Raw genomic sequence first — 69827 nt, forward strand, 5'->3', positions numbered from 1 at the left:
ACAGTGACTTTGTGCCTGTGAGGTCGCACTGTGCAGGTCCCAATGGGGTCCTCTGTACTCTGAGGACAGGGCCGGCCCAGAACATTTTGGTACCTGAGGCGGGGAGCTCAAATGACGCCCCCTGCCCCCTCGCTTGGGCCAAAACTTTGAAAGGTCTCAATTCTCTGGGTCCTATTGGCATCCTCCCACAGCCGGGCACCTGAGGCGACCACCTTAATTCACCTCCTGGTAAGGCCGGCTCTGCCTGAGGATTAACACAGCCTCATCTGCGGATGGCACAGGCCAGTTTGGGAAATGCTGCCCTGACAGTGTCTCAAGTTGGACCCCTTTCAGTCAACCTACCCCCAAAGCAACATTCAAGCTCTCTGGCTTATCCTTGAGGTTCTCAGTGGTCTGGGCCCAGCATGTCTACAAGGACTGAACTCCGGGGGTACAGAGCCAACTCACACGCTCCTCAGCCTCAATGGAACTTTCTACCTGAGCGTAAAGCTCCTTCATGCAGCAGATAGACCCTTCCTGGGGGCCAGCCCCAGCCTGTGCAGCAAACCCCATGAGAACTAAGGGCCACCTCCACCCGACCCAGCCTTCTGCTCTGAGCGTCAGGTGCCCTTCTTCATCCAGCCTTCTGTGGCATGAGCACTGGGCTGCATGGACGTTGGAGCCCCAGACCCTGTCCAAACAAGCCCTCCACGCACCGTTGTGCCAAAGAGCTCTGTGCACGCTGGGAAGCTCCTCTCTTCTCTCACCGGGTGTTGGGTTCCTGTCTGGCTACAACCGCAGACCATGCTGCACCCCACAAGCAGCCGGCAGCAGGTTCCCAGCTAGTGCGCAGAACAGGGGCAGCGCGCAGAGCTCTGGGCATTCTCCTCACCTCTCCCACCCCGGCCTAGGAGCTGGGCCTGCCTCCGGCCGCTTCTGGGGCGCAGAGCCGTCTGTGGTGCCAGGAGAGGCAGGGATCTGGCTTAGCCCCTCCACGGGTCACCTGCCCCCCTGCAGCAAGGAGCCCCAGTGCCCGACATCCACCGCCCAGTGCTGGGTCCCGGCCCGTGGATTGAAACCCCCCGGGCTAGATGTTAGTCACACACTGAGCACCCGCCTGCAAGGCCCTCGGCTGCTGCCGTGGCGACGGTGGCTAAGAGCAGGAACAGGCGAGAGCAGATTCCCGGACAGGGGGGATTCTCGGCACTCTCCTCCCCGTCCCGACCTGCCCCTTTCTCAGCTCTCCGGGCGGGGAACAGCCGGCCCTACAGGGAACCCTTCCTGAGTCCCGGCTCTGTGCTCCCCTCGCGATTGCTTAGGGCAGGCGCTGCTAACGAGGCCACTTCTGGGCTCCCCGGCCCTGCACTCACCCAGCTCCTGCGCAGCAGAGACAGGCTGAGCCCGGCGGCGGGGGGAGGGGTGTCTGGAGAGGCTCTGTGCTGTGCCAGAGAAGCGCTGGGCAGGAGGTTTATAGCCATGGCTGGGGAATCCCAGCAGGGTTTGTGGCACAGCTCAGCGGAGAGACAAACAGCCCCTGCTTTCCCCTGCTGGGGCGTACAGGGCCCCTACGGGCTGGGGTCCGTCAGGGACAAGCAGCGACAATGGGACAAGCTCCTCCAAAGCTACTGACAGCGAGACAGGATTTCCAAGGGGTCTTTACTGGGGGATTCATTCCAGCGTCCCTACAGCAGAGGGGTCCTGGCCCCTGGCTCTGGGGGCGTCCGCCATGCCTTATACACAGCTTCGACTGGGGACAGAGGCTTGGATTCCTCTTCCCTTCTGATGGCTTCTCTCCCTCCATTTTCGGAGGCCCGGGTAAGGTTCTGCCCTCAGAGGCATGGAGAAATCCCCTAGATAGTCAGCAAGAGCTGCACACCAGGACTCATGGGGGAACAGTTGTGGGACCCCAGTGCAGGCCCCCAAATCTGTAACGTCTGTGTAAATACAGTGACGTGGTAAGGAGGAGGGCCCCAGCGAACACGATGTACCAGCTCCGCCCCCCCCCCGAATGTCTCTGGATAGGCCTGCTGTGGGATCTGCCCAGGCGCTGTTCCAAAGCAGGCGACCCATGGGTGTGACAGGCAGCAGGTGCACTGGGAAGATGGTCGTCTCTCAGCGGCACCCAAGGTACCACCTGGGAGGTCAGATCTCGGGCCAAGGAGGGCCACCCACACATCCTCAGTCCCTTCTGCCCCCAGCTCTGTGTGAATGTGCCCTGCAGTGTGTCCCCTGCCTGTCCACTCGCGGCTCCGCAGGGCTCATCGCTCCGGTTTCCATAGCAACCTCCCTCAGGACCGCTCACAGAGCAGGCTGCAGGCTGCAGTGTGTTCCTGGGAACAGCCGCCCAGGTGGGAGGTGAGCCAGAGAAAAAGTTTCCACTGCCCATTAAATCCACAAGGGAAAAATCGGTCCCAAGAGAAATCCTCCAGGTGGAAGTAGCACCTGATCTAAGGCTGCTAAATCCTCCCCAAAGTGCCAGGGGGTCTTTGACAGCCCGAGAGGTCCAGCCCCTTGGATTTAGCCCCAACCACCCTCGGACAGCCCACCTGGTGGGCAGGCTGGGTCACCCCAGGGAGAGCGGACGTGAAGACGTTGTTATGAGTGAATCTGGTGCAACGACACAGAATCACTCGCTGTGAACTATTTAGGAAGGACGGAGTGGGCAGCTGGGCAGGGGCAGCCCCTCTACACGAACAATCCCATCACCTGCTGTAGTGTGATTGACCCTGCAGAAGGCCTGGCCCAAGCACACAAGCGCACAGGAACAGCCACCCCGCCCGAAGCCCTCTTAGCCCGACATCAGTACGGCCACTCGCACTTTGCACCAATACAACTGGAAGAGTGTAAAGTGGCATCCTACATGGCACCATTGCAGCCCCAAACTCTACTGGGCACCCGTGACCCCAAAAAACACAGGCCAGGAGCTGGTGGAGATTGTTAGTACCGACGGCGAACACACGAATGTAAGAATGAGGCCTAAGCCGTGCAGAGCTGAGTGGAAACGTGTCATACGGTGACCATGTGACCAGGGCCAGACTCATCAGAGGCAGGCCCAATATTTGGTTGGTGGTAGGCCCTTCAGGCTACGTACATCTCATACAAAAATGCAAAATTATATCTCACAGAGCTCTCTTTTAAGAGATACGTTGCTGTGATCAGCTGTCCCCCAAAGCAACATCCTGGCACCCCACAATCTCCTCTCTCAGGAAATTGCAGCAGATCTTGTGCAAAATGGTATCACGTGCCGTCTTAGTGGAAACATCATGGTCCTCATTGCAGGAGGAGTAACGGTAGTCCGAATTAGGGGGTTTAGTTCGAACTACCTAGCCCGTACTGCGTGTAACAGCAGGCAGGGAGTCCGAACTACCGGGCATTTAAAAATGGTGGCGCCCTGGAACATGGAAATAAAGCCCAGGATATTTTAATCCTGGGTTTCATTTGCAAGTTCGAATGCCTACATTAGCCACCCTCGTTTGAACTAGGGCGGCTAGTGTAGACATACCCTAACTGTGAGCAATACCCAGTGATGTGGTGAGGAAGAACGGCCTCCCACAAGCCCAGAGAGGGAGGGAACACCACAAATCCATTACAAGGAATCCTAAAAGGGGGGCTGGTGTTGCTGAACATTCCCTCTCCAGGCTGTTACAGCTCTGCACAGGTAGTTGTCACAGCAAGAGAACCGCCAAATTACCACAGCATCGGTGAAGGCGAGAAGACACTTGGCCAGGTTGATTGTCAACGAAGCCCCGTCGTAGTGCCCCTGGTCCATGTGTACAGTTACACTAGCGTCCGCACACCCATGACAATGGACTAAGCTCAGTCACTTACTGGACTTCCCACTCCCCCTGGTCCGGCCACGGACACCCCTCCACGACTCCATTTTACAGCAATGCAAATGATGTGTAAGCAGGGTCGAAGAACTGCTTGCAATGCTGCCAGCTGAAAGGAGAGGAGCCCTGAGTGTGGGCACGCTCATTCAAAGTGTTTAGCCCTGCAAGAGAATTAACTGTAGAGATGTAAATACAGCTCATGCCGGGATGGGAAGGAATCCGGGGTGCGGTTCTGTAAATCCAATTCAGCCAGGCCTGATGGAGGATCAGTTGTTGGAATGGAATGGGATTTATTGTAGCTAATTTGGCTGTTGTGGGGTCACAAACCATGCTACCCCTGAATGTAGGAACTTAAAATATGACACCAGTGCTTGCAGGAGAGACACCACCATTGTACAGGGTCTCAGGTGAACAAGCCCCCCCCCCCCAGATTGGAGTGAGATGAGTTGGGGGGAAGGGGTTTGAAGCAGCCAGCTTCTTGCCTGCCAGGTGTGAGCTGTAAGACTGGTTCAACCTGTCTCCTTCCCCCCTTGTTCTAAGGACAGACCTAAAAGCAGACTCCATAAGGAGTCTCTTTGTTATTCCAGTGGAAGATGGAAGCTTTTGGTCAGCCTAGGGAGTGGCTAAGAGTTGAAATCGCTAAGGCCACATCTGCACTGCAGGCTTTTTGTGCAAGAACAGCCATTCTTGTGCAAAAACTTGCGGAGCATCTACACTGCGCACATGTTCTTACGCAAGTACATTTGCAGTAAGGCATTGGAACAGAGAACTTCTTGTGCAAGAGTTATTCCTCTCCCCACGAGGAAAACGCCCTCTTGCACAAGAGCTCTTGTGGAAGAAAGCAATGTGGACAGGCAACCGGGGTTTCTTGTGCAAGAAACCCCTATGGCTAAAATGGCCATCAGAGCATTCTCACACAAGAGAGTGTCCACACTGCCATGGATGCTCTTACACAAAAGTACATCTCTTGTGCAAAAGCACATAGCAGTGTGGATGTGCTCTTGCACAAGACCTGTTGCACAAGAACTCTTGCGCAAAACAGTTCTTGCACAAGAAGCCTGCAGTGTCGACGTAACCCCAGAGTCGAAATCACTAAGGCTGCATCTTGACTGGCTAGTTTTTCTGCAAAAGCGGCTGCGTTTTCAGAAAAACTTGCCAGCTGTCTACACTGGCCGGTTGGTTTTGTGCAAAAGCACTGGCTTTCTACTGTCTGAAATCAGTGCTTCTTGCTCAAATGCGTTGACGTTCCCATTCTGGCAAATTCCCTTTTCTGGAAATGTTTTTGCACAAGAGGGCCAGTGTAGACGCTAAAAACTGTTTTGCAGAAAAAAGCCCAGATGGTGAAAATGGCGATCGGGGCTTTTTTGCGCAAAACCGCACCTAGGTTGGCATGGACGCTTTTGCGCAAAAAGGGTATGTCTACGCTATCAGCCTAGTTCGAACTAGGGTGGTTAATGTAGGCATCCGAAGTTGCAAATGAAGCCCGGGATTTAAATATCCCGGGCTTCATTTGCATCTTGCCGGGTGCCGCCATTTTTAAATGCCCGTTAGTGCAGACTCCGTGCCGCACGGCTACACGTGGCACTGAGTAGGTAGTTTGGATTAGGCTCTGTATTCCGAACTACCGTTACTCCTCGTGGAACGAGGTGTACCGGTAGTTCGGAATAGAGAGCCTAATCCAAACTACCTACTCTGTGCCACGTGTAGCCGCGGGCATGGAATCCGCACTAACGGGCATTTAAAAATGGCGGCACCCGGCAAGATGCAAATGAAGCCCGGGATATTTAAATCCCGGACTTCATTTGCAATTTCGAATGCCTACATTTGCAGCTCTATTTCGAAATAGGCTAAGTTATTTCCAAAGGCCGTTATTTTGAAAAAACTATCCTAGCGTCTACACAGCCATGCCATTATTTTGAAATTAAATCGAAATAGTGGAGTGCTTATTCTGAAATTGGTAAACCTCAATCCATGAGGAATAATGTCAATTTTGTAATTCCTATTTTGAAATAAGTGCTGTGTAGATGCTTATTCGAAATACGGGGCCTCCAGCCTTCCCAGATTGCCCTGGTGGCCTTTCCAGCCTCAGCCAAGAACACTCCTCTCCCTCCCCACCTCCCAGGAGCCCTTAAAAGGGTTGACCACAGTGCCTGTGCCAGCTCCAAGCCTGCCAGCCCAGAGCCGCAGTCACTGCCCCTGACCCAGTGGCCCCAGAACGTGAGCCAGCAAGCCACGGGCAGCCAGCCCTCCACTGCTCCCCAGGAGCAGTCTGCCAGCTCCCAGGAGCCTGCCAGGGGCTGGAGAGGGTGGGCACCTTCCTGGTCCAGGGTGGAGAACATGGACCTATTCAGGTTTGGGGAGGATGCCTCCAACGTCCATGATCTCCACACTAGACGGAGGAGCGTGGCCGTCTATGGCAGGATAGCTGGCAGCCTGGCCACCAAAGGCCACATGCGAACCCAGGAGCATTTTTGCATCAAAATCAAGTTGGTCCAGTGAGACCCCCGACCCTGAGCCCTGAGCTTCCCCTCCCCCTTCTACTCCTTGCTTCCCTTTTCCAGCTCCCTCCTCCCAGGTTTCCCCCTCCCTCTCCCACTCTCTCTTCTCCCCTCTCTCACCTCCTTTCTCCAGTCTCACCAGAGTTTCATTCCCTCCCGTCCCAGTTTAGTTAAATAAAGAGAGTTTGTGTTCATAATAATACGTGTATTTTATTTGACGTCAGGAAGCGGGGTTGGGGGGGTAAGTGGAAGGAGGGAGAAATGAGGCTTGACAAGCTCCCAATGGGGCAGACCAGAGAGGCTCTTAGTGCTCCTCAGGGTGGAAGTTCTCCCGCAGGGCCTCCTGGATACTGACAGCCCCCTGATGGACCTCCCGGACGGCAGCCTGCAGAAAGTGCAGCCAGGCTCACAGCAACGCATCCAAGAGAAGCACCAGAGTGCCCAGGGGCAGCTCTGGCTCCATGTTGCAGAGTGCTGTGGTGTCCCGAGTGAGGGCAACCAGAGCACGCCGAGACAAAATGTTTTGCTGTCCCTCATCAAGGTAGGCAAGCAAACAGGGAAAGCTGAGAACCGGCTGTCCGGGCTGGTCCCTTAAAGCGCAGGCCTCAGAGAGCCTCAGGAAGCAGCCATACAAAGTAACTGCTGACCTGATGCCCTGCCGGACGAGGCTCTGGCCGCCTTAAATGCGATTCAGCGTCCACTCAGTGTGGATGCGCTATTTAGAAATTAGCAAAACGCTATTTTGAAATGCATTTCGTGTGTAGACGCATTTTTTTTAAATAAGCTATTTTGAAATAACTCTATAGCGTAGACATACCCTAAGGTGCTACCGGACCACTGTTGGGTTTTTTTTACATTTTTTTTTTTTAGTTACAGACTGACATGGCTACCCCTCTGCGACAGTTTTGCAACGTGAGCCTTATTCTAGCCAGATTCAGTGAGCAGGGCCTGCTTCTTGCTCGTGATTTAATTTTGCTTTATAGCAGCAAGATTTGGCAACAAATTTAGTTCAGGCTTCACACCTCCACTAGGTTTCTGAAACAAGGGCCTATGTTTCAGCCCGGCTTCCAACTAGAGCTCTAAGCATTGACAGTTCATCCGACCCCACAAAGAACTAATATCATCCCTGGTTTTCTTACTAATCAACTGTGATTTTGAAATGTCCTCAAGTGCACAGAGCAGCCAATTCCTCTGTCACTCAGCACAGAGCGTGAACGTTCTCCTCTCCCTTTGGGAAGGCCCTTAATTGCCGTTTGCTCCTAAAGCTGGATAAAAACACAGAAGTGCAGCAATGGACAGAGGGAAATTGGCTTGAGGGTCTCCGGTCTCCAGCCTGTTTTCATTCACATTCTGCCTCTGCCCCAGGGGCTGAGCAAGCCCCAGTGGGACTGCACAGAGCTCTGTGATAAAAGGGGCACAGGCCTGGCTGGTTGGGACGCTGCTGTAGATGCTGGGCGGAGAGAGGTGGGGACGTGGCTGCCTGAGGGGGGTTCCAGGGAAGACTCGTCCCTCTCAGCACTCACAGGTACCAGCTCTGGCTGAGGGCTCCCCTGCTCAACAAGTGGAAGGCGGGCAGGTAGGACAGGGAGACAGTCTGGGGCCTTTCTGCTCTGCGGAGCTTTAAACCTCCCAGTGCCCTTGTTACAGGAAATGAGTTTGCTCAGGTATCATGAGCCAAAATGTGACTCCTGGGTGTGCCCCCGCTGCCCAGACCAGCTAACGGCCTCCCGCCACGAGGCGGCTGCATTTCTGTGGCCGAGTGGGTATTTCCTGAGGAAAGCTGTAAGTAGATGCACAATACGATGGCAACCTTTGAGGCCCTGGCCACATAAATCTCCCCTTGGAGTAAGAGCTGAAAAAAGACCTCAGGAGCCGTCTGTGTGCGGATGGACAGACACTGTCACCACCCCAGTTTGAATGTCAGGGCTCTGGCTGGTTTCTGAGGCTAAGTCTAGGGGGTAGGCTTCTTTCCGAAGAAGCTTTTCCAGAAGAGAGCATCCACACTGCCAAAGCTCATCGAAAAAGCCATCGGCAGGTGAAACTGGATTTATTTGACACGTCCCATGTTCCACAAATCATGCTGTTGCCTGGAATTAATTATATTCCTAGACTCTTTTAACTAATTCCATACCAAATTCTACACTGTTTCCTCACCTTGTCCAAACTTTTCTTTCAAACTTTCTGTTTATTTTAATAGTTTGCATTTGACAGAGAACTGTCCCATGATTTCTCTTTTTTGCTTCTGCTGCTCCCTGACAGCATAGTCTCATTCCAAATGAGATGTGCGGTTAATCAGCCAATTCGTATCGCTGGTGCTCATTTCTCAAAGGTTCTACTGTAGAAGCTGCTGAACATGCTTCTTGACAGTTAATGGATGGAAAGTATTTCTTCAGTGCCTCATGCTATTTCTTTCTGAATGCAGAACAATGCTGTTTCTTGAACACATATTTTTTATGGAATATTAACACGTTTCCTTTCTCCCACTAGGAATTGGCCAAGCACTTTTCTTGGATTTCTTTTGTTCTTATTATACATAATCTCCTTTTGATAATTCTTGGCCCTGCCAAGCATGAATTTCCCCCTGATTTATTTAATATCTCGTTTCAATTGTCATAATTTTCAGTTTCTATTGCTTGCTGTCTGGTTTCCCTTTTTCCCATTTGTTAAATATTTTATCCCCTACTATCTGCTGCTTTCCTTTCACCACTAAACTCTGGTTTTCTCCAAAATTGTCTGTTTCCTCACATTTGGAATCTTGGATTTGTAACAATCCAATACGATTTTCTTCAGTAACTCTTAATTTGTATTCACATTTCTCTATATAATTTTTCCTCCCAGTCGTGTTTGATGATAATTTGTGTCAGATTTTTGGAATTAGCTGTTGGAAGGGCTAAGTGTTTATAGGGTAGCAGGTTTAAAACTAATAAAAGAAAGTTCTTCTTCACACAGCGTGTAGTCAACCTGTGGAACTCCTTGCCAGAGGAGGCTGTGAAGGCTAGGACTATAATAGAGTTTAAAGAGAAGCTAGATAATTTCATGGAGGTTAGGTCCGTAAAAGGCTATTAGCCAGGGGATAAAATGGTGTCCTTGACCTCTGTTTGTCAGAGGCTGGAGAGGGATGGCAGGAGACAAATCGCTTGCTCATTGTCTTCGGTCCACCCTCTCTGGGGCACCTGGTGCTGGCCACTGTCGGTAGACAGGATACTGGGCTAGATGGACCTTTGGTCTGACCCAGTACGGCCGTTCTTATGTTCTTATGTTCTTATGTTCTAGATAGGATTGCTTAGGAACTCTTCTCTCTTTGTCCATCTGAATGGTCTCAGTTCCATTCTTTCTTTTCCTCTCGTCTATCTCCTGCCCCCTTCTTTGTCTCTTCTCGAAACTAAACAGTCCCTGTCTCTCCATTCTGCCTGCATATGGCAACCTCTCCCCTTATAGCTTGTCATGGAAACTCCTTTTTTATCTGTATCATTTACAGAGACGGGGTGAGGAAACCAGAGCAGGTTCTTGTTGACCCCTTCCTTAGGCATCTCAAGATTGGTTTTGTTTTGCCTCCTGCTGCCAATGAATTGTTACCATTGGTGCCCGGGTCTTTTCCTTGATGTTTCTTCTAGCTGGGATGTTTTTCCCAGCACCTGTCTTGGCAAAGCTGTTCAGTTTTTCCATTCCCCAATTTTGAGTCTCCAGGGCTGTGTCTACACTGGGCCACTTATTCTGGAAAATCAGCCGCTTTTCCAGAATAAGCTGCGAGCTGTCTACACTGGCCCTTGAATTTCCGGAAAAGCAACGACGCTCTACTGTACAAAATCAGCCGCTATTCCGGAAAAACTATGCTACTCCCGCTCGGGCATAAGTCCTTATTCCGGAACACTGTTCCGGAAAAGGGCCAGTGTAGACAGCCCAGTAGTCTTTTCCGCAAAAAAGCCCCGATCGCGAAAATGACGCTCAGGGCTTTTTTCCGGAAAAGCGCGTCTACATTGGCCATGGACGCTTTTCCGGAAAAAGGGCTTTTCCGGAAAAGCAGCCTGCCAATGTAGACGCTCCTTTTCCGGAAATACTTATAACAAAAACTATTCCGTTTTAAGCAGTTCCGGAAATTCATGCCAGTGTAGAGACAGCCCAGGGGAATGGGGAACTCCTCACGATGTGTAGGAATTGTCATTGGGAGGGTCTGGCTTTTTATCATACATTTCTCTGAATAATGAAAAGGTCCATGTGTGAGTGATAGCCAATCTCCTTCAGCCATGAGACCAGCCTCCTTTGGCGCATGTCGTGCCTCATAGTTACATTGTCTCTCCACTCAGGTGTCCGCACCGGGACCATCGTCCTAGACCCTCGGCACACACAGGAAGTCAGTGGAATGTACAGTGCCTGCAGAAGACCCTGTTCTGCCTCAAAGTTTCACTCCTTCCCCCCAACCGTATGCCAGAGTCCAATGCAACCGACTTCACCAACCCCTCCATCTTCATCCTGCAGGGCATCCCTGGCCTGGAAGCAGCCCATGTCTGGATCTCCATCCCCTTCTGTGCCATGTACATCATCGCCATCTTAGGGAACTTCACCATCCTGATCATTGTGAAGAAGGAACCGAGCCTCTATGGGCCCATGTACTATTTCCTCTGCATGCTGGCCATCAATGATCTGATCCTGTCTACATGTATCCTGCCCAAAATGCTGGCGATCTTCTGGCTCAATTCCAGGGAGATCAGTTTCAGTGCCTGCCTCACCCAGCTGTACATCATTCATGGCTTCTCAGTGATGGAGTCGGGACTCTTTGTGGCCATGGCGCTGGATCGCTACGTGGCCATCTGCCATCCCCTGAGACATTCCACCATCCTGACAAACTCTGTGGTAGCCAAGATCAGCCTGGCCGTGGTGCTACGTGGCGGCGTACTTGTATTGCCCTACCCTTTCCTGGTGAAGCGATGGCTGTACTGCAGAACCAACATCGTCCCCCAACCGTACTGCACGCACATTGGTGTGGTGAACCTGGCCTGCGGTGACATCCGCATCAGTAGTTACTATGGCCTCTTTGTGCAGTTCTGTGTGATGGGGCTGGATGTAGTTTTCATTGCTCTGACCTACACCCAGATCCTCAGGGCCATCTTCAGACTCCCCACAAAGGACGCCCGGCTCAAGACTTTTGAAACTTGTGTCTCCCACCTCTGCGCCATCTTAATCATTTACATCCCAGGCCTCTTCTTCTCCCTCACACAGAGGTTTGCCCAGAATGTGCCCCTGCCTTTCCACGTCCTCATTGCTAATCTGTCCCTCTTGATGCCCCCCATGCTAAACCCCATCATCTATGGGGTGAAGACCAAAGAGATCCGGGGCAGGCTGCTCCGTCTCTTCTCTCAGAAAGGGACCTAACGTTTTTTTCTCTTGCTCTGGCTCTGGCATGCTGCTCTGTGGCGAGCTGTCTGGTGAGATGGTGCTGGGACCTCTTCCCCGAATCGCTGACTGGGCAAGCGACAACAGCCATTGGTCCATGTACATCTCATTAGCTCGTTTGATTGCTAGCTTTGTAGTTGTCAGTGACTGGACCCCTGAGGCATGGCACCCTGCCCCATCTATTGCCCCAAAGCCCTGCCCTCTTCCCACCTCTTTCTCCTAAACTTACTCTCCTGCCTAGCCTATTCCCCCAAGTAGCTGCCCCCTTCTCCAACTCTTCCCCAAGTCCTGTCCTCTTTGCTGTCTCTTGCCAAAAAGTCCAGCCCTGTGCTCACTCCTCTCCTCCACAGCCCCAGGTCAATCCTTGGATCATTACCCCCCTCCTCATGCCCCGCTGGGCTCCCTCTGCTCCAGGGCTGGGACAGGAGCTGCTGCAGCCTGACAAGGAGCCTGCCGTGAAGGCCGTGAGGACAAGCCAGGCAGGAATGGAAGGGGAAGCCAGGAAGCCATATAGAAGCAGCTGAGGGCTGGGAACAGGGTTGTGAGGCAGGTGGGGGAAGCTGTGCTCATATAGCCTGTGGGCCCCACAGCTCAGCTACAAAGTCCTGAAAAAAGAGAGCTTTATGTGGCTCATTTCTGTAGCTTTCCATCCCCTTTGGTTCCCCTGGCTGGAGGCTGGAAGCAGGCTGGGTCCCTGCACTGTGAATTGGGTGGGAGGCCTTTGCCCTGTGCCGGGCTGCAGGGGCAGGAGCCAGCTTTGAAGCTAGAGGGACATTGCCTGAGAGCAGCAGAAGGACAAGCCCTGCATTACTGGGGAAGGCGGGCTGCTGAGCAGAGACCGGGGTGGCTACCAGGGAGGGAGATAAATGGCCCCTCTTCCATTAGCCGGCTACGCACACACGCGTCCGGCACCTTCTCTGGAACTCTTGGGCACCCAGGAGCCGAGTCCAACACAGACTCAACATGATGACTGGGCACCTAGGAGCTCTTGGCCAGGCTGCTCAGTGGTGTTATCCCTTCTGTTGCTGTTGTAACCCTGGGGGCTGTAGGTGATGATCAGGGGTAATGACCGTCACTCTCAGTCCATGGGGGACAGGCCAATCCTTGCCTATCGACAGCCCCCCAGTCTGAAGCAAGTCATTTCCAGAGCCCACACACCATGCCTTTGATACACTCACCTACCCCTGCAACAAACCCCATTGTTCACACATCTCTACAAGCGACACCATCGCAGGATGTAAACATGCAAGCCACCACATCAGGGCTCATACACCTGCACAATGTGATCTATGCCATGGATATTGGCCAAACTGGACAGTCTCTGCAACAAAGGAAAAATGGACACAAATCAGACATCAGGAATGGTAACACAGAGAAACCTGTAGGGGAACATTTTATCCTGCCTGGACAATCGTTAATAGACTTTAAAGTCACCATTTTTCTGCAAAGGGAATTTTATCACCCAGTTATAAAGAGAGACTGATGAGCTAAAATTTATTTCCAAGTTTGACACTACCAGCTTGGGCTTGAATAAAGATATTAATTGGTTAATGCACTTCAAAGGCAATTTCCCCTGTCTTTGATATTCACATTTACACACCAAGAGCTATGAATGAGTGTTATCCAGCCTGACTCAATTAGTGTCATTAACACTTATCCTACAATTTACAGGTAACTGCTTTTGTATATATACTGTACATATACGCCGGGTTCTGTCATTTACACTCTAACTCAACTGAGGAGTTTTAACCATGAAAACTCATGATATATTTGTTGTCTGTGAGTCACTCCAAGGGTAGCACTGGATAGCTTGTTGTTCCACCAGGAAATAGTTCTAGCTCCAGGCTACGGCCAGCTTACATCACTTTTGCACAAGAGATGTACTTTTGTGTAAGAGCATCCAGAGCAGTGTGGACACTCTCTTGTGCGAGAATGCTCTGATGGCCATTTTAGCCATAGGGGTTTCTTGCACAAGAAACCCCGGTTGCCTGTCCACATTGCTTTCTTCCACAAGTGCTCTTGCGCAAGAGGGCGTTTTCCTCGTGGGGAGAGGAATAACTCTTGCACAAGAAGCTCTCTGTTCCGATGCCTTACTGCAAATGTACTTGCGTAAGAACATGTGCGCAGTGTAGATGCTCCGCAAGTTTTTGCACAAGAATGGCTGTTCTTGCACAAAAAGCCTGCAGTGCAGATGTAGCCTTAGCGATTTCAACTCTTAGCCACTCCCTAGGCTGACCAAAAGCTTTCATCTTCCACTGGAATAACAAAGAGACTCCTTATGGAGTCTGCTTTTAGGTCTGTCCTTAGAACAAGGGGGAAAGGAGACAGGTTGAACCAGTCTTACAGCTCACACCTGGCAGGCAAGAAGCTGGCTGCTTCAAGTCCCTTCCCCCCAACTCATCTCACTCTAATCTGGGGGGGGGGCTTGTTCACCTGAGACCCTGTACAATGGTGGTGCCTCTCCTGCAAGCACTGGTGTCATGTTTTAAGTTCCTACATTCAGGGGTAGCATGGTTTGTGACCCCACAACAGCCAAATTAGCTACAATAAATCCCATTCCATTCCAACAACTGATCCTCCATCAGGCCTGGCTGAATTGGATTTACAGAACCGCACCCCGGATTCCTTCCCATCCCGGCATGAGCTGTATTTACATCTCTACAGTTAATTCTCTTGCAGGGCTAAACACTTTGAATGAGCGTGCCCACACTCAGGGCTGCTCTCCTTTCAGCTGGCAGCATTGCAAGCAGTTCTTCGACCCTGCTTACACATCATTTGCATTGCTGTAAAATGGAGTCGTGGAGGGGTGTCCGTGGCCGGACCAGGGGGAGTGGGAAGTCCAGTAAGTGACTGAGCTTAGTCCATTGTCATGGGTGTGCGGACGCTAGTGTAACTGTACACATGGACCAGGGGCACTACGACGGGGCTTCGTTGACAATCAACCTGGCCAAGTGTCTTCTCGCCTTCACCGATGCTGTGGTAATTTGGTGGTTCTCTTGCTGTGACAACTACCTGTGCAGAGCTGTAACAGCCTGGAGAGGGAATGTTCAGCAACACCAGCCCCCCTTTTAGGATTCCTTGTAATGGATTTGTGGTGTTCCCTCTCTCTCTGGGCTTGTGGGAGGCCGTTCTGCCTCACCACATCACTGGGTATTGCTCACAGTTAGGGTATGTCTACACTAGCCGCCCTAGTTCGAACGAGGGTGGCTAATGTAGGCATTCGAACTTGCAAATGAAACCCAGGATTAAAATATCCTGGGCTTTATTTCCATGTTCCAGGGCGCCACCATTTTTAAATGCCCGGTAGTTCGGACTCCCTGCCTGCTGTTACACGCGGTACGGGCTAGGTAGTTTGAACTAAACCCCCTAATTCGGACTACCATTACTCCTCCTGCAATGAGGACCATGATGTTTCCACTAAGACGGCACGTGATACCATTTTGCACAAGATCTGCTGCAATTTCCTGAGGGAGGGGATTGTGGGGTGCCAGGATGTTGCTTTGGGGGACAGCTGATCACAGCAACGTATCTCTTAAAAGAGAGCTCTGTGAGATATAATTTTGCATTTTTGTAGGAGATGTACGTAGCCTGAAGGGCCTACCACCAACCAAATATTGGGCCTGCCTCTGATGAGTCTGGCCCTGCTCACATGGTCACCGTATGACACGTTTCCACTCGGCTCTGCATGGCTTAGGCCTCATTCTTAATTTGTGTGATCGCCATCGGTACTAACAATCTCCACCAGCTCCTGGCCTGTGTTTTTTGGGGTCACGGGTGCCCGGTAGAGTTTGGGGCTGCAATGGATGCTACGTTACACTCTTTCAGTCGTATTGGTGCAAAGTGCGAGTGGCCGTACTGATGTCGGGCTAAGAGGGCTTCGGGCGGGGTGGCTGTTCCTGTGCGCTTGTGTGCTTGGGCCAGGCCTTCTGCAGGGTCACTCACACTACAGCAGGTGATGGGATTGTTCATGTAGAGGGGCTGCCCCTGCCCAGCTGCCCACTCCGTCCTTCCTAAATAGATCACAGCGAGTGATTCTGTGTCGTTGCACCAGATTCACTCATAACAACGACTTCACGTCCGTTCCCCCTGGGGTGACCCAGCCTGCCCACCAGGTGGGCTGTCCGAGGGTTGGTGGGGCTAAATCCAAGGGGCTGGACCTCTCGGGCTGTCAAAGACCCCCTGGCACTTCGGGGAGGATTTAGGAGCCTTAGATCAGGAGCTACTTCCACCTGGAGGATTTCTCTTGGGACCGATTTTTCCCTTGTGGATTTAATGGGCAGTGGAAACTTTTTCTCTGGCTCACCCCCCACCTGGGCGGCTGTTCCCAGGAACACACTGCAGCCTGCAGCCTGCTCTGTGAGCGGTCCTGAGGGAGGTTGCTATGGAAACCGGAGCGATGAGCCCTGCGGAGCAGCGAGTGGACAGGCAGGGGACACACTGCAGGGCACATTCACACAGAGCTGGGGGCAGAAGGGACTGAGGATGTGTGGGCGGCCCTCCTTGGCCCGAGATCTGACCTCCCAGGTGGTACCTTGGGTGCCACTGAGAGACGACCATCTTCCCAGTGCACCTGCTGCCTGTCACACCCATGGGTCGCCTGCTTTGGAACAGCGCCTGGGCAGATCCCACAGCAGGCCTATCCAGAGACATTCGGGGGGGGGGGCGGAGCTGGTACATCGTGTTCGCTGGGGCCCTCCTCCTTACCACGTCACTGTATTTACACAGACGTTACAGATTTGGGGGCCTGCACTGGGGTCCCACAACTGTTCCCCCCATGAGTCCTGGTGTGCAGCTCTTGCTGACTATCTAGGGGATTTCTCCATGCCTCTGAGGGCAGAACCTTACCCGGACCTCTGAAAAAGGAGGGAGAGAAGCCATCAGAGGGAAGAGGAATCCAAGCCTCTGTCCCCAGTCGAAGCTGTGCGTAAGGCAGGGCGGACGCCCCCAGAGCCAGGGGCCAGGACCCCTCTGCTGTAGGGACGCTGGAATGAATCCCCCAGTAAAGACCCCTTGGAAATCCTGTCTCGTTGTCAGTAGCTTTGGAGGAGCTTGTCCCATTGTCGCTGCTTGTCCCTGACGGACCCCAGCCCGTAGGGGCCCTGTACGCCCCAGCAGGGGAAAGCAGGGGCTGTTTGTCTCTCCGCTGAGCTGTGCCACAAACCCTGCTGGGATTCCCCAGCCATGGCTATAAACCTCCTGCCCAGCGCTTCTCCAGCACAGCACAGAGCCTCTCCAGATCGCCGCCCCCTCCCCCGCCGCCGGGCTCAGCCTGTCTCTGCTGCGCAGGAGCTGGGTGAGTGCAGGGCCGGGGAGCCCAGAAGTGGCCTCGTTAGCAGCGCCTGCCCTAAGCAATCGCAAGGGGAGCACAGAGCCGGGACTCAGGAAGGGTTCCCTGCAGGGCCGGCTGTTCCCCGCCCGGAGAGCTGAGAAAGGGGCAGGTCGGGACGGGGAGGAGAGTGCTGAGAATCCCCCCTGTCCGGGAATCTGCTCTCGCCTGTTCCTGCCCTTAGCCACTGTCGCCACAGCAGCAGCCGAGGGCCTTGCAGGCGGGTGCTCAGTGTGTGACTAACATCTAGCCCGGGGGGTTTCAATCCCCAGGCCGGGACCCAGCACTGGGCGGTGGATGTCGGGCACTGGGGCTCCTTGCTGCAGGGGGGCAGGTGACCCGTGGAGGGGCTAAGCCAGATCCCTGCCTCTCCTGGCACCACAGACGGCTCTGCGCCCCAGAAGCAGCCGGAGGCAGGCCCAGCTCCTAGGCCAGGGTGGGAGAGGTGAGGAGAATGCCCAGAGCTCTGCGCACTGCCCCTGTTCTGCGCACTAGCTGGGAACCTGCTGCCGGCTGCTTGTGGGGTGCAGCATGGTCTGCGGTTGTAGCCAGACAGGAACCCCCCCATAACATCCATCTTTGCTTGCCTGGAGCATGCAGGGCACACAGAGCAGTAAAAGCCTTGAACAGGAGGTTCCGGATATGGCAGGCTGCTGTGACCGTGAATGGCTGTAAACAGAGATTCGCCAATTACTAACCAAAAGGCTGCCAAGAAGTGCCCTTTACTAAAAAACCCATATTAATACGAACACCCAGCCGTCTGCGGGGGGAGGAATCTCTCGCCCAGGAAAAAAATTTCTAATACTCGCAATTTAGTTATTTCTCTTGCAAGTGTAAATTAAGTTAAAACTTGCTTGTAAAAACTGGCGCCACAAAACGAACCAACACAATTTGGCATCTTAAATAAGAAAGAGAATACGGGCCCCCAGGGGTATAAATTGGGTCCAGCAGCACATTTACTCTAAGTGTCAATCTACCGTCTATCTGCTGCTCGGGTTAGGTGTTTAAACTCCCGAGGTTCTACGGGGACACCCACCTCGTATTCGTCTTTCCTAAAAATTAAGGAACCGGCCCTGGCTTAACTCGCTGGAGTTGAGAGGCACAGAAGGGGGTAAAAATTGTACCGGAATGTGGGCCTTTGTCTTAAGAGTACACATAGACTTAAAGCTCTTTAAAAATTAAGCTGTCACTTGGTACCATTATTTCTATTTTCTATCTTTATTTTCTTTGTAATCATTTTTAAAATCTGTATTTGCTAGTACTTAAAAAAAAAGCAATAGCCATTGTAACCATATGCTTTTATAAGTGTTTTTAATAAATCTGTAACTGTTTAAGTTTTAACCTGACTCCTTCAGTTGCTGTAACAAAACCAAGCGCAAATTAAAAAAAATTCAGCCTGTCATAAAAAACAGGTATAAAAGAGCTTGGGCGTTTGGATCGTGTCACTCCCAGGTGACAGATCCATTGGGGCATCTCTCAGTCTTCCCTAAACTGCCCGCTGCAAAAAAATCCTGTATCCTAGCAGCTAGCAGGTGTAATAAGCTCTTTCCTATAAACTCGGGGCATCTACCAGCCTGTTGGCTGCCCTCCGCAACAAAACCCCGGTCCTAGTGGTAAAAACACAAAGGTTAAACCTTTTCTCAGTAACACACACACACACACACACAGCCCTAACCGTCGGCTGACAGCGGTGCCAGGAGAGGCAGGGAGCTGCCTTAGCCCCCCCACTGCACCGCTGACCAGAAGCCACTTGAGGTCAGCCCCTCCAGCCCCAGCCCTGCCCCCAAAGCTGGAGCCCCCTCCTACACCTCAAAACTCTCATCTTCAGCCCCACCTGGGCAAATGATGTTGGGCCGTGGCATCAACAATTTTCTTCAGCTGGGACATAAGAAAACAAGAGAGACAATCCCTGCTCGAGAGAGTCAAGGGGAGGTGATGGGAGACCTTTCGATTGGCCCAACACCCGGCGAGAGAAGAGAGGAGCTTCCCAGCGTGCACAGAGCTCTTTGGCACAACGGTGCGTGGAGGGCTTGTTTGGACAGGGTCTGGGGGCTCCAGCGTCCATGCAGCCCAGTGCTCATGCCACAGAAGACTGGATGAAGAAGGGCACCTGACGCTCAGAGCAGAAGGTGGGTTGGGGTGGAGGTTTGCTGCACAGGCTGGGGCTGGCCCCCGGGAAGGGTCTATCTGCTGCATGAAGGAGCTTTATGCTCAGGTAGAAAGTTCCATTGAGGCTGAGGAGCGTGTGAGTTGGCTCTGTACCCCCGGAGTTCAGTCCTTGTAGACATGCTGGGCCCAGACCACTGAGAACCTCAAGGATAAGCCAGAGAGCTTGAATGTTGCTTTGGGGGTAGGTTGACTGAAAGGGGCCCAACGTGAGACACTGTCAGGGCAGCATTTCCCAAACTGGCCTGTGCCATCCGCAGATGAGGCTGTGTTAATCCTCAGGCAGAGCCGGCCTTAGCATGAGGCGAATTGAGGCGGCGCCCCCAGGTGCCCGGCTGTGGGAGGATGCCACTAGGACCCAGAGAATTGAGACCTTTCAAAGTTTTGGCCCAAGCGAGGGGGCAGGGGGTGTCTTTTGAGCTCCCTGCCTCAGGTACCAAAATGTTCTGGGCTGGCCCTGTCCTCAGAGTACAGAGGACCCCATTGGGACCTGCACAGTGCGACCTCACAGGCACAAAGTCACTGTGTGAGGAAGAGTCCATCTTGCTCTTCCCAGTGCTGTCTGACATCCAGGGGCACACAGCGAGAAGTCCCGTGGAGCCTTATGGACAGAATTATTGGAGCATGAGCTTCCCTGGGCAAAGACCCACTTTATCTGACATGCATCTTTATAGTAAAGAATACAACTGTCAGACACATAGATTAACATAATTTTGGAGGGAAAGTCACATGGTTTCTGCAAAGGGAAATCCTGCCTTACTAATGTGAAGAAGTGGGCTGTGCCCAGGATATCTCATGATCCCATCTACATGTTTTGTTAGTCTTTAAAGTTCTCCCAAACCATTTGTTGTTTTTTAAGTTAACCCTGTACAGACAAACTCGGCTGAGAGGGTCAACAAACATGTGGACAAGGGGGATCCAGTAGCTATAGTGTACTTAGATTTCCAGGAAGCCTTTGACAAGGTCCCTCACGAAAGTCTCTTAAGTAAACTAAATAATTAGGGGTTTGGAACAGGTCTCGTATGAAGAGAGGCTAAAGCGACTGGGACTTTTCAGTTTAGAAAAGAGGAGACTAAGGGGGGATATGATAGAGATCTATCAAATCATGACAGGTGTGGAGACAGTGAATAAGGAGAAGTTATTTACTTATTCCACAAATGTAAGAACTAGGGGTCACTAAATGAAATTAATAGACAGCAGGTTTTAAACAAACAAAAAGAAGTTTTTCTTCACTCAGTGCACAGTCAACCTGTGGAACTCCTTGCCAGAGGATGTGGAGAAGGCTAGGAATTTAAGAGGGTTCAAAAAAGAGCTAGATAGATTCATGGAGGTTGGGTCCATCAATGTCTATTAGCCAGGCTGGGTAGGAATGGTGTCCCTGACTTCTGTTTGTCTGGAGCTGGGTGACAAGAGAGGGAGCATGTGAGGATTCCCTGTTGTGTGCCCTCCCTCTGGGGCACCTGGCATTGGCCACTGTGGGCAGATGGAGCTTTGGTCTGGCCCGGTCTGGCCGCTCTTATGTTCCTATGTGTGTGTGGTCACGACAGAATCCACGGACCGTTCAGTCTCTCCTCACTGGCCTGAATTCCATCATCCACACGGAGAGACCTTGAAAATGTGGAATTTGTTTCCTTGACCCGGCTCAGGATTGTGATTCGGTGTCCCTGTGACATTTGGGGTTTATTGGATGAATTACGGCTGAGAAAATCCCACCTCCTCCTTTTCCCATAAGATCACAGAACCATAGAACACGAGAACGGGAATGGCCCTTGGGAGGTCATCGAGTCCAGTCCCCTGCCCTCACAGCAGGACCAGGCAGAGTCTAGAAGATGGTTAATGATTGTTGAATGGTTAATTACAGGGGCAGGAAGCAGCCGTGATATTGAATTGAACACACCCATCCGGGCTCACCATGGCAGTACCCAATGGGACCAAGGCCCACCCCACCACCTTCATTCTCCTTGGCATCCCGGGGCTGGAGGCGGCCCACGTCTGGATCTCCATCCCCTTCTGCTTTGTCTACGTGCTGTCTGTCGTAGGGAACAGCCTCCTCCTGGCTGTAATCAAATCGGAGCCGAGCCTCCATGAGCCCATGTACCTTTTCCTTGCCATGCTGGCCGTCACCGACCTGATCATCTCAACCACCACCGTGCCCCAGACCCTGTGCGTTTTCTGGTTCAGGGACTGGGCCATTCACATCAATGCATGCCTGGCCCAGGTGTACCTCCTTCACACCCTGTCAATCATGGAGTCCGGGTTCATGCTGGCCATGGCCTTCGATCGCTACGTCGCCATCTGTAACCCGCTGCGACACTCGGCCATCCTGACCCATCGGGTCATAGCCACCCTAGGGCTGGGGGTTGTGCTGAGGGCGGCCGTGTCGGTGGGCCCACACCCATTCCTGCTGCGCCAGCTCCCCTACTGCCGAACCAACGTCATTCCTCACACCTATTGTGAGTTCATGGCGCTGGTGAACCTGGCCTGCACAGACATGAGCGCCATGAGTACCTACAGCCTGGTTGGGGCATTTCTCACCGCAGGGGTGGACTTGACCCTCATTGTCCTGTCCTACATCCTGATCTTGCGGGCCGTCTTCAAGCTCCCTTCCAAGGAGGCCCGTCTCACGTCCCTGGGCACCTGCAGCTCCCACATCGGTGCCATCCTCGGGTTTTATATGCCAGGCTTATTCTCCATTCTCACCCATCGGTTTGGCCACAGCATGGCTCCTCACGTCCACATTATTGTAGCCAACATCTATATGCTGGTTCCCCCCATGATAAACCCCATCATCTATGGGGTCAGAACCAAAAAGATCCGCAATAGAGTCCTCCAGGTCTTCAGTGCCGTGGACTGTCACACTATTTCATAAGGGGACATACGTCCTGGGGGAGAGATGTTTTCATAGACTCCCTCCCCTCCCAACCACCATGGCCACGGGCACCTTTCTCCCCACCAGATCCTAATGCAACCCTTGGGCAACGAGAGCAGAGAGGGGCGTGGAAAAGCAGTGCTGTGGAAGCAGGCTGTGCAGTTGCAGCTTCCTGCCGATTCATGCTTGGGAGCTGGACAGTAAGAGACGCCCTCGTGCTGTGTTTGCATCCAGACTTCTCAGGACTGTGGAGACGTAATGTGCAGACCTCTTGTGGCTCGTGGACCAGAGTCTGGGAACATCCAGTCTTCGACAAATGGCCCTAGAGGTCATGCCGAGGGCTTCTCTGCTGCGTGCCTATGAATGTGCTCCACCCATCCGCAGTAGAGAAACGGACTCTAGTCCTGCATGAGGCTAAATCTCCTCTATCTGCTCATAAATCCTCCACCAGCGGAGAATGAGCATGCCACCTATTTAACAGCTACAGGTGTTGTCTCCTCTCGCTCCTTCTTCACAAGGTGCAGGAGAAATAGCTCCATTAACCTATTGGCTTTTGAAGGGTAGATGAGAGAGGGGGGTTATTGAGAGCTAATGTGACGTGGGAACGCTCGGCATGGCCACGGTGAGGCCTGTGTCCGTTCTGATGGCCCCTGGCAGTCGACATGGACAGTGAGGTCTGTGAGGTGCTCGGTCTGGTGCCGGGGACTAGACTTGAGGACCTCTCAAAGTTCCTTCCAATTCGAGCATTCTGCTCTCGGGTCTCCGCTGTACGTTCTGGCTCCCGTGCTCACAACCCGTTCCTGTCGCTCTACAGCTGGGTCTCCTCATTTCAGACAGCTCCTTCTCTAGTGTAGCTCCTGGGACGTCCCCGGCTTTCAGCAGGGCCATGCAGATCAGTGCTTCCCTCACTGCGGAATGTTTGTCCCCAAATCTGTGCCAAGAGGGCCAAGGGGGGTATCCATTGAAAACTCATGCTCTGCTCTTTCTCTTTGTGCTACTCCTACACCTGGATGATTTTTGAGGGGGAATTTAGGAAAAGTGGCTCCGTCCTGGCATTTTAAATGTTCGGTTCTGGCGTCGCCTGCCTATTGAGAGGGGTGGCGACTCAGTGAGGTGTGGTGCTCCGTAGTCAATGTGCCGTAAGTGTTGTAAGAATTCTGCTGCAAACCTGCAGAGCAGCAGGGACGCCTGACAAGGACCCGGACAGGTGACTTGCTCTTGGGACATTCTCCATGTTGGGAGGCACCTTCTCAGAGGAGAACAACGGGACTCCCCCCCGTGGGCAAGGACATGAAAGGGCCCTAGGGATTCCTCCATTTGTCTTCAGTCCTGCTCTTCACGTCAGGAGCATCTTTGCAAAGGACAGAGGGCCGGGAAGGCTTTGTTGACCCATCCAAAGAATGGACTCCAAAGACTTTGAAGATAGCACCCCACCTCTGTGAGCCTGAACCAGAGCTTTGTGGCTGATGTATGTCATGTGATTTGTGTAACCATTCTACTCTCAACCTTTTCTTCCTTGTTTTAACAAACTTTTGGATTTTAGATTCTCAAGGCCTGGCCCAGCGAGCTCTTCTGGGTAAGATCTGGGCTATAAATTGACCTGGGTCCATGGCTGGTCTTTGGGATGAGGAGAAGCTCTTAGGAGTTGGCGAGGTGAGTTCATAGCCTCTCGCCTGTGTAAGGTTTGGGGATGGTTGTGGCACAGGGAACGCTGGAGTGTCTGAGAGGGATGCTTGTGTGACTTCTTGCTGGCCAGTGTGGCAAACAGAAATGCTCGGTGTGACTGGCTTGGTGCCTTATAATGGAGAACCCCCCCCCCAAGCATGGGCTATAAATAGCCCTAAGCAATTTGCTCTTATTTGTCCCTCTTAGTGGGGCTTCCAGAGCATCCTTATATTACAGGTGCCTTCAGCTCTCTGGTGTTCTGGTGTGTCTGTGAGGGGGAAAACAGGTGTATGAAGTACAGGGAATGGGGGCAGGGGTTAATAAAATCCTTGTTTTACTGTTACACCATTAGACTGTTGAGGGTGGTCCAGGGTTTCACATAAAATACGAGCTGGCAACCCCCGTGGTAACAGTCACCATAACATGCATGCTAGCCTTTTATTCGTTCCACAGAGAAGGAAGAATCGTGCGTCTCTGTAGAGCGGGATCAGACTAGCTGACACTCACCTCGTGCCATGCATCTCCAGCCTTCCACAAACAGAGGCCAGGGACACCACTCCTACCCCTTGGCTAATAGCACTCCATGGACCCAACCTCCATGAATTTATCTAACTTCTCTTTAAACGCTGTTCTAGTTCTAGCCTTCACAGCCTCCTGCGGCAAGGAGTTCCACAGGTTGACTATTTGCTTTATGAAGAAAAACTTTCTTTTATTAATTTGAAGCCTGTTACCCATTCCTTTCATTTGTTGTCGTCTAGTCCTTCTATTATGGGAACTAATGAAGAACTTTTCTTTATGCACCCTCTCCACACCACACATGATTTTATAGACCTCTATCCTATCCCCCCTCAGTCTCCTCTTTTACAAACTGAAAAATCCCAGTCTTGTTAGCCTCTCTTCATATGGGACCTGTTCCCAACCCCTGATCATTTTAGTTGCCCTTTTAGGAACCCTTTCCAAGGCCAAAATATCTTTTTTGGGGGTGAGCAGACCACATCTGTACACAGTATTGAAGCTATGACGTACCATAGTTTGATACTTCCCGTACTCCTTCTTTCAGTGGCTTCCCCCCTCCAGCTCCCTCCTCCCAGGTTTCCCCCTCCCCTCTCCCACCCTCTCTCTTCCACTCTCCCACCTCCTTTTCCCAGTCTCCCCAGAGGTTCATCCTCCCACCCAGTTTTGCTAAATAAAGAGAGTTTCTATTTTTGAACCCGTCTCCTTTATTTTTTACATCAGGAGTGGGGTTAGGGAGGGGTAAGTGGAAGGAGGTGAGGGAGGAATGGGGCACAAGCCTCCAATGAGGAGGACTGGGGTGGCTCTGCGGGATCCTCGAGGTGGAAGCTCTCCTGCAGGGCCTCCTGGATCCTGACAGCCCCCCGATTGACTCCCCTCCCCTCTGGAGGGCAGCCTGCGGCAAGTGCAGCCGGGCTGATGGCCGAGTGCTGTGATGTGCCGAGTGTGGGCACTCAGGGCACTCCAAGCCAGGACTGCTTTGCTGTCCCTCATCGAGGTAGACAAGCAAGTGGGGAACCCTGAGAACTGTCTGTCCAGGGTGGGGGTCAGGACCCTTTAAGCACAGCCCTCGGCTAGCCTGAGAGAGCATCTCCATGCTCTAAGTCCTCCTCTGATGCCCTGCCGGCACTGCTTCCGGCCATCCTTAACCCCGGTTCAGAGTCCACTCAATGTGGACATGCTAGTTCGAATTAGAAAAATGCTAATTCGAATTAGATTTTACGTCTAGATACACTAGTTCGAATTAGCTTAGTTCGAATTAAGTAATTCGAATTAAGTAATTCGAATTAAGTAGTTCGAATTAGTGCTGTAGTGTAGACATACCCATATTTACTGAAACTGACTGGGCCACACATCCCACTGCTACCACCAAGAGCCTGCAGAGTGAAGAGATGTATTCCAGTGCAGGGCTTGTTTAGCCCTAACAAGGGAAGGCTAGGGATAAACACAAGGAAGGGGAGGAGTTATGTAAATGAAGGGCCAAAGTTTGCACAAGAACACATGACCTTAAAGTGGATGTCAGCGAATTTAGGCTTGACATTAGACGAAGGTTTCCAACCATCAGAGCAGTGAAGTTCAGGACCAGCCTTCCAAGGGGAGCAGGGGCAGGGCTAAAACTCTCTGGCTACGTCTACGCTGGCCCCTTTTCCGAAAGGGGCATGCTAATTTTCCAGGTCGTAATAGGGAAATCCGCGGGGGATTTAAATATCCCCCGCGGCATTTAAATAAAAATGTCCGCCGCTTTTTTCCGGCTTGTAGAAAAGCCGGAAAAGAGCGTCTACACTGGCCCCGATCCTCCGGAAAAAAGCCCTTTTCCGAAGGATCTCTTATTCCTACTTCAAATTCCCCCCCCGTCAGATTTGCAGTGACATTGGGAGTTTTTCACCTCCCGCTCCAGCATGGAGCCTGGGGGATTTGCAGCCTTTCAGACAGGCGGGTGCTTTGCAACGGGAGGGATTGAACTCACGATCTGAGGCCTTCCGTGGCTAAGCCAGAGGCCAGGGCTCTGTGGCAGTGGGCAGGTGAGGGGCTGTGGCCTGAAGTGTGCCAGAGGTGACACTAGACCATTGCAATGGTCACTTCTGGCCTTAAGGTCGGTCTCAGGTTCTTCCTCTCAGCCTTGGTGTGTAACTGCCCAAAGCCCTTACTGATGCCTCTTTCAATGAACCCTAAATGGTATTTTCTTTGTTTCCAGTGGGAAAAAATAGCCCCACCCCTGAGAGATGCAGCCAGCTCCTCCTAAGCCCAGTGGAGACACCACGAGGTCAACGGAGGAACTCTTCCATTGACCTGGCTACCGCCTGCAGGGGTGGGTCATCCCCAATCAATGGGAGAGCCCCGGTGGCTGCTGACAGTGGGGGCTACAGAGAAGCACAGTGGAAGGACGTCAGGGCAGCTCCCCCGTCGCTGCTCCTTGAGGGGACGTGTTCAGAGGACGGTCCCCAAGGACTCCACGATGCCAGAGGCCAGGGGGATTTGGAGCCGCAGGCCTATTACGTTGTGTGGGTGCACAATAGTCAGTCCAGAGCTGGGCTGCCCGATCCGTAGAGCCGCTCATGCCCGGCCATTGATTTGGGTGCTCCTCCCCCTGCTGCTCCTGCCCCCGTCAAGCCCCTGGCCACCTGCTCCCAGGATCTTCCTGCTTGTTGCGCAGAAGGGGTGGGGAACTTAAGGGCCCCCAGGATTGCCTGGATCCAGCCCTCGAGGCTCAGGACTCCCTCCCACACACCAAACTCCTCATTTCTGGCCCTACCCTAGAGCCTAGGGGGTCACAAAATCTATGTGGCTGGGCCCCCCAGGCTCTGGTGTGTGAGGGGAGAGAGGGGAGGGGCTTTATCCTTCTCAGTCGGGGCCATGTTGGGGCTTGGGGGGTTAATTCCACTCGAGTGCACCCCCGACTGATTTTCAGTGGGTCAGCGGCCCCCGGCCCAGGTCCCCACCCCAGTGTGCAGCGTGTTCGGTGATGTCAGGGTGTCCCGCAATCTCCAGGACGGGGATAGAGCGGGTGGCAGCAGCTTCGTGAACCAGCCTTGAGACTGGGGAGTGCCGCTGTGAGCAGAGATGGCCCCCTGCCTCCCTCTGCCTTGGCAGCCAGCACACTGCTGCAGTCTGAGCCCTGCCCCTCTCACACACACACGCTTTCCTCCTCACACCCATGAATACACACTGCCTGTGCTTGCGCTCATTCACACACACACACACACACACACACACGCTTTCCTCCTCACACCCAAGAATACACACTGCCTGCGCTTGCGCTCATTCACACACACACACACACACACACACGCTTTCCTCCTCACACCCATGAATACACACTGCCTGCGCTTGCGCTCATTCACACACACACACACACACACACACACACACACACACACACACTTAGACACTCACTTCCCAACACATACTTGTAGGCTGTGTCTAGACAGGCCAGTTTTTCCAGAAAATCAGCTGCTTTTCCGGAAAAACTTGCCAGCTGTCTACACTGGCCGCTTGAATTTCCGCAAAATCACTGACTTCCTACTGTAAGAAATCAGTGCTTCTTGCAGAAATACTATGCTGCTCCCGTTCGGGCAAAAGTCCCTTTTGCGCAAAACTTTTGCGCAAAAGGGCCAGTGTAGACAGCTGGGATTTGTTTTGCGCAAAAGCGCGTCTAGATTGGCCACGGACGCTTTTCCACAAAAAATGCTTTTGCGGAAAAGTGTCTGTGACAATCTAGACGCTTTTGTCTGAAAATGCTTTTAAGGGAAAACTTTTCCATTAAAAGCATTTCCAGAAAATCCTGCCCGTCTAGACGTAGCCGTAGTGCTATTCTTATTTCTCTTACATTTCAAATTTTCTCAGCAGCGAGTTCCCAAAGGCCTACCCTGTCCTAACTCAGGTAATTATCCCCGTCATGAATCAGTAGAACTATCTATTTTAGCTAGGTGTCCTGCTGCTACCGGTGAGCACAGTCACACATTGCCTAGCTATTGGTGCACATAACAAAATTCATTCCACACATGGATGGAAAAAATGAGGAGGGACATTGCTTTAGACATTATCTAGAGTTGGGATTGTTTTCCAGTGTGTATTACTTTGCTCACACCACCCTAGAGTATACAATTTGGGATCTGGTCAGAGTCCTCCTGGGTCCAGGACCCACCTCCTGCAACTCCTGGCTTCTTCTCCAGATGGAGTGTGTCCCTCTGCTGCAACCACGGCCCTGCAACCAAAGAGTCCCCTCTGCCCCCTTAGTGCCTCTCTCCTGCCCACCCTTCTCCTGGCTCCTCCAGTCTCTTTGTTTTCAAAGAGCCGAACAAATATCTCCTCACTTCATTTCCTCTTCTGGCGAGAGTCCATTCCTTCCACCCCCACCCCTCTATGGAGAGGTTGGAGCAAACTGATTTAATCGAGGATGCAGTTACTCCCTTCTTCTGTCTGGAGAAAGCTCGTTAACACTGATACTCTTGAATGGCCAACCGATGTACAGGCAGATGCCTCTGTCTCAGCTCCCTGCTTCTGACATAAGGAAAAGGAGCAAAGAGCCCGGAAAAAGCCAAAAGACCCAGTGATACAAACAGGACATACAATCGACTCTGCAGTGACGGGGGAAAAGCCAACAGAATGTTGGGAATCATTGAGAAAGGAGTAGATAACAAGACAGAACATATCATATTGTCCCTGTGTGTAAACCCATAGGCTGTGTCTACACTGGCATGATTTTCCGGAAATGCTTAAAACGGAACAGTTTTCCGTTATAAGTATTTCCGGAAAAAGCGCGTCTACATTGGCAGGATGCTTTTCTGGAAAAGCCCTTTTTCCGGAAAAGCGTCCATGGCCAATGGAGATGTGCTTTTCCGGAAAAAAAGCCTCGATCGTCATTTTCGACGTCATTTCCAGCTGTCTACACTGGCCCTTTTCCAGAACAGTTTTCCGGAAAAAGGACTTTTGCCCAAGCGGGAGCAGCATAGTTTTTCTGGAAAAGCAGCTGATTTCTTACAGTAGATTGTCAGTGTTTTTCCGGAAATTCAAGGGGCCAGTGTAGACAGCTCACAGCTTATTCCGGAATAAGTGGCCCAGTGTAGACACAGCCAGAGGGTGTGTCTAGGGTACATGACTCAAGAGCCTGAGCAGTCCTTGGCATCACAGCGAAAGCTGTGGTGAAGCTGAAATGCCTCCCTGGCAGCTGGTGGGAGGTGAGCTAAAGAAAACTGAATGAGCGATGAGAAGAGCAAGGGAGCAACCTTAGCAGAAAGGATGGGGAAAAGGGTTTGGGGAGGAGGGTCCATTTACCAGAAATTGGAAAGGAGGCAGCCCAGTGAGGTGTATGCTCCTGAGTTTGTCCTACTGGCCCAGAACAATCAGGTCAGTGATGGGTTTATTGTCTCTCCGAGCATCCATTAAGGGTACGTCTAGACTACAGGCTTTTGTCGACAGAAGTTTTGTCGACAGTATCTGTCGACAAAACTTCTGTTGACAAAGAGCGTCTAGACACATTCAGTTCTGTCGACAAAGCAAGCTGCTTTGTCGACAAAACCCTGTAGTCTAGACACAACCCTACATGCAATAACACCTTCTGTCGACAGAACTCTGTCGACAAAAGGCGTTATGCCTCGTAAAATGAGGTTTACCAGCGTCAACAAAACTGCTGAGTTCTGCCGACGTTATGTCGACAGAACTCAGCGATAGTGTAGATGCAGGTATAGTTTTGTCGACAAAAGTCTACTTTTGTCGCCAAAACTCTGTAGTCTAGACACACCCTAAGTGACTCAGGAAAGAGAACCAAGATGGCTCTCTGTGGGGATCAGTCTGATATCCCATGATAAGGAGAATACTTTAGTTGCCTTTATCAGTAAAGAGATGGAGCAGCCTGTCCCGGATCTGTTTGGTCCTCATGCCATAGATGATGGGGTTTAGCATGGGGGGCACCAGGATGTACACGTTGGCGACAAGAACATGGAAATACAGAGGCACATTTTGGCCAAATCTGTGTGTTAGGAAGGAGAAGAGAGCAGGGATATAAGAAGTTAAAATGACACAGAGGTGGGAGCTGAAGGTCTCAAAAGTCTTGAGCCGGGTGTCCTTGGTGGAGAGGCTGAAGATGGCCCTGAGGATCTGGGTGTAGGACACAGCGATAAAAAACACATCCAAACCAGCCAGCAGGAGTGCCACAGAGAGGCCATAGTAACTACCGACACGGATGTCAGCACAAGCCAGCTTCACCACGGCCATGTACTCGCAATACGAGTGGGGGATGATGTTGGTTCTGCAATACGGCCACTGCCTCACAAGGAAGGGATGGGGCAGAATGAGTATTATGCTGCGCAGCACCACAGCCAGGCCAAGCTTGACCACCACCCGGTTTGTCAGGATGGTGGAATGTCTCAGGGGATCACAGATGGCCACATAGCGATCATAAGCCATGGTCACAAAGATCCCAGACCCCATCCCTGTGAAGCAATGCATGAAGTACATCTGGGTGAGACAAGCTGTGAAATTTATCTCCCTGGAATTGAACCAGAAGATGCTCAGTGTTTTTGGCAGGATGGATGTAGACAGGACCAGGTCAATGATGGTCAGCATGCAGAGGAAATAGTACATGGGCTCATGGAGGCTCGGCTCCCGCTTCACAATGAACAGGATGGTGAAGTTCCCCAAAATGGTTATGACGTACATGGCACAGAAGGGGATGGAGATCCAGACATGAGCTATCTCCAGGCCAGGGATGCCCAGCAGGATGAAGGTGGAGGGGTTGGTGAAGTCACTTACGTTGGAATCTGACATGGAATAAGGGGGAAGTTTTGTACCTCTCAGGAAGAACAGTGTCTCCTCCATGTAGTGTATGTTCTGCTGATTTCCTGTATGTGCCCAGGGTTTAGGGTGATGATTGAAGTGCAAATTCCTAGATGGAAAAACAATGTTAATATGAGACTCTAAATAGGAGTCTGTTTTCATGGTTGAAGCAAATCAATCACTCTTCATAGACTGAAAAACTGACATTTTCATTATGAAGATAAATGGATTATGTATAACTGACTCTACTAATGTGAATTCCATAGTGGAATGTACTCCATGGATCAATAATTCCTGCACCTCTGGGATTGTTTAGTTTAGAGGCAAGTCAAAGAAGGGGGTGTATAATAGAGGAGCACAAAATAAAATAATGGAACTTAGGCTACATCTAAACTGTCGGCTTCTTGCTCAAGAACAGCTGTTCTTGCGCAAAAACTTACCAGATGTCTACACTGCACACGCGGTCTTGAGCAAGTAAGTTTATAGTACAGCATCAGAAAACAGGGCTTCTTCCAGAAGAATTATTCCTCTCCCCATGAGGAATAAACTGTCTTGCACAAGATGGCAGTGTAGACAGGCAATATGAATTTCTTGTGCAAGAAACCCCTATGGCTAAAATGGCCATCAGAGCTTTCTTGCGCAAGAGAGTGTCCACACTGCTGCAGATGCACTTGCGCAAAACACATCTCTTGCGCAAAAGCACATGCCAGTGTAGACAAGCTCTTGTGGAAGACTTTTTGTGCTAGAACTCTTCCGCAAAACAGTTCGGCTATGTCTACACTGGCATGAGTTTCCAGAAATGGTTAAAACGGAAAACTTTTCCGTTATAAGCATTTTTGGAAAAAGCACGTCTACATTGGCTAGATGCTTTTCTGGAACAGCACTTTTTGCGGAAAAGCATCTGTGCCAATCTAGACGCGCTTTTCCGCAAAAAAGCCCCGATCGTCATTTTCGCGATCGGGACTTTTTTGTGGAAAAGAAATCTCTGCTGTCTATACTGGCCCTTTTCCAGAACAGTTTTCCAGAAAAGAACTTTTGCCCAAACGGGAGCAGCATAGTTTTTCCGGAAAAGCACTGATGATTTTACATTAGATCGTTAGTGCTTTTCCGGAAATTCAAGGGGCCAGTGTAGACAGCTGGCAAGTTATTCCGGAAAAGTTGCTGATTTTCCAGAATAAGTGGCCATTGTAGACACAGCCTTCTTGTGCAAGAAGCTTCCAGTGTTGATTTGGCCTTAAAGTATTCATATAGATAAACAGAGAACATTTCCCAAACAGTAACATGTACAGACAGATACTGCTTCAAAATGTTTAATTCCTCAACCCTGAAGCAAAATTTCAGAGAAACTGATGGGGACTTTCAACATAGACAGAAAAATTACATTTGTTAAGAACAAAAGAAACCAGAGAAAACATTTAGGCAAGTCCCTGCGGGGAGAGGAAACTTGTTACTGCTGCAGAAAAGGTAGTTATGTTAATAAACAGTTTTGTTTTGGATTCAGAAAGAAGTAGTATGAGTATGAGACTCATTTCACCTGAGGCGATGAAATACTTTCCATACCCTTAGCAGTGAAAGAGGTTGATAAATGCTATCTACAACAGTTCTATGTGAAATCTACATGGTTAAAAATAATGAAAAGTTTCCAAAATGTGTTGAGAAAGTAAGGGAATAATGAAGTTAAGGTTGCTCCCAATTCTGGCACTTTGGAAAAAAAAAACCCTTTAGGAGCCCAGGAAGATGCACTTGGGTATTTCTTCCTGTGGGGTCACCCCAAACTCTTTAATACTTCCTCAGGGGTAGAACTTGAAAACAAATCTCTTAATAGCTGCCCTTCAGTCTCAAGCACGCGCACACAGAACCTCCAGCCTTCTAGGACATGGGAAATCATAGTCTTAAAAAGGTGACTTTATGAACCAAACAAAGAAGACATATTTGGTAAAGCATACTTGGTTGCCAGATGTTACAGAGCAACTGAAGAAAAAGTATTAAAGCACAGAGAATTGTTTCCCTGGGATTCAGTTTCAGTTACTGTGTGCCGGGGGAGGGAGGTTAGCACAGAGGAGTTTAACAAAACTAAAACCAAAGAAAAGAACCTGATCATGTCTAACTAAACATTCTCTGTTCACTTACGTATCCTTTGTGACAGGGTTCAGTGTTTGCTTGGGCATGGATATCACTGAAAAATCCATGCCTTTATTCCTGGTTTGGTTCATGTCTCTCCCCAGATTCTGCTCTGAACTCACACACAAAGGAGACGGAAGCAGGCAAAACTTGGTTCATTTCAAATCTCTCCCACTCTCTTCCCATTGGCTTTCCTGGCTTCCTGCCCACACTTCCTGGATACTCACTGTTCCGCGGTTAACCCTTCCAGACAATTCAGCCAACTGAATACTGGGATGTCCAGAAAAACAGCACTCCTCCTATCCATAAAAAATGAAAAGGCTGGTATGGGATTTTATAAAGGTCTGTAAACATAAGTAATAAGTCAACAATAATGTTAATGGGAAACAGATCTTGTCAAATAAACCTGATTTCATCCTTTAATAAGAGTACAAGCTTTCATAATCAGGAAACCATGGAGATGCAATAAGCCATGGTTTCTCTAAGGCATTTGATTTAGTAGGGGAAAATATTCAGGTAAAATAATGACACTATACAGCATCAGTAGACTATAGGTTAAATGGACTAAAAATGGACTAACTGACACATGTCAATGGCTGTTGTCAGGAAATGGGGGTGTTTCCAGCGACGTTCTGTAGGGCAGAATGAAAACAGAAAATCCCTGCAGATACATTTTGCAGATGACCCAAGACTGGCAAAGTAGTTACTTATCAATTGATCTGGAGCATTTCGTGAGCTGGGCCCATGCAAACACAGTATTTCAATTCAGTCACATACAAATTGATCATCTAAAAGCAGAGAAGGCAGGCCTGAGCCACAGAGAAAGGCACTGTGTTATGGAGCAAAGGGATCCAGAAAAGTATATAGGGGTCACTGGGAACACCCAGTTCCTTGTGAGCTCCCAGGGCGATGCTTGGGCCAAAGGAGCGGATGGGATCCCTGGATTCCTAAATAGGAGTGTGGCAAACTAGAGCAGGGGAAGGAGCACATGGCACGGGTGAAAGTGACTGTGTGTCATCCTAGGATCCACATTTCTAAAGGGACGTTGAAAAATTGGGGAGGATGCATGAAAGAGCCACAGGGCTGAAAAAAAATTCAGGATAGAGATGCTTCAAGAACTTCATCTAGGCACCTTCATTAAAAGATGACCAGAAGACACGTTCATAGAGAGTAAAGAGCCAGTAACGGCAGGTTCTGTGATCTAGCAGAGAAAGGCAGAGCTAGGCCCAGTGCAGGGAGACGCCAGATCGATTCCAGATGGAAATCGGGGCCAAATGTTTAGCAATGAGGGTTACTAACCATTGGAACAAAGCACAGAGGCAACTCATGGATCGTTCATATTCCCATCTCTGCCGATCCAGACTGGCTGCTTTTCAGGAAGATCTGCTTGGGGGCTCGTCTACACGCACAAAGCTACTTACAACATGCTGCCATAATGCGTCAGTGCTGCAAGAAGCGGTCGGTAGGTCAACGGAAGAATTCTTCCATTGGCTTCCCGCTGGCTACTCCAGGATTCAGGGGACATATCGAGATCTCTCAGAGTTGGGGATTTTTTTTGCTTTTGCAAAAACAGTAAATGCCATTTTTGGTTGCCTTAGCAAAGACACAGCATTCAAGTCATGGGAGGTTATACTAATGCTCCCCCCAATGCTGGCTAGGACTCCGCTGGAAGTTTTGGTCATGGATATATAGAAAAGATGTTGTGAAACCGGAAAGGGTCCAGAGGTGAAAGATGAAGATGCTCCAAGAGATGCAATAAAAACCATGTGAGCAAAGGCTGAAGGAAGGGGATACGTTTCGTTTGGAAAAGAGATTGAGATTGACAGTGGCCTTCAGAGACTTGAAGAGTTGCCATAAATATGAATAAAAGGTGTTTTGTCTTACCTCTGTGGAGATCACATGGGACCATGGGTTCAATTTCACAAATAGATGAAATCTCAGTAAAAATGGCAAGAACAGGACGAGAATGGATCAGCGACTTCAGACGTTGGGGGAATCTCCTTTGCTGTAGAGTTTCGAAAGGGGCCTGGCTAGAGTCTGTCCTGGATGCTTTAGTCCTAATACATCCTGCAACTGAACAGGGAGTGGGATTAGATGATCCTTATGGATCCTTCTTGCCCTATGGCTCTATGATTCAGCGATGCAATAGTCTACTGTAGGCCAAATCTAAATCACACACAAGTACTGGAATAACTGGGTGAAATGTAATGGCCTGTGTTATACAAGACGACAGATTGGACGAGCTAAACGTCCTTCTGATCTTGAGCATTGTGACTCTATCAATCGGTCATTTATACTTATTGTGTCTAGCAAACACATGAACAAGGGAATTTTGAGCTACCCTGAAACTCTGAACATTCAACACGGACAAAAGAAATAACATACGGTCTGTGGAACTCCTTGCCACTGACATTACAAGAGCAAAGAGCTTAGCTGAGCGGGATTCACTAACAGATTGGCTACTGTAAGGGACACGGCCTTTAGTTCAGAGTGTCTGACCCCTTCAGTTAGGAAAAGTCAATTCCAGTTTTTTATGTTTGACAAACTTAATCATATGGAAATGTCCAAGTATTGGAGGGTTGCGAGTTACACACAAGAAGTCATTCTTCTGCTCTACTCTGCGCTGATTGGGCCCCAGTAGGAATATTGTGATCAGTTCTGGGCACAACATTTAAAGAAAGATGTGGAGAAATTGGAGAAGGTCCAGGGAAGGCTGAAGAAACTGAGCTTGTTTCGTTTGGAAAAGAGAAGACTGAGAGGGGACATGACAGCAGATTTCAAGTACCTAAAAGTTTGTCACAGGAAGGACGGGGGGAATTATTCTCTTTGGCCTCTGAGGACAGGACAAGAAGCAATGGGCTTAAACTGCAGCAAGGGAGGTTTCGGTTGGACATTAGGAAAAACTTCCTACCTGTCAGGGTGGTGAAACACTGGAATAAGTTGCCTAGGGTGTCTGTGGAATGTCCATCCCTGGAGATATTTAAGGGCAGGTGGAGAGACGCCTGTCAGGGGTGCTTGGTCCTGCCGTGAGGGAACTGGATTGGATGACGTCTCGAATTCCCTTCCAGTTCTAGTGCTCTGTGGCTCTATGGTTCTATGATTCCCACCCAGCTGATTTTTTCTTTCCTTTAAGTTTCATGCGTAGCAGTTCAGCTTGCTCTTTGAATGTCAGTAATAGCCCCTCCTCCCCCAGTTAACAGCCAGAGCCTTGAGATGCCGGAGGAGGGGGAGAGCGGGTCTGTGCACTAACACACAGCTGGCTCCTCGGGTCCCTGCTCCATTCTCACTCCAAGGCGAGTTTTGCCGCAGTGCAAGCTGGACAAAGCACAGGCCACGACCCCAGAAGCGGGTTGTTTTGTTCTGCACCTGCCAAGAGTCTCTGCCCTGAGGGGTGCACTGAGCCACTGGAATGCAGCCAGCCTGGGGCTGGAGCACATTGGCTCAGGAGGGTCGGGGGCACAGAAAAGAGGGACATTTTGGCCAGTGATACTGGAGCAAATTCAGAAACTGTGACATGACCCCTGTGATGCTTAACGCCTGCACAGAGTGGAAAGGGCACAGAGTGACTCTGCATCCCATGATGCCAAAGTTGCCCTGGGGCTGTGGGGCAGGGGAGCCCCTCAGCTAGAATTGGAGAGGGTCCCGAGAAGAGCAACAAGAATGATTTAAGATCTAGAAACCATGACCCGTGTGGGAAGACTGAAAAAGTTTGTTTAGTTTGTAAAGGAGAAGACTGAGTGGGGACATCATAGTGGTTTTCAAGTACGTGAAAGGGTGTCACAAGGAGGGGGGGCAGAATTGTTTTCCTTCGCCTCTGAGGAAAGGACAAGAAGCAATGGGCTGAAACTGCAACAAGGGAGGTTTAGGTTGGACATGAGGAAAAAATGTCTTAACTGTCAGGGGGGTGAAACGCTGGAATAAATTGCCTGGGGGGTTGTGGATTCTCCATCACTGGAGAGATTTTAGAGCAGGAGGTTTACGACATCGATCAGGGTTGGTCTAGAGGGTGCTTGGTCCTGCCGCGAGGGACTTGATGATCTTTGCAGGTCCCTGCCAGTTCTAGTGTTCTAGGATTCTGAGGACAATAGCCAGGAGAGGGGGATCTGATCCCAGAGTTGTCATGGCCCTGGACGAACCCCACATCCTTCCAGGAAGTCCAACAAGGCAAAAGCTGGATGTATCCTGCCCGCTCATGACCCGGTGGCTCCCGTCTGTGAGGCGCTCATGTTCTCTGCAGGGGTGTCCCTCTCTTAGCTGACGTGCAGCTGTCTGCTCCTGCGCACATACCTGAATGGGAACTGTGCTCTTTCCCTCCAGGGAGACCTCGAAAGGGTTTCTGGCTGCAGCAGGGACTCTGACATGGCCCCTCCCTGCAGCCTGTCCCACCTGGCCATTGCCATGGACTCTCTGTGAGGTCACCACCTCCCAACCTTCTTGGACCAATCAGCTGAGGTGCTGCAAAAGGCCCTTGTGATGTCACTGCCACACCCACCCCAGCCCTGCAGGGCTAATGTGCTGGCCTTGGCAGCAACTTTGCATGTTTGAGCTGCTCCCCCTGGGTCAGGCCCCCTCCCCGCCCTCGCTGTTGGAACTGGCGTTCAAGCAGGTGACATGTGGAATTTCAGAGGCTGCCCTATGTGATGCACTGAGGTGTGCAGAGATCTGGAGCCTGTCAGTCCCCAGGAGACCGTTATCTAATCTCACAGCTCCATGCTCCTTCCCTCTGCATATGGCAGATCCCCGGAATGGCACGGGAGAGAGCTTTGGACCAACAAACATTCCCCACTAGAGACACCAAGGGTATGTCTAGACTAAATACCTCTGCTGACAGAGGCATGCAAATTAGACTATCCAACATAGTCAGTGAAGCGGGGATTTAAATATCCCTCGCTTCATTAAAATCAAAATGGCCACCGCGCTGTACCGGCTCAGCTGATTGTCGGCACAGCACGGCAGTCAAGATGCAGATCGGTCGACAGGAGAAGCCTTTGTCGACTGCTCCTGTAAACCTTGTTTCATGAGGCATAAGGGAGCGGTCGTCAAAGGTGTTCCCTCTTGACTGATCTGCATCTTGACTGCCGTGCTGTGCCAACGACCAGCTGAGCCGGCACAGCGTGGTGGCCATTTTGATTTTAATGAAGTGGGGATATTTCAATCCCCACTTCATTGACTATATCGGGTAGTCTAATTTACATGCCTCTGTCGGTAGAGTCATGTCGCCTACACATACGCCAAGAGAAGAAGAAACCACTATTTCCCTCGTCAGCTTGGAGGGAACCGATGTGCTGAGGGGAGGGAAACTCATAGAATCCTAGAATCCTAAAATTGGAAGAGACCTCAGGAGTCATCAAGTCCAATCTCCCTACTAAAATCAGGACCAACCCCAACTCAATCAACCCAGCCAGGGCTTTGTCAAGCCAGGACTTCAACACCTCTAGGGATGGAGATTCCACCCCTTCCCCAGGGAACCCAGCCCAGCGCTTCCCCACCCTCCTAGGGAAATCGTTTTTCCTAATATCTAACCTAGACCTCGCCCACTGCAACTTGAGTTCTTAAGCTTCTCTTTCTCCACTGAGGGCTGTCCACCTTCCCGTACTGTGCAGGGGTCCTCGAACATGAGCTGAGCTGCCAAAGACTGAGGCTGTCAGGCTCTGGATTTGGCCTCAGGCGGAGGAACGCAGGCTTCAGTCTGTATCCCCACAAATCCAACTCAGCCCTGGCAACCCCACTGAAACGGGCTCATGAAGCAACATGGGGTCCCGAGCACAGTGCGAGTACGTCTGTTCTAATGTGAACAAGCCTTTGCTGCCCAATTCACATGCGTCTGTGCACAGAATTGAAACAATAAAGCGAGAGTGCTGGCCAGAGGTAGAGCAATCCCCTCCCCACAGCGCACATGGCACGTACTTGGGAAAGAGGAGGCATCAGGTCTGTTCCTCAGCAGATAGCCCAAGTATAACTATCAAAACACACTGTGTTAGGTCAAATATAAAATGCATGTATTAACTGCAGCCTGCTTCTCCAGTTTCTGCAGATCATTCTGAATTCTGACACTCTTCTCCAAAGCACTTGCCGCCAGGCATACGGCTCCCATGCGCTCCGGAGTGCGGGGCGTTTCTGCCCCGTCACAAGGCCCTAGTGACTTGAAGAACCCCTCCTCCTTCATCCTGCTGGTGTAGACTGCAGGGTTGGGTTTTTTTGTCAGAAAAAGATACACAAAATGTACTCCACATTTTCCATAGCTTTTTTCAATTTTTTTTCTAAGAGGCTTTTCCAAACTTGGTCCATTTAGGGTACGTCTAGACTACATGCCTCCGTCGACGGAGGCATGTAGATTAGCCAGATCGGCAGAGGGAAATGAAGCCGCGATTAAAATAATCGCGGATTCATTTAAATTTAAATGGCTGCCCCGCTCTGCCGATCAGCTGTTTGTCGGCAGATCGGGGCAGTCTGGACGCGCCGCGCCGACAAAGAAGCCTTTCTTGATCGGCACAGGTAAACCTGGTTTCACGAGGCATACCTGTGCCGATCAAGAAAGGCTTCTTTGTCGGCGCGGTGCGTCCAGACTGCCCCGATCTGCCGACAAACAGCTGATCGGCAGAGCAGGGCAGCCATTTAAATTTAAATGAAGCCGCGATTATTTTAATCGCGGCTTCATTTCCCTCTGCCGATCTGGCTAATCTACATGCCTCCGTCAACGGGCCAAATATTGGTAAATCCCCTTCTTTAGGAATATCCCTTCTTCCTCATGGAATGAGGAAGGTAGGGCTTCCGAAAGAGCACGTTTGCACTTCTGCAAAAAAAGCAAACGGAAGAACACGTACATTCCCTGGATGTGGTGGGATTTTTTTGGGATACCAGAGATATCCCAGAAAAATCCACAGTGAAGATATAGCCTCAAATACTATATGTAACCAGTGTCTTTAAATGACTTGTCACAAGATGTCAGATCCTACTAATGGTACAGATTAGTGGGCCTTTTATTTATTTAATTTCAATTCTTTTTTATAGGGATTATAGACCAACTTCCTGGCAGCTAACTGATAAATTATCTACCAAAAACTAACATTTTCAAGAGCCTGAGCAGGAGCAGCTGTGATGAAGTTGAAATGCCTCCCTGGAAGCTAGTGGGAGGCGAGCTAAACAAAACTAAATGAGCAACAGGGAAGGAGAAGAGAAGAGCAAGGGACATGGATGAGGCTTTAGACAGAAGGAACAGAGCAAGGAAGCAACCTTAGGAGACGGGATGGGGCAAAGGGTTTTTTTGGGGGGGTCTATAATTAGAAAGGAGGCAGCCCAGTGAAGTGTACGTTCCTCAGTTTGTCCTGCTGGCCCAGAACAATCAGGTCAGTGTTGGGTTTATTGTCTCTCCGATCATCCATTAAGTGATTCAGGAGAGAGAGCCAAGTTGGCTAACTGTGCAGATCAGTCTGATATCCCATGATAAGGAGAATACTTTAGTTGCCTTTATCAGTAAAGAGATGGAGCAGCCTGTCCCGGATCTGTTTGGTCCTCATGCCATAGATGATGGGGTTTAGCATGGGGGGCACCAGGATGTACACGTTGGCAACAAGAATATGGAAATACGGGGGCACATTTTGGCCAAATCGGTGTGTGAGGAAGGAGAAGAGAGCAGGGATATAAGAAGCTAAAATGACACAGAGGTGGGAGCTGCAGGTCCCAAAAGTCTTGAGCCGGGCGTCCTTGGTGGAGAGTCTGAAGATGGCCCTAAGGATCTGGGTGTAGGACACAGCGATAAAAAACACATCCAAACCAGTTACCAGGAATGCCACAGAGAGGCCGTAGTAACTACTGACGCGGATGTCAGCACAGGCCAGCTTCACCACGGCAATGTGCTCGCAGTACGAGTGGGGGATGATGTTGGTTCTGCAATATGGCCACTGCCTTGCCAGCAAGGGATGGGGCAGAATGAGTATTATGCTGCGCAGCACTAGGACCAGGCCAAGCTTGGCCACCACCCAGTTTGTCAGGATGGTGGAATGTCTCAGGGGATCACAGATGGCCACGTAGCGATCATAAGCCATGGCCACAAAAATCCCAGACCCCATCACTGTGAAGCAATGCATGAAGTACATCTGGGTGAGACAAGCTGTGAAATTTATCTCCCTGGAATTGAACCAGAAGATGCTCAGTATTTTGGGCAGGATGGATGTGGATAGGACAAGATCGGTGATGGCCAGCATGCAGAGGAAATAATACATGGGCTCATGGAGGCTCGGCTCTGTCTTCACGATGAACAGGATGGCGACGTTCCCCAAGAGGGCGATGGCGTACATGGCACAGAAGGGGATGGAGATCCAGACATGGGCTGTCTCCAGGCCAGGGATGCCCAGCAGGATGAAGGTGGAGGGGTTGGTGAAGTCACTTATGTTGGAATCTGACATGGGATAAGGCAGAAGTTTTGCACCTCTCAAGAATAACGATGTCTCCTCCATGTATTGTATGTTCCGCTGATTTTCTGCATGTGCCCAGGGTCTAGGGTGATGGTTTCAGTACAATTTCCTAGATGGAGAAACAATGTTAATATCAGACTCTAATCACAATAGAAGTCTGTTTTCATGGTTTAATCAGATCGGTCACTCTTCACAGATTGAAACATTTTCATTTTCATTATGAAGAAAAATGGATTATGTATAACTGACTCTGCTAATGTCAATGCCATCTTGGAAGGTATTCCATGCATCAATAATTACTGCTCCTCTGGGTCTGTTTAGTTCAGAGGCAAGTCAAAGAAGGGGGTGTATAATAGTGGAGCATAAAATAAAATATTGGAACGTACTGTATTCAAACAGACAAACAGAGAACATTTCCCAAAGAGTAACATGTACAGACAGATACTGCTTCAAAATGTTTAATTCTTCAACCCTGAAGCAAAATTTCAGAGAAACTGATGGGGACTTTCAACATAGACCGAAAAATTAAATGTATTAAGAACAAAAGGTAACTGGCTCTGTGGATACGGGAAAGTCAGTGGATATGATAGACCTTGACTTTAGCAAGGCTTTTGATATGGTCTCCCACAATATTCTTGCCAGCAAGTTAAGGGAATATGGATTAGATAAATGGACTGTGAGATGGGTAGAAAGCTGGCTAGACTGTTGGGCCCAATGGGTAGTGATCAACAGCTCGATGTCAGGTTGGCAGTCGGTTTCTAGCAGAGTGCCTCAAGGATCAGTTCTATGGCCGGTTTTGTTCAACATATTTATTTGTAAACTGGATGAGGTGATGGATTGCATTTTCAGCAAGTTTGCAGATGACACTAAGCTAAGAGGAGAGGTAGATATGCTGGAGGGCAGGGATAGAGTCCAAAGTGACCTGGGCAGATTAGAGGATTGGGCCAAAAGAAATCTGACAGGTTCAACAAGGACAAGTGCAGAGTCCTGCATTTCAGACGGAAGAATCCCAAGCAGCGTTACAGGCTGGGGAGCGACTGGCTGAGTAGTAGTTCTGCAGAAAAGGCCCTGTGGGTTACAGTGGATGAGGAGCTAGATATGAGTCAACAGGGCGCCCTTGTAGCCAAGAAGGCGAATGGAATATTAGGTGCATTAGAAGCAGCATTGCCAGCAGGTCTAGAGAAGTGATTATTCCTCTTTATTTGGCTCTGGTGAGACCACATCTGGAGTACAGTTTTGGGGCTCCCGCTACAGAAAGGGTGTGGTTGTATTGGAGAGGGTCTGGTGGAGGGCAGCCAAAATGATTAGGGGGCTGGAGCACATAACCTATGAGAAAAGGCTGAGGGATTTGGGCTTATTTAGTCTGCAAAAGAGGAGAGTGTCATGGCTTCTTCCCCACTCAAGCATGATAAATGCAGAAGTGGGGGCCAGCAAGTGTACCCCAAAGCCTTATCTACCAGGCTTTGGTATAAAACTTCCTCCAAAATCTTAAAACCCTAGATTTTGGGAATAGAACTTCCACTGTCACCACCCAAATATTAATAAAGACATTAGGGGGAAGATCATTTGGGAAATCTCACCCCTGTTATAAAAATCAGATCACACAAGTAACCAATGCCAGGTTAATAAAAAGAAAGGAGAAAACTTTTATTATTACAACAATATTCCAGTTGCAAGCATAAGGATCAGACGGAAAGGTAACAAAATATACTCATGGAGGAATTACACCATGGGCTAGAACTTAGTTAAAAAGAGAAGCCAAACATCTCTTAAGCAGTGCCAGATATCAGATCCCATACCCAACCCTTAAAACAATAAAGCCTAACGAAACTACTTACACTTTACCCTACTTACAGAAAATGAACATAAGAACATAAGAACATAAGAACGGCCGTACTGGGTCAGACCAAAGGTCCATCTAGCCCAGTATCCTGTCTGCCGACAGTGGCCAGCACCAGGTGCCCCAGAGAGGGTGGACCGAAGACAATGATCAAGCGATTTGTCTCCTGCCATCCCTCTCCAGCCTCTGACAGACAGAGGCCAAGGACACCATTTTATCCCCTGGCTAATAGCCTTTTATGGACCTAACCTCCCTGAAATTATCTAGCTTCTCTTTAAACTCTATTATAATCCTAGCCTTCACAGTCTCCTCTGGCAAGGAGTTCCACAGGTTGACTACACGCTGTGTGAAGAAGAACTTTCTTTTATTAGTTTTAAACCTGCTGCCCATTAATTTCATTTGGTGTCCTCTAGTTCTTCTAGTATGGGAACTAATAAATAACTTTTCTTTATCAGCCCTCTCCACACCACTCATGATTTTACAGACCTCTATCATATCCCCCCTCAGTCTCCTCTTTTCTAAACTGAAAAGTCCCAGTCGCTTTAACCTCTCCTCATATGGGACCCGTTCCAAACCCCTCATCATTTTAGTTGCCCTTTTCTGAACCCTTTCCAAGGCCAAAATATCTTTTTTGAGGTGAGGAGACCACATCTGTACACAGTATTCAAGATGTGGGCGTACCATAGTTTTATACAGGGGCAGTAAGATATTCTGGGTCTTATTTTCTATCCGTTTCTTAATAATTCCCAGCATCCTATTTGCCTTTTTGACCGCCGCTGCACACTGCATGGAAGTTTTCAGAGAACTGTCCACGATAACTCCAAGATCCCTTTCCTGATTTGTCGTAGCCAAATTAGCCCCCATCATACTGTACGTATAGTTGGGGTTATTTTTCCTGATGTGCATTACTTTACATTTATCCACATTACATTTCATTTGCCATTTTGTTGCCCAATCACTCAGTTTGGTGAGATCTTCTTGGAGTCCCTCACAGTCTGCTTCTGTCTTGACTATCCTAAACAGTTTTGTATCATCTGCAAACTTTACCACCTCACTGCTTACCCCTTTCTCCAGATCATTTATGAATAAGTTGAAAAGGATTGGTCCCAGGACTGACCCTTGGGGGACACCACTAGTTACCCCTCTCCAATCTGAAAATTTACCATTTATTCCTACCCTTTGTTTCCTGGCTTTTAACCAGTTCTCAATCCAAGAAAGGATCTTCCCTCTTATCCCATGGCCATGTAATTTACACAAGAGCCTTTGGTGAGGGACCTTGTCAAAGGCTTTCTGAAAATCCAAGTATACTATATCTACTGGATCCCCCTTGTCCGCATGTTTGTTAACCCCTTCAAAGAACTCTAACAGATTAGTAAGACAGGATTTCCCTTTACAGAAACCATGTTGACTTTTGTTCAATAAATTATGCTCTTCTACATGCTTCACAATTTTATTCTTTACTATTGTTTCGACTAATTTGCCCGGTACTGAAGTTAGACTTACCGGTCTGTAATTGCCAGGATCGCCTCTAGAGCCCTTTTTAAATATTGGTGTCACGTTAGCTACCTTCCAGTCATTAGGTACGGAAGCCGATTTAAAGGATAGGTTACAAACTACAGATAATAGCTCAGTAATTTACCATTTTAGTTCTTTTAGAACCCTTGCATGAATGCCATCCAGTCCCGGAGATTTGTTAACATTAAGTTTTTCTATTTGTTCCAAAACCTCCTCTAATGGCACTTCAATCCGGGACAGTTCCTCAGATTCATCACCCACAAAGGACGGTGCAGATTCAGGAATCTCCCCAACGTCCTCAGCCATGAAGACTGAAGCAAAGAAATCATTTAGTTTCTCCGCAATGGCTTTATCGTCCTTGATTGCTCCTTTTATAGCTCAATCATCTAGGGGACCCACAGGTTTTTTAGCAGGCTTCCTGCTTCTAATGTACTTAAAAAACATTTTGTTATTTCTTTTTGAGTTTTTGGCTAGCTGTTCCTCAAAATCTTTTTTTGCTTTTCTTATTGCATTTTTACACTTGATTTGACAGTGTTTATGTTCCTGTCTACTTATCTCACTAGGATTGGACTTCCACTTCTTAAAAGATTCCTTTTTGTCCCTCACTGCTTCTTTTACATGGTGGTTAAGCCACGGTGACTCTTTTTTAGGTCTCTTGCTATGTTTTTTAATTTGGGGTATACATTTAAGTTGGGCCTCTATTCTGGTGTCTTTAAAAAGTTTCCATGCAGCTTTCAGGGACTTTGCTCTAGTCACTGTGCCTTTTAATTTCTGTTTAACTAACCTCCTCATTTTTGTGTAATTCCCCTTTTTGAAATTAAATGCCAGAGTGCTGGACTGCTGAGGTGTTCTTCCCACCACAGGAATGTTGAATGTTATTATATTATGGTCACTATTCCCAAGCGGTCCGGTAACGGTTATATCCTGGACCTGATCCTGCACTCCACTCAGGACTAAATCGAGAATTGCCTCTCCCCTTGTGGGTTCCTGCACTAGCTGCTCCAAGAAGCAGTCATTTAAGCCATTGAGAAATTTTATCTCCGCTTCTCTTCCTGAGGTGACATGTATCCAGTCAATATGGGGGTAATTAAAATCCCCCATTACTATAGAGTTCTTTATTTTGGTAGCCTCTCTAATCTCCTTCAGCGTTTCAATGTCAGTATCGCTGTCCTGGTCAGGTGGTCGGTAATATATCCCTATTGCTAATTTCTTATTATTGGAGCATGGAATTTCTATCCATAGCGATTCTATGGAACATGTTGATTCGCTTAATATTTTTATTTCAATTGTTTCTTGGAGAGAGAGGGAGAGACATGCTTGTCCCTCCCTGTAGCTGCAGAGGACTCACCCAGAGAGACAAAAAGGGAAAGGAAAAAACCCAAATTCCTTTGTCCCAGTTTGAAAGTCCCACCTACATTCCTACTGCTCACTCCACCTGGCTAGGTGTAGTTAACCCCTTAATCCCCAGGATGCTGGCTAAACTCCATAATCATGACAAAGAGTGGGGGGGATTTGAGAGCAGCCTTCAACTTCCTGAAGGGAGGTTCCAAAGAGGATGGAGAGAGGCTGGTCTCAGGAGTGACGGATGGCAGAACAAGGAGCAATCGTTTCAAATTACAGGGGGGAATGTCTAGGCTGGATTTTAAGAAAAACTAGTTCCCTAGGAGGGTCAGGAAGTACTTTAATGGGTTACCTAGGAAGGCGGTGGAATCTCCATCCCTAGACGCTTTTAAGTCTTAGCTCGACAAAGCCCTGGCTGGGTTGATTAGTTGGGATTGTTCCTGCTTTGGGCAGCAGGCTGGTCTCAATGACTCCTGAGGTCTCTTCCAGCCCTATGATTCTATGATTCTATGAAAGGAAACCAGAGAAAACATTTGGGCAACTCCTTGCGGGGAGAGGAAACTTGTTAACGCTGCAGAAAACATTGTTGTGTTAATAAACAATTTTCTTCTTGATTCCAAAAGAAGTAACAGAGTGTGAGACTCATTTCACTTCTAGGACACAGGAGTCAGATCATAGTCTTAAAAAGGTGACTTTATGAACCAAACAAAGACGACATATTTGGTAAAGCGGACTTGGTTGCCAGGTATTATAAAGCAACTGAAGAACAAGTATTAAAGCACAGAGAATTCTTTCTCTGGGATTAAGTTTCAGTTACAGTGAGGGGGAGGGAGGTTAGCACAGAAGAGTTTAACAAAACTAAAAACAAAGAACACAACCTGGTCATGTCTAACTAAACATTCTCTGTTCACTTAGGGTATGTCTACACTTGAGATAGGGATGCAAACGTAGTGTTCCGAAATTCCTAACGAAGCACGGGATTTAAATATCCCGTGCTTAGTTAGCAAAATCACATCTGACTCCCATTTTGAAATCGCATTATTGTGAAAAGAAAACGCCCAATGTAGCAGCGTTATTTTGAGAGAAATCCCTTTTCTCGAAATAACTTAAACCTCATTGTATGAGGTTCTTGTGAGCTCCTAGGGTGATGCTTACGCCAAAGAAGCAGACGGGATCCCTGGGTGCCTAAATAGGGGTGTGGCAAGTTGGAGCAGGGCAAGGATGTTACCTCTGCACATGGCACTGTGTGTTGTCCTAGGTTCCACATTTCTAAAGGGATGTTAAAAATTGGGGAGGATGCATGAAAGAGTGACAAAAATGAGTCAGGGCTGGAGAAAATGCTGGACAGAGAGAGATGCTTCAAGAACTTCACCTATGCACCAGCATAAATAGATGTCCAGAAGACACATTCATGGAGAGTAAAGAGCCAGTAATGGCAGGTTCTGTGATCTAGCAGATAAAGGCAGACCAAGGCCCAGTGGCTGCAGAGAGAAGCCAGACCAATTCCAGGTGGAAATCGGGGCCAAATGTTTAGCAATGAGAGCTAGTAACCATTAGAACAAAGCACAGAGGCAACTCATGGATCGTTCATATTCCCGTCTCTGCTGATCCAGACTGACTGCTTTTCAGGAAGATCTGCTTGGGGGCTCGTCTACACGCACAAAGCTACTTACAACATGCTGCCATAATGCGTCAGTGCTGCAAGAAGCGGTCGCTAGGTCAACGGAAGAATTCTTCCATTGGCTTCCCGCTGGCTACTCCAGGATTCAGGGGACATATCGAGATCTCTCAGAGTTGTGGATTTTTATGCTTTTGCAAAAACAGTAAATGCCATTTTTGGTTGCCTTAGCAAAGGCACAGCATTCAAGTCATGGGAGGTTATACTAATGCTCTACCCAATGCTGCCTAGGCCCCTGCTGGAAGTTTTGGTCAAGGATATATAGAAAAGATGTTGTGAAACCGGAAAGGATCCAGAGGTGAAAGACGAAGATGCTCCAAGAGATGCAATAAAAACCATGTGAGCAAAGGCTGAAGGAAGGGGATACGTTTTGTTTGGAAAAGAGACTGAGATTGACAGTGGCCTTCAGATTCTTGAAAAGTTGCCATAAATATGAATAAAAGGTGTTTTGTCTTACCTCTGTGGAGATCGCATGGGACCATGGGTTCAATTTCACAAATAGATGAAATCTCAGTAAAAATGGCAAGAACAGGACGAGAATGGAACAGCGACTTCAGGCATTGGGGGGATCTCCTTTGCTGTAGAGTTTCAAGAGGAGCCTGGCTAGATGTCTGTCCTGGATGCTTTAGTCCTAATACATACTGCAACTGAACAGGGAGTGGGATTAGATGATCCTTATGGATCCTTCTTGCCCTATGGCTCTATGATTCAGTGATGCAATAGTCTACTGTAGGCCAAATCTAAGTCACACACAAATACTGGAATAACTGGGTGAAATGTAATGGCCTGTGTTATACAAGACGACAGATTGGATGAGCTAAACGTCCTTCTGATCTTGAGCATTGTGACTCTATCAATCAGTCATTATACTTATTGTGTCTCGCAAACACATGAACAAGGGAATTTTCAGCTACCCTGAAACTCTGAACATTTAACACGGACAAAAGAAATAACATACGGTTTGTGGAACTCCTTGCCACTGACATTACAAGAGCAAAGAGCTTAGCTGAGCGGGATTCACCAACAGATTGGCTATTGGAAGGGACACGGCCTTTAGTTCAGAGTGTCTGACCCCTTCAGTTAGGAAAAGTCAATTCCAGCTTTTCATGTTTGACAAACAACCATTTGGACGGAAATTTCCAAAGTATTGGAGGGTCGTGAGTTAGACACGAGAAGTCAGACTTCTGCTCTTCTCTGCGCTGATTGGGCCCCAGTTGGAGTATCGTGTCCAGTTCTGGGCACCACATTTCAGGAAAGATGTGGAGAAATTGGAGAAGGTCTGGAGAAGAGCAACAAAAATTTAAAGGTCTAGAGAGCATGAGCTCTGAGGAAAGCTGAAGGAACTGGGCTTGTTTAGTTCAGAGAAGAGAAGACTGAGAGGGGACATGACAGCGGTTTTCAAGTTTCTAAAAGTTTGCCACAGGGAGAACCGGGGGAATTATTCTCCTTGGCCTCTGAAGACAGGACAAGAAGCAATGGGCTTAGGTTTAGGTTGTTCATTAGGAAAAACTTCCTACCTGTCAGGGTGGTGAAACACTGGAATAAGTTGCCTAGGGCGGCTGTGGAATGTCCATCCCTGGAGATATTTAAGAGCAGGTGGAGAGACGCCTGTCAGGGGTGCTTGGTCCTGCCGTGAGGGAACTGGATTGGATGACGTCTCGAATTCCCTTCCAGTTCTAGTGCTCTGTGGCTCTATGGTTCTGATTCCCACCCAGCTGATTTTTTCTTTCCTTTAAGTTTCAGGCGTAGCAGTTCAGCTTGCTCTTCAAATGAAGGTAAGAGCTCCTCCTCCCCCAGTTAACAGCCAGAGCCTTGAGATGCCGGAGGAGGGGGAGAGCGGGTCTGTGCACTAACACACAGCTGGCTCCTCGGGTCCCTGCTCCGTTCTCACTCCAAGGCGAGTTTTGCCGCAGTGCAAGCTGGACAAAGCACAGGCCAGGATCCCAGAAGCGGGTTGTTTTGTTCTGCACCTGCCAAGAGTCTTTGCCCTGAGGGGTCCACTGAGCCACTGGAATGCAGCCAGCCTGGGGCTGGAGCACATTGGCTCAGGTGGGTCGGGGGCACAGAAAAGAGGGACATTTTGGCCAGTGATACTGGAGCAAATTCAGAAACTGTGACATGACCCCTGTGATGCTTAACACCTGCACGGAGTGGAAAGGGCACAGAGTGACTGTGCATCCCATGATGCCAAACTTGCCCTGGGGCTGTGGGGCAGGGGAGCCCCTCAGCTAGAGCTGGTACCTGTGAGCGCTGAGAGGGACGTGTCTTCCCTGGAAACCCCCTCAGGCAGCTGCGTCCTGCACCTCTCTCAGCCCAGCGTTGGCAGCAGTCTCCTGTGCTGAGAACCAAGACTGGGGTGAGAACTGTTTATAACGCAGCTCTGGGGGTGTCGCTCAGCCTCTGGGGGAGAAGGGGCATCTGGATGCAAACAGCCTGGAGCCTAGTCCGTCTGGGCGTCTGCGCTTTTCATCAAGTTTTCAGTGTAAACAGCAGTTAAGGGCCATTCCCACAGGGAGAGGAGAACTCCTGGGCTCTGGGCCAAGTCACAGAGGACCTGTGTTTGTGTAGTTGAAAAGTAGAGTTTATTAGCAAGGAAATAAAGGCTAATGCCTAGATCTGCAGAGGGCCTGATGCCCTACGACAGCCACAATGGCTGGGTGGGCAGCAGACAGAGGGTCAGTAGGGCAATAGGTGAGTGGGGATATGAGCCCTTTCCGCAGGCGCAGAGAGATCAGCAAGTCCCACCTGGAACTAACCTCTCCTCTTTAGTGTCTTGTATTTAAAATATTGAAAACACCCAGCGAGGAGAAGTGACTGTGCACACAGATGGGCAAACTGAGGCACCGGCAGAGGTGACCTGTAAACATCACACAGACTGAGTGGCAGGGTGACAGGCAGACCACAGGAGTCCTGCCTGCCCTGCCTGAACGATTGTCTCTCCATGAAGACGGGAGGGAAACAGACTCCCGCTCTAGCAGGAATATTCCTTGGGCAGGAGGCAGGGGAGAGGCTAGGAGAGGCAGCCCAGGCCGTCACCATCCTCTCACAGGGAATCTGAGGTTCCAGGACCCACCAGAGTGTGGGGCTCCCCGGTCCTGGGAGGGGTGAACTCTGAATTCCACTTCGCTCCCACTCCCTCACCTGCCCACACAGCACCGGCACTGGGGTCGCCGTGGGGGACACACTTAGTAAAAGCACCGAGCGAATGTTCCTATGGATAGAGGGCAGGGCCTTGTCCTTTGGGCTGAGGGCTCGCTGTACCCCTCCAGCTGCTGTTGTACAAGGGGGCCCCCACAAGCAGGAGATGAGTGTGGGCATTGGGTTTGCTCTCTGCGTCTCGGTTCATTCCTTCCCCATTTCAGGGGGGTGAAACGCTGGAAGAAATTGCCTGGGGGGTTGTGGATTCTCCATCACTGGAGACATTTTAGAGCAGGAGGTTTACGACATCGATCAGGGTTGGTCTAGAGGGTGCTTGGTCCTGCCGTGAGGGACTTGATGATCTTTGCAGGTCCCTGCCAGTCCTAGTGTTCTAGGATTCTGAGGACAATAGCCAGGAGAGGGGGATCTGATCCCAGAGTTGTCATGGCCCTGGACCAACCCCACATCCTTCCAGGGAGTCCAACAATGCAAAAGCTGGATGTATCCTGCCCGCTCATGACCCGGTGGCTCCCCTCTGTGAGGCGCTCACGTTCTCTGCAGGGGTGTCCCTCTCTTAGCTGACGTGCAGCTGTCTGCTCCTGCGCACGTACCTGAATGGGAACTGTGCTCTTTCCCTCCAGGGAGACCTCGAAAGGGTTTCTGGCTGCAGCAGGGACTCTGACATGGCCCCTCCCTGCAGCCTGTCCCACCTGGCCATTGCCATGGACTCTCTGTGATGTCACCACCTCCCAACCTTCTTGGACCAATCAGCTGAGGTGCTGCAAAAGGCCCTTGTGATGTCACTGCCACACCCACCCCAGCCCTGCAGGGCTAATGTGCTGGCCTTGGCGGCAACTTTGCATGTTTGAGCTGCTCCCCCTGGGTCAGGCTCCCTCCCCGCCCTCGCTGTTGGAACTGGCGTTCAAGCAGGTGACACGTGGAATTTCAGAGGCTGCTCTATGTGGTGCACTGAGGTGTGCAGAGATCTGGAGCCTGTCAGTCCCCAAGAGACCGTTATCTAATCTCACAGCTCCATGCTCCTTCCCTCTGCATACGGCAGATCCCCAGAATGGCATGAGAGCGAGCTTTGGACCAACAAACATTCCCCACTGGAGACACCAAGGGTATGTCTACACTAAATACCTCTGCTGACAGAGGCATGCAAATTAGACTATCCAACATAGTCAGTGAAGCGGGGATTTAAATATCCCTCGCTTCATTAAAATCAAAATGGCCACCGCGCTGTGCCGGCTCAGCTGATTGTCGGCACAGCACGGCAGTCAAGATGCAGATCGGTCGACAGGAGAAGCCTTTGTCGACTGCTCCTGTAAACCTTGTTTCATGAGGCATAAGGGAGCGGTCGTCAAAGGTGTTCCCTCTTGACTGATCTGCATCTTGACTGCCGTGCTGTGCCAACGACCAGCTGAGCCGGCACAGCGTGGTGGCCATTTTGATTTTAATGAAGTGGGGATATTTAAATCCCCACTTCATTGACTATATCGGGTAGTCTAATTTACATGCCTCTGTCGGTAGAGTCATGTCGCCTACACATACGCCAAGAGAAGAAGAAACCACTATTTCCCTCGTCAGCTTGGAGGGAACCGATGTGCTGAGGGGAGGGAAACTCATAGAATCCTAGAATCCTAAAATTGGAAGAGACCTCAGGAGTCATCAAGTCCAATCTCCCTACTAAAATCAGGACCAACCCCAACTCAATCAACCCAGCCAGGGGTTTGTCAAGCCGGGACTTCAACACCTCTAGGGATGGAGATTCCACCCCCTCCCTAGGAAACCCAGCCCAGGGCTTCCCCACCCTCCTAGGGAAACTGTTTTTCCTAATATCCAACCTAGACCTCCCCCATTGCAACTTGAGTTCTTAAGCTGCTCTTTCTCCACTGAGGGCTGTCCACCTTCCCATACTGTGCAGGGGTCCTCGAACATGAGCTGAGCTGCCAAAGACTGAGGCGCTCAGGCTCTGGATTTGGCCTCAGGCGGAGGGACGCAGGCTTCAGCCTGTATCCCCACAAATCCAACTCAGCCCTGGCAACCCCACTGAAATGGGCTCATGAACCAACTTGGGGCTTCCACCAGAGTGCGAATACGTCTGTTCTAATGTGAACAAGCCTTTGCTGCCCAGTTCACATGTGTCTGTGCACAGAATTGAAACAATAAAAGGAGAGTGCTGGCCAGAGGTAGAGCAATCCCCTCCCCACAGCGCACATGGCACGTACTTGGGAAAGAGGAGGCATCAGGTCTGTTCCTCAGCAGATAGCCCAAGTATAACTATCAAAACACACTGTGTTTGGTCAAATATAAAATGCATGTATTAACTGCAGCCTGCTTCTCCAGTTTCTGCAGATCATTCTGAATTCTGACACTCTTCTCCAAAGCACTTGCCACCCCTCCCAGCTTGGGATCATCCAAAACATTATAGCACTCTCTCTGTGCTGTTGTTTCAGTCGTTGATGAAGATATTGAACAGAAATGGTCCCTAAACTGATCTCTGCAGCACCCCACTTGTTATACCCTTCCCGCACAACTAGGATCCACTGAAAACTACTCTCTGAAAATGGTTAGTCAGCCAGCTATGCACCCACCTTATAAGAGCCCCATCTGGTTGTATTTGCCTAGCTTATTGATAAGAAGGTCATTCAAGACCATATTGAATGCCTTACTAGTGTCTAGGTAAACCACATCTACCACTTCTCCCTTATCCACAAGACTCGTTATCCTATCAACGAAAGCTATCGGATTGGTTTGACATGATTTGTTCTTTATAAATCCATGCTGGCTGTTATCTGTCACCTTATTGTCTTCCAGATGTTTACAGATGATTTCCTTAACTACTTGCTACATTATCTTTCCTGGCACAGAAATTAAACTAACTGGTCTGTAGTTTCCTGGGTTGTTCTTATTTCCCTTTTTATAGATGGGCACTAGATTGGCCCTTTTCCAGTCCTCTGGAATCTCTGCCAACTTCCATGATTTTTCAAAGGTGATAGCTAAAGGCTCAGATACTTCCTCTAGCAGCTCCTTGAGTATTCTAGGATGCATTTCATCATGGGCTAGTGACTTGAAGACATCTAAGTTTTCTTTTCTTTTTTAACTTCTGAACCCACTTCCTTTTCTCCAGCATTCACAACTGCCATTTCCACATTTCATATTATTGTTTTTCCCCTTCACTCAGCAATGGGCCCACGCATCCCTTGGTTTTCCTTGTGCTTTAAATATATTTGTATATAATATGTCTCTAGTTAGATTGTCCTGATTTACATCTTCCCCTTTCTAATCTTGCCCCCACACATCTGTGATTTGTTTATGTTATTCCGTTGTAACTTGACCTAGTTTCCACTTTTTATAGGACTCCTTTGTGATTTTTAGATCATTCAAGGACTGCTGGTTAAGCCAGAGTGGTCTCTTGCCAGACTTCCTATCTTTTCTTTTCAATGGAAGTTTGCTCTGATGCCTTTATAAATGGCCCTTGGAAAAACTCCCTACTGACTTCAATTGGATTTCCTCTTCATCTTGCTTGACCATGGGATTTTACTTACCAGCTCTCTGGGTTTACTAACATCTGCCTTCCTGAAATCTATTGTCTTTTTGCTATTCTCTCTTCTACCGTTCTTTAGAATCATGAACTCTAGGATTTCATGGTCACTTTCACCCAAGTTGCCTTCCCCTTTCAAATTGTCACTAGTTCCTCTCTACTTGTTAAAATCAATCCTAGAACAGTTGTCCCATAGTAGCTTTCTCCACGTTCTGAAACAAACGATGTCCCAATGCATCCCAAGAACATGTTGGACAATCTGTGCCCTGCTGTGTTACTTTCCCAACAGATGTCCAGGCAGTAGAAGTCCCCGCTCACCACCAAGTTCTGTGCTTCACATGATTATGTTAATTGTTTTTAAAAAAAGACACATCCACCTCCTCTTCCTGGTTCAATGGTCTAAAATAGATTCCTAACTTGTCATCACCCTTGTTTTTTACCCCTCCTAACCTAATGCAGAGACTCTCAACACGTCTGTCCCCTACGTCCATCTCCGTAACAGTCCAAGTGTGTATTTCTCTAATCTATATTTTTCATCTTCTGGGTCACCCCACTCCCTGTGCCTGAGAAGTCGGTTGTGTGACTGCTCCTGTCTGGGAGGTCAGGGACACAGCTTCCTCCGACATCTTCCTGTGCTCCCCAGCACTGGATTTTCCCCTTCTGAGTTGGCCCCTGTTCTAACTCCCCTGTACACTGGAACTGAAACTGAATCCCAGGGAAGCAATTCCCTGTGCTTTAGTCCTTTTTTAGTTGCTCTGTAATGCCTAGCAAGCGAATACACATTACCAGATGTGCCTTCTTTATTTTGTTAATAAAATCACTTTTTTAAGACTACGATCTGACTCCTGTGTCCTTAGAAAAAGCAGGAGGTTCTGAGCACATGTGTTTGAGACTGAAGATCCCCTATTAAGAAATTACAGTTTGTTTCCAAGGTCATTCTGAAGGGAGTGCTAAAGAGCCTGGGATTACCCCATAGGAAGACGTTCCGAGGTATTTCTTTCTGGCTTTCAAAGGTGTTTTTTCTTTGTTTGCTTGTCTCATATTCACATTTCCTCTAATTGCAGGCATCTGCACCGCAACCATCGTCCTAGGGTCTGAGCACTTAAGGAAGTCAGGGGAAGGTACGGTACAATCAGAGACCATTCTGCCTTGGAGTTGGAGAACTTCTTCCCAAAACCTTGTCACATTCCAACACAAGTGTCTCCAACAACCCCTCCTCCTTCATCCTGCAGGTGTAGACTGCAGGGTTGGGTTTTTTTGTCAGAAAAAGCTACCCAAAATGCGCTCCACATTTTGCATAGCTTTTTTCAATTTTTTTTCTAAAAGGCTTTTCCAAACTTGGCCCATCTACACTGGGCCAAATTTTGGAAAATCCCCTTCTTTAGAAAGATCCCTTCTTTCTCATGGAATGAGGAAGGTAGGGCTTCCGAAAGAGCACGTTTGCACTTCTGCAAAAAAAGCAAATGGAAGAGCACATACATTCCCTGGATGTGGTGGTTTTTTTCTGGGATACCAGAGATATCCCAGAAAAATATACAGTGAAGATATAGCCTCAAATACTATACGTAACCAGTGTCTTTAAATGACTTGTCACAAGATGTCAGATCATACTAATAGTACAGATTAGTGGACCTCTTATTTATTTAATTTCAATTCTTTTTTTAGGGATTATAGACAGTCTTCCTGGCAGCTAACTGCTAAATTATTTACCAACAACTAACATGTTCAAGAGCCTGAGCAGGAGCAGCTGTGATGAAGTTGAAATGCCTCCCTGGAAGCTAGTGGGAGGCGAGCTAAACAAAACTAAATGAGCAACAGGGAAGGAGAAGAGAAGAGCAAGGGACATGGATGGGGCTTTACACAGAAGGAACAGAGCAAGGAAGCAACCTTAGGAGACGGGATGGGGCAAAGGGTTTTTTTGGGGGGGTCTATAATTAGAAAGGAGGCAGCCCAGTGAAGTGTACGTTCCTCAGTTTGTCCTGCTGGCCCAGAACAATCAGGTCAGTGTTGGGTTTATTGTCTCTCCGATCATCCATTAAGTGATTCAGGAGAGAGAGCCAAGTTGGCTAACTGTGCAGATCAGTCTGATATCCCAAGATAAGAAGAATACTTTAGTTGCCTTTATCAGTAAAGAGGTGGAGCAGCCTGTCCCGGATCTGTTTGGTCCTCATGCCATAGATGATGGGGTTTAGCATGGGGGGCACCAGGATGTACACGTTGGCGAAAAGAACATGGAAATACAGGGGCACATTTTGGCCAAATCGGTGTGTGAGGAAGGAGAAGAGAGCAGGGATATAAGAAGCTAAAATGACACAGAGGTGGGAGCTGCAGGTCCCAAAAGTCTTGAGCCGGGCGTCCTTGGTGGAGAGTCTGAAGATGGCCCTGAGGATCTGGGTATAGGACACAGTGATAAAAAACACGTCCGCACCAATTACCAGGAATGCGACAGAGAGGCCGTAGTAACTACTGACACGGATGTCGGCACAGGCCAGCTTCACCACAGACATGTGCTCGCAGTACGAGTGGGGGATGATGTTGGTTCTGCAATACGGCCACTGCCTTGCCAGCAAGGGATGGGGCAGAATGAGTATTATGCTGCGCAGCACCACGACCAGGCCAAGCTTGGCCACCACCCAGTTTGTCAGGATGGTGGAATGTCTCAGGGGATGGCAGATGGCCACGTAGCGATCATAAGCCATGGCCACAAAAATCCCAGACCCCATCACTGTGAAGCAATGAATGAAGTACATTTGGGTGAGACAAGTTGTGAAATTTATCTCCCTGGAATTGAACCAGAAGATGCTCAGTATTTTGGGTAGGATGGATGTGGACAGGACAAGATCGCTGATGGCCAGCATGCAGACGAAATAGTACATGGGCTCATGGAGGCTTCTCTCTGTCTTCACAATGAACAGGATGGTGAGGTTCCCCAAGATGGCGATGGCGTACACGGCACAGAAGGGGATGGCGATCCAGACATGGGCCATCTCTAGGCCAGGAATGCCCAGCAGGATGAAGGTGGAGGGGTTGGTGAAGTCACTTATGTTGGAATCTGACATGGGATAAGGCAGAAGTTTTGTACCTCTCAAGAATAACGATGTCTCCTCCATGTATTGTATGTTCCGCTGATTTTCTGCATGTGCCCAGGGTCTAGGGTGATGGTTGCAGTACAATTTCCTAGGTGGAGAAACAATGTTAATATCAGACTCTAAAATCACAATAGAAGTCTGTTTTCATGGTTTAATCAGATCGGTCACTCTTCACAGATTGAAACATTTTCATTTTCATCATGAAGAAAAATGGATTATGCTAATGTCAATGCTATCTTGGAAGGTATTCCATGCACCAATAATTCCTGCATTTCTGGGACTATTTAGTTTACAGGCAAGTCAAAAAAGGGGGTGTATCCTAGCGGAGCACAAAATAAAATAATGGAACTTACTGTATTCAAACAGACAAACAGGGAACATTTCCCAAACAGAGGAGCACAAAATAAAATAATGGAACTTAGGCTACATCTAAACTGGCGGCTTCTTGCTCAAGAACAGCTGTTCTTGCCAAAAACTTGCCGGGTGTCTACACTGCACGCACGGTCTTGAGCAAGTAAATTTACAGTACAGCCTCAGAAAACAGGGCTTCTTCCAGAAGAATTTTTCCTCTCCCCATGAGGAATAAACTCTCTTGCACATAACGGCAGTGTAGACAGGCAACTTGAATTTCTTGTGCAAGAAACCCCTATGGCTAAAATGGCCATCAGAGCTTTCTTGTGCAAGAGAGCGTCCACACTGCCACAGATGCTCTTGTGCAAAAGCACATGCCAGTGTAGACATGCTCTTGTGGAAGACTTTTTGCGCTAGAACTCTTCCGCAAAACAGTTCTTGTGCAAGAAGCTTCCAGTGTAGATGTAGCCTTAAAGTATTCATATAGATAAACAGAGAACATTTCCCAAAGAGTAACATGTACAGACAGATACTGTTTCAAAATGTTTAATTTCTCAACCCTGAAGCAAAATTTCAGAGAAACTGATGGGGACTTTCAACATAGACAGAAAAATTACATTTATTAAGAACAAAAGGTAATTGGCTCTGTGGATATGGGAAAGTCAGTGGATATGATAGACCTTGACTTTAGCAAAGCTTTTGATTCTTCTCCCACAGTATTCTTGCCAGCAAGCTAAGGGAATATGGATTAGATAAATGGACTGTGAGATGGGTAGACAGCTGGCTAGACTGTGGGGCCCAATGGGTAGTGATCAACGGCTCGATGTCAGGATGGCGGTCGGTTTCTAGCAGAGTGCCTCAAGGATCGGTTCTATGGTCGGTTTTGTTCAATATCTTTATTAGTAACCTGGATGAGGAGATGTGGAAGAAAACATTGTCCTCACTCTGAGTTTGTAAGCAACAAGTAAAAAACTGGTTTGGACAGGAGGGAACTGCCCCCTTCCGAGGCAGATCTTCGAATACAAGCAATTATGAAGCAGTTTATACACTGTCTATAAATATAATAACAAAAACAATTAGTCTCCTTCCCATTACAGACACCAATGGCTAACAGTTATTTAGTTCCACCCAGATGCTCCTTATCTCAAGGTCCCTACCAGAGTCAGCGTTCTACCCTTATCTCCGTATGGAGGCGAGAGGCAAAGGCAGCGTCTAATTACAGATCTCGCATTGTCAGGCCACAGACTTAGCCTGACTCTTGCTCTCTTGTTAACAAGACCAAGGTGGCTGCCCACAAATTCCCTCATTCCCTTTTCCTGCCTCCACCCGCATGAATTGCATTTTCAGCAAGTTTGCAGATGACACTAAGCTAAGAGGAGAGGTAAATATGCTGGAGGGCAGGGATAGGGTCCAGAGCGCCCTGGACAGATTAGAGGATTGGGCCAAAAGAAATCTGACGAGGTTCAACAAGGACAAGTGCAGAGTCCTGCATTGCAGACGTAAGAATCCCAGGCATTGATACAGGCTGGGGACCGACTGGCTATGAAGCAGTTCAACAGAAAAGGACTTGGGGATTCCAGTGGATGAGAAGCTGGATATGAGTCAACAGGGCGCCCTTGTAGCCAAGAGGGCGAATGGAATATTAGGTGCATTAGAAGCAGCGTTGCCAGCAGGTCTAGAGAAGTGATTATTCTCCTTTATTCGGCTCTGGTGAGGCCTCTAAATGCTTCCAAGATGACAAAGTCCCACAACCTGCCAGCTCCCCACCCCGCGGGAGGTGCCTGGGGCGGGTGTAACAGGGCGAGACGCGCGGTCGGAACGGACGATGTCATGGCTCCCCCTGACCCCAAACCCTCCGGAGCTCTCGATAACGAAACCAGAGCAGGCAGGTGCTCACGGTGCCCCCAGCCAGGGCCAAGGAGCATCCAGCCCCACGGACAGTCTGACCCACAGCCGGACAAAGGAAACCCTTTCCCGGGATCGCTGCTGGGCCTGTGGAACTCCTTGCCACAGAGACACAGGAGCAGAGTGGGGCCTGAGCAAAACGATGCAGGAGGGGCAGTGTCTGGGCACTCACCCCGCTGGCCCCCTGCGCTCTGACCTGCTCTCGCTGCCGAGGGAGCTTCCCCCGTGGGGCCTGAGCAAAGTGCTGCCCGGCCTGAGGGCTGGTTTGGTACCGAACGTCTGCCCCCCGCTCAGCCCGAGGGCCCCTGTGCTCAGAGATGCAGCCACCTCGGGGCGGAGGCAGCAGCCAGAGGGGGAGGGGCACCCAACGATGCACATTTACTCCAGGATATTTTGGCGGGAATCCTCCCCTGGGCAGGGCCTGGGATGTTCCGTGGCTCTGCAGAGCTCAAGGGGCCCAGACCGACTCTGCCCCTCACACCCACGCTGCCCTGGGGCTGTGGGGGCAGGGGAACCCTCGGCCAGAGCTGGTACCTGTGAGTGCTGAGAGGGACGTGTCTTCCCTGGGAACCCCCCTCAGGCAGCCGCGTCCTGCACCTCTCTCAGCCCAGCATCTGCAGCAACGTCCGGCACCGAGTCCTGGCACAGAGGTGAGAATCATTTATAACCCAGCTCCGTCCAGTCCCAGGGGGGTTCACTCAGCACCAGGGGAGAAGCGGCATCTGGATGCAAACAGGCTGGAGACAGGTCTTTCTGGGCGTCTGCTATTCCTCATGTAAACAGCAATTAAGGGCCGTTCCCAAAGGGAGAGAGGAACTCCTGGGCGCTGGGCGAGGCAGGGAGGAACTGGAGTTTGTGAACATTTAACAATGTTGTTGATTAGAAATCAAACTAAGGCTAATGTGAGCTCTGCCTAGGGTCTGGTATGCTGTAAATGGACAGGAGGGATGGGGAGTCAGGAGACAGACCTGGTGACAGATGACAGAGAGGAGAGATTATCACTTTCTATAGGTGAACAGGGCTGTTGCCAGGGAATCAGAGATCAGACACTGTCATCATCCTGGGCAGCACCTTTCATTGAAGGATTTCAGAAAAAGGAAAGTCACTATGAGTACATCATCATTACACTGAAAGGTAAACTGAGGCAGGGAGTTTTCAGTGGCAGGGTGACAGACATAGGGTATGTCTACACTACAGCACTAATTCGAACTAACTTAATTCGAATTAGTTAATTCAAACTAAGCTAATTCAAACTAGTGCATCCAGACCTAAAAACTAATTCGAATTAGCGTTTTGCTAATTCGAACTAGCATGTCCACACTGAGTGGACCCTGAACCGAAGTTAAGGCTGGCCAGAACAGGTGGCGGCAGGGCATCAGGTTAGGACTTAAAGCGTGGAGCTGCTGCCTCAGGCTAGCCGAGGGCTGTGCTTAAAGGGACCCAACCCCCACCCCGGACAGACAGTTCTCAGGGTTCGCCGCTTGCTTGTCTACCTCGATGAGGGACAGCAAAGCAGTCCTGGCTTGGAGTGCCCTGAGTGCCGACACTGGGACACCACAGCACTCGGCCATCAGCCCGGCTGCACTTGCCGCTGGCTGCCATCCGGGGGGGGTGTCAATCGGGGAGCTATCAGGATCCAGGAGGCCCTGCAGGAGAGCATCCAGAGGACCCTGCAGAGCCACCCCAGTCCTCCCCATCGGGGGCTCGTGCCCCATTCCTCCCTCACCTCCTTCCACTTACCCTTCCCTAGCCCCCCTTCCTGATGTACAAAATAAAGCACACGGGTGTTCAAAAATAGAAACTCTCTTTATTGAACAAAACTGGGGGGGGGGGGATTAACCTCTGGAGAGACTGGGAAAAGGAGGTGGGAGAGGGGAAGAGAGAGGGTGGGAGAGGGGAGGGGGAAACCTGGGAGGAGGGAGCTGGAAGGGGGAAGCCAGGGGAAGAAGGAGGAGGGGAAGTATCAAACTATGGTACGCCATATCTTCAGTACTGTGTACAGATGTGGTCTCCTCACCTCAAAAGAGATGTTTTGGCCTTGGAAAGGGTTCAGAAAAGGGCAACTAAAATGATGAGGGGTTTGGAACAGGTCCCATATGAAGAGAGGCTAAAAAGACTGGGACTTTTCTGCTTAGAAAAGAGGAGACTGAGGGGGGATATGATAGAAGTCTCTAAAATCATGAGCGGTGTGGAGAGGGTGCATAAAGAAAAGTTCTTCATTAGTTCCCATAAAGAAGGACTAGAGGACACCAAATGAAATGAATGGGTAGCAGGCTTCAAACTAGTAACAGAAAGTTGTTCTTCACAAAGCTTCAAGTGAAAGTTCTTCTTCAGAAACCAAATAGTCAACCTGTGGAACTCCTTGCCACAGGAGGCTGTGAAGGCTAGAACTATAACAGAGTTTAAAGAGAAGTTAGATAAAGTGATGGAGGTTGGGTTCATGGAGTGCTATTAGCCAGGGGGTAGGAACGGTGTCTCTGGCCTCTGTTTGTGGAAGGCTGGAGATGGATGGCACGAGACAAATGGCTTGGTCATTGTCTTCGGTCCATCCCTTCCGGGGTACCTGGTGTTGGCCACTGTCGGTAGACAGGCTACTGGGCTAGATGGACCTTTGGTCTGACCCAGTACGGCCATTATAAGCTCAGGGCTCAGGGTCGGGGGTCTCACTGGACCACCTTGATTTTCATGCAAACCTGCTCCTGGGTTCGCATGTGGCCTTTGGTGGCCAGGCTGGCAGCTCTCCTGCCCTAGACGGCCACGTTCCAGTGTCTAGTGCGGAGGTCGTGGACGTTGGAGGCCTCCCCCCAAACCTGGATGAGGTCCACGATCTCTGCACTAGAACAGGCGGGCATCCACCTCTTGCAGCCCCAGGCAGGCTCCTGCCAGGTGCAGGGTGTGCTGGCTGGGTGCTGGCAGGCTTGCACCTGGCACTGGCACTGTAGCCAGACCGAGCCCCTTTAAGGGCTCCGGGGCTGGGAGGGGGGCAGACGAGTTTCCCTAGTGGTGCCCAGAGTGGCCACCAGGGCAAGCTGGGGAGGGCTAGCCTCCCACTAGTTCGAATTACGTGGCTACACTTAATTCGAACTAGGTGTTAGTCCTCGTAGAATGAGGTTTACCTAGTTCGAATTAAGCGCTCCGCTAAGTTCGAACTAGCGGTTTGTATGTGTAGCGCCTATCAAAGTTAATTCAAACTAATGTCTGTTAGTTCGAATTAACTTTGTAGTGTAGACATACCCATAGTGACATGATATTGAGGTTTAGCCAGCAGCCTGGGGATTAAGGGGTTAACTACATCTAGCCAGGTGGAGTGGCCAATAGGAAAGTAGGTAGGAATTTCAAACTGGGACCAAGGACTTTGGGTTTTTCCCTCCCTTGTCTCTGTGAGTTTCTCTGCAGCTACAGGGAGGGTCAAGCATGTCTCTCTCTGTCTCCAAGAAACAATTCTTCACTTTCTGTAAGTAGGGTAAAGTTCAGATAAATCCATTAGGTTTTCTTGTTTTATGGTTTGGGTATGGGATCTGATGTCTGTGCACTTTTTAAATGATGTTTTGGCTTTTTTTTGTAACTACGTTCTATGCCCATGGAGTTTCTCCATGGCTGTGTCTAGACTGCATCCCTTTTCGTAAAAGGGATGCAAATTAGACGTATCGCAATTGCAATATGAGGGATAAGGGATCTTTCAGAAAAGGCTTTATTTTCCAAAAGATCCGCGTCTAGACTGGCACTTTTTTCCGGCAAAGCTCCGAGCCGGAAAAAAGTGGCAGCCATTTTTATGCAAATGAAGCGGGGGAGATTTAAATCCCCACTTCATTAGCAAATGCAATACGTCTAATCTGCAGCCCTTTTACGGAAAAGGGATGCAGCCTAGACACAGCCATAGAGTTAGAAGAGCCCTCAGGTGTCATTGAGTCTAGCCCTCTGCTCAAAAAAGGGCCAATCCCAACTCAATCATCCCAACCAGGGCTTTGTCAAGCCGGGACTTAAACACCTCTAGGGATGGAGATTCCACCCCCTCCCTCGGGAACCCATCCCAGCGCTTCCCCACCTGCCTAGAGAAATAGTTTTTCCTAATATCTGACCTAGACCTCCCCCACTGCGACTTGAGCCCATTGCTCCTTGATCTGCCATCTGTCACTACTGAGAACAGCCTCTCTCCATCCTCTTTGGAACCTCCCTTCAGGAAGTTGAAGGCTGCTCTCAGATCCCCCCTCACTCTTTGCTCCTGCAGACTAAACAAACCCAAATCCCTCAGCCTCTCCTCACAGGTCATGGGCTCCAGCCCCCTAATCATTTTGGTCGCCCTCCGCTTGACCCTCTCCAATGCGTCCACGTCCTTTCTGTAGGGGGGGCCCAGAACTGGACACAATACTCCAGATGTGGCCTCACCAGAGCCAAATAAAAGGGAATAATCACTTCTCTAGATCTGCTGGAAGTGCTCCTCCTAATGCTCTGGCTGTCTTTTTAGAAGGCTGATGCTAGGCCCTGCTCAAAGCCTTCCTCTAATCCAATGAGCCCCTGAAGGCCTGCCTAGAACAAAGCACTCCCAATTCACACTTTGCAAACTTTTCCAATTACTGCTCTTTTCGAACTGCCAAACATACAAACAAATGCTCACAGACAGACACTTCGATAGTCACCCCACCAGCTCACAACACAGCCCCCCCACACTTACCTGAGCTCCTTTTGGATGTTCCCCACGCAAACTCTCCTAATAAAATAAGATTAATGGAGATTGCCTATTTTCTAGAACGGGAAGGGACCTTGAAAGGTCATTGAGTCCAGTCCCCTGCCTTCACAGCAGGACCAAGTACCATCCCTGATGAATTTTTGCCCCAAATGGCCTCCACAAGAATTGAGTTCACAACCCTGGGGTCAGCAGGCCAATGCTTAAACCACTGAGCTATCCCTCCCCCTTCCTGTTGGTTGCTGCCAAGGTGTCCTCTCTCCATCATGCCAAGAAGGGTCTGGACTCCCACTCTGACAGGGCTGTCCATTGGTGGTGTAGGGGGGAAGGCAGAGGAGGGGCTAAAAGGGGCACCCTGAAAATTCACCACCCTCTACCGGTGAACTAGCTGGAGTTTGTTTCTTCTCACCCCTAGGAGGTGGGAACGCCGGGGCTCCACTTCCGCTCCCACTCAGACACCTGCCAACAGGGCCAGCCACAGACTTGCTGGACACCTGTGGAATATGGGTGTGTGCTCCCAGAAGGGGTGTGGCCTCAGGTGGAAGGGGCGGGGCTGTGCTGCCTGGAGTGCATCACACTGCCCCCTGCAGGCAGCTTTCAGAATTCCATGGTGTGAGCGCTGCAGCTGGACATGTCGGGGTTCCCAACCACAGAACAATGTTGTCAATGCTGGGCCTGATGTCTGGACATCGGCTTGTATAAGCTCACGTGGTACCTGGTATCCTTCTACATGATCCGACAGCCCAGGCTCCAGGCTGTTAACATGACCACGCCCTGAGGGAGGGCGCACTGTGTGAAGGAGGAAGTGCCAGGAAGTGCTGAGGGGATGGGGGTGAGTCTTGGTTTCTCTCCAGCTGGGCGATGTTTCTAGGGGTGGGAGAGGTGGAGCCCAGCTCCTGCCCTGCCGCTGAAGGCAGGGTCTCCTCAGAGAGGCAGGAGTGCACTGTCTGTCAGGGAGACCAATGCCCAGGGGCCAGCTCAGAAGGGGCAAATCCAGTGCTGGGGGGGCACAGAAAGATATGGGAGGGAGCCGTATCCCTGACCTCCCAGACGGGAGCAGTCACACAACCGACTTCTCAGGCACAGGGAGTGGGGTGACCCAGAAGATGAAAAATACAGACTACAGAAATACACACTTGGACTGAGATGGAGATGGATGTAGGAGACAGACGTGTTGAGAGTCTTTGCTTCAGGTTAAAAGGGGTAAAAAATAAGGGTGATGACATGTTAGGAATCTATTATAAACCAGTGAAACCGGAAGAGGAGATGGATGGGTCTTTTTTAAAAAACAACTAACAAAATCATGTGAAGCACAGAACTTAGTGGTGAGGGGGGACTTCTACTGCCCGGACATCTGTTGGGAAAGTAACACAGCAGGGCACAGATTGTCCAACACGTTCTTGAAATACGATGGAGACATCGTTTGTTTCAGAAGGTGGAGAAAGCTACTAGGGAGCGACTGTTCTAGGTTTGGTTTTGAGGAACTGGTTGAGAAGTTGAAAGGGGAAGGCAGGTTGGGTGAAAGCCGTCAGGAAATGATAGAGTTCAAAATCCTAAGTAATGGTAGAAGGGAGAACAGCAAAAAAGACAATGGATTTCAGGGAGGCAGACATCAGCAAACTCAGAGAGCTGGTAGGTAAAGTCCCATGGTCAAGCAAGACTAAGGAAAACTGAATGAAGACAGTTGGGAGTTTTTCAAAGGGCATTATTAAAGGCATCAGAGCAAACTTCCATTGAACAGAAAAGACAGAAGATCAGGCAAGAGACCACTCTGGCTTAATCAACAGTCCTTGAATAATCTAATTATCACAAATGAGTCCTATAAAAATGGAAACTAGCTCAAGTTACAAAGGGAGAATATAAAGAAATCACATAAGTGTGGGAAGCCAAGATTAGAATGGTGAAGACTTAAATGAGGACAGTCTAGCTAGAGACATATATCTGAAGCATGAGGAAAACCAAGGCCTGTGTAGGCCCATTGCTAAGTGAAGAGGAAAAACAGTAACAGGAAATGTGGAAATGGCAGTTGTGAATGCTGGAGAAAAGGAAGTGGGTTCAGAAGTTAAGAAAATAAAATAAAAGTTAAAAGTCTTCAAGTCAGTAGGGCCTGATGAAATGCATCCTAGAATACTCAAGGAGCTGCTAGAGGAGGTATCTGAGCCTGTAGCTATCATCTCTGAAAAATCAAGGAAGTCTGGTGAGACTAGAAAAGGGCAAATCTAGTGCCCATCGATAAAAAGGGAAATAAGAACAACCCAAGAATCTACCGACCAGTCAGCTTAATTTCTGTGGCAGGCAAGATAATGGAACAAATAATTAAGGATTCCATTTGCAAACATCTAGAGAATAATAAAATGATAGGTAACAGCCAGCATGGATTTGTAAAGAACAAATCATGTCAAACAAACCTGATTGCTTTCTTTGATAGGATTGCAAGCCTGGTGGATAAGGGGAAAGCAGTAATCATGGTAAACCCTTAGTAAAACGTTTGATAAAATCTCGCATAACCTTATCTATAATCAAGAGAAATATAACCTAGCTAGTGGGTGCATAATTGGCTGGATAACCGATCTCAAAGACCTGTTTTCAATGGATCCCAGTCATGCTGGAAGAGAATAACAAGTGGGGTTCTGCAGAGATCAGTTTGGGGACCAGTTCTGTTCAAGATCTTCATCAATGATTGAGACAATGGCAGAGAGAGTGCGCAATAACGTTTTGGATGATCCCAAGCTGGGAAGAGTTGAAAGTGCTTTGGAGGACAGTCTCAGAATTCAAACTGGTCTGCACAAACTGGAGAAATGGGCTGCAGTTGATACATTAATTTTTTACCTAAAACAACGTGGTTTGATAGATATACTTGAGCTATCTGCTCAGGAACTAAAACTGGTGCATTGTCCTCCCCACGTTGAGGGAGGTGCTGAAGAGGTTCTACATTGATACTGGCCACATGTTTGAGCAGGTTGGGATGGGAGAACTCTGGACTCCTAGGCTGAGGACTCGGGCACCGAACCTCTCTGGGGTCCTAGCTACTCACAAGGACACCTGGTTTTAGCTAACGCAGACGTGGGAAAGGGAAAATGCTGAGGGTGCCTCCTCATTCTCATGTACGTGCCAATTATGCTGTGGGGAGGGGATTGCTCTACCTCTGGCCAGCACTCTCACTTTATTGTTTCAATTCTGTGCACAGACGTATGCGAATTGGGCAGCGAAGGCTTGTTCACATTAGAACAGACGTACTCGCACTGTGCTGGGACCCCATGTTGCTTCATGAGCCCATTTCAGTGGGGTTGCCAGGGCTGAGTTGGATTTGTGGGGATACAGACTGAAGCCTGCGTCCCTCCACCTGGGGCCAAATCCAGAGCCTGAGCGCCTCAGTCTTTGGCAGCTCAGCTCATGTTCGAGGACCCCTGCGCAGTACGAGAAGGTGGGCAGCCCTCAAGGGAGAAAGAGCAGCTTAAGAACTCAAGCTGCAGTGGGGGAGGTATAGGTTGGATATTAGGGAAAACTATTTCGCAAGGAGACTGGTGAAGTATGGGGACGGGTTCCTGAGGGAGGGGGTGGACTCTCCACTCCAAGCAATTTTGGAGTCCCGGCTTGACAAAGCCCTGGCTGGGATGATCGAGTTGGGGTTGGTCCTGATTTTAGTAGGGAGATTGGACTTGATGACTCCTGAGGTCGCTACGAATTCTAGGATTCTAGGATTCTATGAATATCCCCTTCCCCTCACCGCATTGGTTCCCTCCGAGCTGACGAAGGGAAGTGATGGTTTCTCCAGCTCTTGGTGTCTTCCAGTGGGGAATGTTCATTGGTCCAAAGCACCACTGGGGAGGGGAGCTGTCAGATTAGATGACATAACGGTCTCCTGGGGTCTGAAGTTTTAACGCCAGATCCAACAGCGAGTGCAGGGCTGGGGTGGGTGTGGCAGCGATATCACAAGGGCCTTTTGCAGCACCTCAGCTCATTGGTCAAAAGAGGTTGGGAGGCAGTGACCTCACAGAGAGTCCATGACAATGGCCAGGTGGGACAGGCTGCAGGGCAGGGCAGTATCAGTGTCCCTGTGGCTCTGCTGCAGCCAGCATCCCTTTCGAGGTCTCCCTGGAGGGAAAGAGCACAATTCCCATTCAGGTATGTGCGCAGGAGCAGACAGCTGCAAGTCACCTAAGAGAGGGACACCCCTGCAGAGAACGTGAGCGCCTCACAGAGGGGAGCCACCGGGTCATGAGCGGGCAGGATACATCCAGCTTTTGCCTTGTTGGACTCCCTGGAAGGATGTGGGGTTGGTCCAGGGCCATGACAACTCTGGGATCAGATCCCCCTCTCCTGGCTATTGTCCTCAGAATCCTAGAACACTAGAACTGGCAGGGACCTGCAAAGATCATCAAGTCCCTCACGGCAGGACCAAGCACCCTCTAGACCAACCCTGATCGATGTCGTAAACCTCCTGCTCTAAAATGTCTCCAGTGATGGAGAATCCACAAACCCCCAGGCAATTTCTTCCAGCGTTTCACCCCCCTGAAATGGGGAAGGAATGAACCGAGACGCAGAGAGCAAACCCAATGCCCACACTCATCTCCTGCTTGTGGGGGCCCCCTTGTACCACAACAGCTGGAGGGTTACAGCGAGCCCTCAGCCCAAAGGACAAGGCCCTGCCCTCTATCCACAGGAACATTCGCTCGGTGCTTTTACTAAGTGTGTCCCCCACAGCGAACCCGTCCCGGTGCTGTGTGGGCAGGTGAGGGAGTGGGAGCGAAGTGGAATTCAGAGTTCACCCCTCCCAGGACCGGGGAGCCCCACACTCTGGTGGGTCCTGGAACCTCAGATTCCCTGTGAGAGGATGGTGACGGCCTGCGCTGCCTCTCCTAGCCTCTCCCCTGCCTCCTGCCCAAGGAATATTCCTGCCAGAGCGGGAGTCTGTTTCCCTCACATCTTCATGGAGAGACAATTGTTCAGGCAGGGCAGGCAGGACTCCTGTGGTCTGCCTGTCACCCTGCCACTCAGTCTGTGTGATGTTTACAGGTCACCTCTGCCGGTGCCTCAGTTTGCCCATCTGTGTGCACAGTCACTTCTCCTCGCTGGGTGTTTTCAATATTTTAAATACAAGACACTAAAGAGGAGGGGTTAGTTCCAGGTGGGACTTGCTGATCTCTCTGCGCCTGCGGAAAGGGCTCATATCCCCACTCACCTATTACCCTC

General features: G+C 49.7%; 6 protein-coding genes across 12 annotated transcripts in view; 3 read left to right on the top strand and 3 right to left on the bottom strand.

Moving 5' to 3' along the window:
• The first annotated feature begins 10474 nt into the window (after nt 1–10474).
• On the top strand, nt 10475–11677 carry LOC102461355 (olfactory receptor 52B2-like). Its single transcript, XM_075923538.2, has one exon. The coding sequence runs from the start codon at nt 10730–10732 to the stop codon at nt 11675–11677; it is 948 nt and encodes a 315-aa protein (XP_075779653.2). The 5' UTR covers nt 10475–10729.
• An 8916-nt stretch (nt 11678–20593) lies between these two features.
• On the top strand, nt 20594–22392 carry LOC102461594 (olfactory receptor 52K2-like). The gene has a single exon (XM_014579121.4). It carries the CDS (start codon nt 21103–21105, stop codon nt 22057–22059), a length of 957 nt encoding a protein of 318 aa, XP_014434607.4. The 5' UTR covers nt 20594–21102; the 3' UTR covers nt 22060–22392.
• Nucleotides 22393–28234: 5842 nt separating this feature from the next.
• Nucleotides 28235–51862, bottom strand: LOC142826615 (olfactory receptor 52M1-like). Of its 6 annotated transcripts, none has more exons than XR_012900849.2 (5): nt 51670–51713; nt 41561–41655; nt 33360–33431; nt 31026–31120; nt 28236–28441 (listed from the first exon to the last, which is right to left on the bottom strand). XR_012900849.2 is itself a non-coding variant. In XM_075919726.2 (2 exons), the coding sequence occupies exon 2, from the start codon at nt 41586–41588 to the stop codon at nt 40590–40592; it is 999 nt and encodes a 332-aa protein (XP_075775841.1). In that variant the 5' UTR covers nt 41589–41655; nt 51670–51862; the 3' UTR covers nt 40174–40589. The 6 variants fall into 6 exon arrangements, 1 of the variants encoding a protein (XP_075775841.1); XR_012900845.2 differs by lacking the exons at nt 41561–41655; nt 51670–51713 and adding exons at nt 35017–35205; nt 37420–37527 and having other exon boundaries at nt 28239–28441; XR_012900852.2 differs by lacking the exons at nt 33360–33431; nt 41561–41655; nt 51670–51713 and adding exons at nt 35017–35205; nt 37420–37527 and having other exon boundaries at nt 28235–28441.
• On the bottom strand, nt 29940–31019 carry LOC102461114 (olfactory receptor 52E4-like). Its single transcript, XM_006134286.4, has one exon. The coding sequence runs from the start codon at nt 31000–31002 to the stop codon at nt 30055–30057; it is 948 nt and encodes a 315-aa protein (XP_006134348.3). The 5' UTR covers nt 31003–31019; the 3' UTR covers nt 29940–30054.
• A 4601-nt stretch (nt 51863–56463) lies between the features above and the next one.
• Nucleotides 56464–57883, bottom strand: LOC142827785 (olfactory receptor 52E4-like). Its single transcript, XM_075923550.2, has one exon. It carries the CDS (start codon nt 57713–57715, stop codon nt 56717–56719), a length of 999 nt encoding a protein of 332 aa, XP_075779665.2. The 5' UTR covers nt 57716–57883; the 3' UTR covers nt 56464–56716.
• A 10763-nt stretch (nt 57884–68646) lies between these two features.
• Nucleotides 68647–69827, top strand: part of LOC112545831 (olfactory receptor 52E4-like) — a 12725-nt gene continuing 11544 nt past the window's right edge. The window contains exon 1 of one of the 2 annotated variants that reach the window (XR_016349262.1): nt 68647–68759. The gene's annotated coding sequence lies outside the window, so the exon portion shown is untranslated. The remainder of the gene's footprint in view (nt 68760–69827) is intronic. The other variant, XM_075923571.2, reaches the window with a different exon arrangement.

Source organism: Pelodiscus sinensis, chromosome 1, assembly GCF_052426305.1.
Source record: "Pelodiscus sinensis isolate ZL-2025 chromosome 1, ASM5242630v1, whole genome shotgun sequence".
Classification (NCBI taxonomy): domain Eukaryota; kingdom Metazoa; phylum Chordata; order Testudines; family Trionychidae; genus Pelodiscus; species Pelodiscus sinensis.

What these genes read in the sequence shown, in the direction of transcription:
- LOC102461355 (XM_075923538.2), top strand. Translation starts at nt 10,730, where the DNA reads ATGCCAGAGTCCAATGCAACCGACTTCACCAACCCCTCCATCTTCATC.
- LOC102461594 (XM_014579121.4), top strand. Translation starts at nt 21,103, where the DNA reads ATGGCAGTACCCAATGGGACCAAGGCCCACCCCACCACCTTCATTCTC.
- LOC102461114 (XM_006134286.4), bottom strand. Translation starts at nt 31,002, where the DNA reads ATGTCAGATTCCAACGTAAGTGACTTCACCAACCCCTCCACCTTCATC.
- LOC142826615 (XM_075919726.2), bottom strand. Translation starts at nt 41,588, where the DNA reads ATGGAGGAGACATCGTTATTCTTGAGAGGTGCAAAACTTCTGCCTTAT.
- LOC142827785 (XM_075923550.2), bottom strand. Translation starts at nt 57,715, where the DNA reads ATGGAGGAGACATCGTTATTCTTGAGAGGTACAAAACTTCTGCCTTAT.